The sequence below is a fragment of the Nannospalax galili genome, unplaced genomic scaffold, assembly GCF_000622305.1.
Source record: "Nannospalax galili isolate Female #2095 unplaced genomic scaffold, S.galili_v1.0 scaffold337, whole genome shotgun sequence".
Taxonomy (NCBI): domain Eukaryota; kingdom Metazoa; phylum Chordata; class Mammalia; order Rodentia; family Spalacidae; genus Nannospalax; species Nannospalax galili.
This window is the reverse complement of record NW_008340932.1, coordinates 1,812,914-1,883,075: the sequence shown is the minus strand read 5'-3', so window position 1 is coordinate 1,883,075 and position 70,162 is coordinate 1,812,914. Positions and strand designations below refer to the sequence as shown.

General features: G+C 46.0%; 4 protein-coding genes across 9 annotated transcripts in view; 2 read left to right on the top strand and 2 right to left on the bottom strand.

Moving 5' to 3' along the window:
• The window catches only part of Serping1 (serpin family G member 1), a 13,116-nt gene extending 12,249 nt beyond the window's left edge, over positions 1–867 (bottom strand). The window contains exons 1-2 of the mRNA XM_008836151.3: positions 749–867; positions 173–254 (exon numbers count right to left, since the gene is read on the bottom strand). Of these exons, the coding sequence (XP_008834373.1) occupies positions 173–226 (54 nt within the window). The 5' untranslated portion in view covers positions 227–254; positions 749–867. The remainder of the gene's footprint in view (positions 1–172; positions 255–748) is intronic.
• A 29,905-nt stretch (positions 868–30,772) lies between these two features.
• On the top strand, positions 30,773–43,764 carry Ube2l6 (ubiquitin conjugating enzyme E2 L6). The gene is made up of 4 exons (XM_008836149.3): positions 30,773–31,394; positions 35,557–35,652; positions 40,139–40,325; positions 43,188–43,764. Exons 1-4 carry the CDS (start codon positions 31,368–31,370, stop codon positions 43,337–43,339), a joined length of 462 nt encoding a protein of 153 aa, XP_008834371.1. The 5' UTR covers positions 30,773–31,367; the 3' UTR covers positions 43,340–43,764.
• Positions 43,765–45,247: 1,483 nt separating this feature from the next.
• Positions 45,248–59,171, bottom strand: Smtnl1 (smoothelin like 1). 6 transcript variants are annotated; one of them, XM_029564937.1, is made up of 9 exons: positions 58,452–58,585; positions 57,135–57,261; positions 52,769–53,394; positions 51,782–51,914; positions 51,617–51,668; positions 50,524–50,682; positions 50,244–50,358; positions 49,934–50,085; positions 45,248–45,562 (listed from the first exon to the last, which is right to left on the bottom strand). In XM_029564937.1, exons 3-9 carry the CDS (start codon positions 53,390–53,392, stop codon positions 45,418–45,420), a joined length of 1,380 nt encoding a protein of 459 aa, XP_029420797.1. In that variant the 5' UTR covers positions 53,393–53,394; positions 57,135–57,261; positions 58,452–58,585; the 3' UTR covers positions 45,248–45,417. The 6 variants fall into 6 exon arrangements, with proteins under 6 accessions (XP_029420797.1, XP_008834369.1, XP_029420795.1 ...); XM_008836147.3 differs by lacking the exon at positions 58,452–58,585 and adding an exon at positions 58,153–58,187; XM_029564935.1 differs by lacking the exon at positions 57,135–57,261 and having other exon boundaries at positions 58,452–59,171.
• A 4,548-nt stretch (positions 59,172–63,719) lies between these two features.
• Positions 63,720–66,493, top strand: Timm10 (translocase of inner mitochondrial membrane 10). The gene is made up of 3 exons (XM_008836146.3): positions 63,720–63,876; positions 64,282–64,398; positions 66,068–66,493. The coding sequence occupies exons 2-3, from the start codon at positions 64,328–64,330 to the stop codon at positions 66,267–66,269; spliced, it is 273 nt and encodes a 90-aa protein (XP_008834368.1). The 5' UTR covers positions 63,720–63,876; positions 64,282–64,327; the 3' UTR covers positions 66,270–66,493.
• The last annotated feature ends 3,669 nt before the right edge of the window (positions 66,494–70,162 follow it).

Below are 70,162 nucleotides of genomic sequence, written 5' to 3'. Positions count from 1 at the left end.
AAGCGACAGGCCCAAGGCCACTCAGTTATATGCCTTCGAAGATAGAACTTGGTCCCTCTGCGGTGCTGAAGCAAGGACTGTGTTTAACGCATCCCAGAAGTAGCTCCCCTAGGTCCCCGGAGCCTGCAGGGTTAATTCTCAAATTCCCCCACCTCGCAGAGGGGCCACTTACCCCAGACAGCAGCAGAAGTAGGAGGAGGGTCAGCGGGGTCAACCTGGAGGCCATCTGGGCAGCGACGTCAGTCAGTCACTACCTGCAAAGCCAGACAGCCTCAGGCAAGCCTCAAGCTTGGTTGCCTAGCCCATGGGGGCCTCCACCCCATCCCCGGACCGCCCCCATTGCGTTCCGGCTGGTCTCGACCCTTCTAGTGAGTTCCCGCCTCCTCCCTCCGGGGCTACTTTCTCCCAGGCTCCGCCCTCTGTTTTGTTTTCCCCAAACTGCTTCCCTTTCCCGGCACCGGCTGGCCCTCCCTCTCCCTCCAGGCCCAGGTCTGTCCATCTGTTCAATCTGGGGGTCCCGCTTTAGCCAAACAATAAAGCCAGAGCCTGCAGGAGGGGAGGGCCAAAGGGGGCTGAGCAGCCCAGTTCTGAGGGAGGAGGGGTGGAGGAGAAGGCACAAGTCTCTAGTGGAAGCAAGCCTATGGCAGCTGCAGAAATAAAAGGGGGCTGGAAAGTGGGGGAGAAGGAGGCTGGAGACCTCCCAGACCTTTTAACTGTGTTCTCATCCCCCCAAATCCCAGCACCAAACCTGGTCCAAAGTCTTGGTCACTAGGCGGTTTCGGGGCAGACTGAGTAGACAGTCCGTAGGGTCAGTGAGGGTGGGGTGTAGAGGGGGCCAGTCTTAGTCATTGGCTGGCCCAGGACACTGCCTAGTTACAAATTAAGGATGATTGATCGCTGGTGTGAGTTCCGGTAAATCAGCATGGGACGGGCCTGGTCCAGTATTGTAGGCCAGGCTAGGAGTTTAGCCTGCTCCTGGTGAGTGGGGTGGGATGGGGTGGAGAAGCTTGGGTGCAGCTCTCAGCTCTGCACAATGAAACATTCCTCCAGTGTTTCATGGATCAAGATAAAACCAGGAGGAAGGCAAAATGTATGCTGCATTGACAAGACATGAGCTTTTTCAGAATTGCTCATCTGGGATGATGGGTAAAATAAACCTTTTGAAATAGGCCTCACTGTGACCATTTGCTAGTTCAGAAACCTGGCCTTAGGAGCAGTCTGCTTCAATGTCACCCTCCTTTGGAGATGAGCTGGGGTTTGGCTCTAAGTCCTCTAAAGATCTGACATCTGCCCAGTCCTCCCCATCCCTGTAGGGGTTACTCCCATTTTCCTCTTGGAGAAACAATCTGTAGTTCTGTGTGTGTAACAGAGAATCTGAGGCTCCCAGCTGAGCCCTAGTTTCAACCCCAGTGCCACAACAAAGCAAAACAACAACCTAAAAAGAAAGGGAAACAAAACAACAAAAACCTATCAACAATCAAACACCCCCAGACAAACAAATTCCCTGAGGTTTATGTAGTTGTGGTTGGGATACCACAATAGACCTGACTTGTGAGATCCAGCTTGCTGTAGGACCCTTGCAACAAGGAGCCCAGTTAAATGTGAATTTCACATGTAGAGCAACAAATTTTTAGTACACTTGTACCCCATGCAATCTTGAAATATACTTATGATAGAAATGTTTTTGTTGTTGTTATTGGGGCTGGAGAGATGGCTCAGCAGTTAGCACTGACTGCTCTTGCAGAGGACCAGGGTTCAACTCCCAGCACCCACATAGGGGCTAACAATCATGTGTAACTCCAGTTCCAGGGGATCCGATGTCTTCTGATCTCCTTGGGCATTGCACAACACAGGTGCACTTACACACATACAAGCAATATACTCATACACATAAAATAAAAATAATAAATAATGGGGCTGGAGAGATGGCTCTGTGGTTAAGAGCACTGACTGCTCTTACAGAGGACCAGGGTTCGATTCCCAGCACCCACATGGTGGCTACAAACCATCCTTAACTCCAGTTCCAGGGAAATCCAACACTCTCTTCTGACCTCTGCAGCATTGCATGATGCCCGTGTACTCACATACTGAAGGAGAGTGCTCCTCAGAACCCCCCCATCCTCTGAGAAAGAGCTGCCCTCCGCCTGACTCTGGAAATCCCCTAGATTGTTCAAGCCCTTTCTTGATACATCTGTTTATGGTTTCTATGGAAATGGTCTAGGGGCAGGAGAGGAAGAATGTTCTGCCCCAGGTAAGCTAGTCAATGGCTGTATAGGTTAAGGCTCTGGAAATCAGCCCTAGATTGTTCGAACCCTTTCCTGGTAAATCTGTTTATGGTTTTTATAGAAATCCCCTGCTCTGCGGTTTTTGTGCTTAAAAACCCTGTGTTCCCATGGCTCTGGGTCACAGTGTAACTCCTGAGCTTGCCTGTGTCCCCGGCCGGTCAGTTTCAATAAAGCAGTTAAGTTCTCCTGAGTCTCAGTGTCTGAGTGGTCAATTCAGGGAATATTTTCGGACCCCAAACATTTTGGGGGCTCTGTCCGGGATTCCCTAAAAGACCCTCGGTCTGTTTTCCTGTCTTTTTGTTCTCCGTTTGGTGCCCAACGACATCAGATGTGGTTTCTCCCATGGTGAGCCTGTTTTGATTTCTGTTCTGGGTGTCTGGATGTCTGGGGGCTCAAGGGAGAGAAACTGGACGCAGTATTGCTCTCCAAGCTGGAGGACGGGGGACGCTCCAACCTTCCATCTGAATGGTTGACCACTTGTGCCCTCTGGGCCTTCAACCCTAACTGCTCTCACAGCAATTCTCTGATGGATGCACAGCACATTTATTCTGTGTCAGTCAAGTCTTGAATGGATCTACCCGATCTGTCTGTTTCTTGTTTGTCTTTGTTTCGGCATAATCCTTTTCTTTTCCATCATGGGTTAATCCCCTTCATCTGAAGACACTCTCCTTGACTTAATTCTTTCTCATTTTAAGGATTTCCAGAAGGTGGCCACAATCTCTGGAGACTCTGTCTATTCGGGGAAATTCTGTACCCTTTGTTCTCTCGAATGGCTGTCTTTTGATGGTGACTGGCCCCCCACTGGGTCCTTTGATGTTAACAAACTTTCTTCTGTTCAGGCCATGATCCTGAGAAACCCAGGACACCCTGACCAGGTCCCCTATGTTATGGCTTATTTTTACCTCTTGGACAAGCCTCCCAAATAGTTAAAACCCCATTTACCCCCTTTTCCCTTGAAGCCCTCCCTTCTGTCTCTGGGGCCCCAACAGCCTCTTCATTGGTCTCACCCACCTCCTGTCCTTCCTCCTTCAACAGAGGACCCCCTTTTAGACCATCCCCCTTATTTTCACGCCCCCGTCCACTGCCCCTTCTTCTTCAGCCTTTCCTGTCTCTCCTCCTTCTCCTGCCTCTACTGCCACTCCTTCTTCTCCAACCACCCTTCCAATCTTTACCCCTCCCCACACACATTTGACCAGCCCTATAGGCCTGAGATGACCCCTGCCATCCTTCCCCTCTGTGCTATGGACCTGCCGGATTCCTCTGGCTGCAGTTTTCTTGTTTATTCTCCTTTCTCAACCAGTGATCTTTATAACTGGAAATTACAAAATTCTCCTTTCTCTGAAAAACCCCAGGCTTTAATTGGGCTCCTGGAGACTACCTTTCTTACCAGTCCACCTGGGATGATGTCCAACAACTCCTTCTCACCCTCTTCACCACTGAGGAATGCACCTGGATCCTCTCTGAGGCCTGGAAATAGGTACCAACTGAAAATGGCTGATTTACTGAGGATCCTGAGGTGATTGAGGAAATTTTCCCTCACCACCACCCAGATTGGGATTCCAACACTCCTGCAGGTAGGGAGTCACTCAAACTCTACCACAGATTCTTATGGGGGGGTCTCCAGGCTGCTGCTAAAAAGCCTACGAATTTGTCAAAAGTCAGTCAAGTTTTGCAGGGACAGACAGAGGCTCCAGCACAGTTCCTGGAGAAGCTTATGGAGGCCTACAGGGCTTACACTCCTATTGATCCTGAGGTGTTAGAAAATCAATGAGCAATAAACATCGCCTTCGTGACCCAGTCTGTTCCTGATATCTGGAAGAAATTGCAAAAGTTGGAAGGCTTCGAAAGTAAGAGTCTCTCTGAATTGCTTGAAGTCACCCAAAAAGTCTTCAATAACCATGAGACCCAGGAGGAACGTGAGGAACGTCACAATCAAAAACTGGCACCAGCTTTGGCTCTAAGAGAGGGTGAACACCCCCCCAGAAGATATCTGCCAAGAGATCAGAATTGGCAGAGGGGACCAGGCCCTTGGGCTGGCCCCCTAAAAAGAGACAAATGTACCTACTGTAAGGAGATGGGAAATTGGCTAAGAAATTGTCCTCAAAAATGCGAGGGAACTCAAAAGGTACTTGAGCTAAAAGATTGAGGGGGTCAGGGCTAGTCTCCCCTCCACAAGCCCTGGCTAACCCTGAAAGTGGTGGGGGGGAGGCCTATTGACTTTCTGGTCGATACTGGAGCCACCTTTTCAGTTCTGAAGAGACCCCCCCCCTTGGGCCCCTGACAGGATGACAAACTTTTATTCAAGGGGTCATGGGTGGCTGTACTTACCCTTGGACCACCAAAAGGACTGTTGACTTGGGCACAGGGAGGGTCCAACATTCCTTTATGGTTATCCCTGACTTTCCTTACCTGCTGCTGGGCCAAGACTTGCTAAGTAAACTCAATGCCTCAATCCATTTTGATAAATGTAAGGTCAATGTAGACACCACTGGGTTTGTTCTCACCCTGCAGGCTGAGGACAAACACTGTCTTCATGAAGGGCCCCCTCTGGACCAATTGCTGTCCCTAACTGCTAAATTGATGCAGGAGATCCCTCAGGTCTGGGCTGAGGGAAGCCCCCCAGGATTTTCAGCCCACCAACCACCCATGATGGTCTCTCTGGAAGCCACTGCCAGCCCAGTCCAGGTATGACAATACCCGATATCCTTTGAAGCATGAGCCTCTATGCAGGTTCACCTAAAAAGACTGTGGGAATCTGGCATCTTAGTCCCCTGTCAATCCCCTTGGAACGCCCCCCCACTCCCTGTGAAGAAACAAGGGACTAATGATTATAGACCCATGCAGGATCTGAGAGCGGTGAATGAGAGTCAGGGACATACACCCCACTGTGCCTAATCTTTACACCCTCCTGAGCTCCCTGGCCCTTGACAGGATGATTTATACCATCCTGGATTTGAAAGATGCTTTTTTCAGTATCCCCTTGGACAACGGGAGCCAACCATCTTTGCCTTTGAATGGTAAGATCCTGAAGAAGGGTTCAGTGGCCAACTGACCTGGACAAGGCTTCCACAAGGGTTTAAGAACTCTCCCACCATTTTTGACAAGGCCTTGCATGAAGACCTCCGAGGATTCCAAACTGCCCACTCCCAAGTTTCTCTTCTGTAATACATAGATGATTTGCTCCTCGCCACCTCTGACCGCCCCTCTTGCCTAGAGGCTACAAAAGACTTGTTGAAGGAACTTCAAGGCCAGGGGTACAAGGTGTCAGCTAAAAAGGCACAGATCTGCCAGGAGGAGGTACAGTACCTGGGGTTTCAATTGGAAGGGGGTATGCACAGGCTCTCCTCTGCAAGGAAAAAGGCCATCCTGGACATCCCTGTTCCCCGAAGTCAAAGACAAGTCAGAGAATTCCTGGGGTCAGCTGGATATTGTCACCTGTGGATACCTGGTTTTGCAGAGCTGGCCAGGCCTCTATTCGAGGTAACAACGGGGGGGACCCTCAACATTTTCCTGGGGAGAAGAACAACAGCAGGCCTTTCACAACTTAAAACAGGCCTTCACTTCTAGCCTAGTTCTACCTGACATCTCGAGGCCCTACTACCTTTATGTAGATAAACAGTTTGGTGTAGCAAAGGGTGTACTTGTTCAAACTTTGGGCCCCTGGAAGAGACCAGTAGCCTACCTCTCAAAAAAATTAGACTCAGTTGTTGCTGGATGGCCAGCCTGTTTGAAGATCATAGCAGCCACTGCAGTCCTAGTTAAGGATGCTGATAAGCTCACTGTGGGACAACTGATTGTAAACACCTCCCACGCTATTGAAGGCGTGCTGAGGGCACTGCCTGATCATTGGCTCATGAATGCAAGATTAACTCATTACCAGTCTCTTCTATTAGATGTGCCCTGTCTGACATATGTGGTGACCAGTGCCTTAAACCCTGTATCCCTACTCCCTGAGACTGAGTCTGAGACAGTTGTGCATCACAATTGCTCCGAACTGCTGCAGCATGTCCAGGGAAGCCGACCTGATTTCACCGACATACCATGGAAGAACCCTGACTTGGTGATGTACACAGACAGGAGTAGTTACATAAAAGATGGAGTCAGGTATGCAGGGGCGGCAGTAGTCAACCAGGAGGATGTCTTACAGGCAGAAGCCCTGCCCAAAGGAACCTCTGTACAAAAGGCCAAACTGATAGCCTTGATTCAGGCTCTAAGACTGGGAGAGGGTAAGACTGTCAACATTTACACCGAGAGTAGATACGCTTTTGCCACTGTTCATGTACATGGGACCATCTATCGAGAAAGGTCTCCTGACATCAGAAGGAAAGACAATTAAACATGAACAAGAGATCATTGATTTGTTAAGGGTCATATGGATGCCCCAAAGGGTGGCAGTCATTCATTATCCAGGACACCAAAAGAACAACACACCTGAGGCCCAAGGAAACCAAAGGGTGGATCAAGTTGCCAAAGAAATAGCAGAGTCCCCATCTGAACCTTCTCTCCTAGCCCTGCTAGATCCTAAATTACCTGAAAAGCATTCAAACACAGAAGAGGATGACATTTCCAGACAATTCCAAATGGGTATGTCTCCTCAGGATGGAGACACACTTCAGATGGCAAGGTCATCCTCCCCTACCGCCTGGGGGAAATGCTAGTTCACCAACTCCATGAAGGAACCCACATGGGAAAAGAAAAGATCAGGTTATTACTAACCAGATGCTTCCAGTTTCCTTCCTCAATAGCTACTATACCTCCAGATGTACGGAATGCCAGATGACTAATTCCTACCTGAAAAATGATAAATCCTTATGAAAACATGAAAGAGGGACTGCCCCCAGAGTCCACTGGGAGGTAGATTTCACTGAGGTAAAGACGGGACAGTTTGGATACAAATACTTACTGGTTTTTGTAGATATCTTTTCAGGATAGGTGGAAGCCTTTCCCACCAAGAAGGAAATGGCAACCACAGTTGCCAAGAAGCTGCTGGATGAACTCATTCCCAGGTTTGGTGTGCCCCTGGTGTTAGGATCTGACAATGGACCAGCGTTCATCTCTCAGGTAATTCAGGCCTTAACAAAGGCCCTGGGAACAAATTGGAAACTACATTATGCATACCATCCCCAGAGTTCAGGACAGGTAGAGAGGGTGAATTGGACCCTTAAGGAGACTTTGGCTAAATTAACCTTAGAATCTGGTGCAGACTGGGTGACTCTCCTCCCTTTTGCCCTCTTCAAGGCTAGAAACTCCCCCTATATCCAGGGAATAACTCCTTTTGAGATTCTTTTCGGAAGACCCCCTCCCCTGGTCCCAAGATTAAAGTCAGAACTGTTGGCTGAAGTATCTAATCACAAAATCCTCCAGTCTATTGGGGCATTACAGGCTGTACAGGAGCACCTCCACCCCCTGATCCAGCACATGCACGAACTGCCTCCAGCTACTCCACATCCTTACTGACCTGGAGACATTGTCTGGATAAAGTGACATCAGAAGGAGACATTGGCCCCTCGGTGGAAAGGACCATTCACTATGATCCTGATGACTCCCATGGCAGTGAAGGTGGATGGACTGCGCACCTAGATTCATCATTCATGCATCAAGCATGCCCAGGTTGACCAAGAAAAATGGAACATCACCCAGAAGACCCCTGAAACTTTGATTGGTAAAAGACAATTCACCTGTTCCTCCAGTGTCTCTATGACTCTGCTCCTGCTGACTCTACCCTATGGGATGGCCCCCCAAGGAGTCTAACATCCCCAGACTTATGTCTGGAAAGTATCTGATACACAGACAGGGAAGGTTATTATGAAGGTGACACCTCCTAACCCTCAGATTGCTCCCCGGTTTGAAACCGACTTATGTTCTTTATGGTCAACACTGGGTAGAGAGGCTACCTGAAAACATGAGGGATACCAAATGAGTGGTCATGAGGGGGGTGATGGCACAGAGACCCCTGCTACTGGATGTAGGGCCAGCACCACAGATGCAGAAAAAGCCTTAGGAACTGCCTTCTACGCATGCCCGGCAAACACCGGGACTGACTGTGATGAAGGAACCTATTACTGTGCTTACTGGGGTTGTGAGACATGGGCCCCAACATGGTATCCACTTGAACAAGATCCATACATTAATAATCAATTGGAAAAAAACAGGTCTTGTACAGTTCCCAAGACCTGTAATCCTCTTATTGTAACCTTAAAACAACGGGATGTCTTTACTATGGATCAGAAATGGGACACAGGCTGCACATGGGGACTGAGGGCCTATGTATCTGGCATGGACTCTGGTACCCTATTTACAATTCAAAAATTCCCCAAACCTGTACTGCCTCAACCCATAGGACCTTTGGCAGAACTTAAGGCAGATTCAGCTCCCTCTCCTTTAGAAACCCTGACTAAACTGGTCTCCAGCCTGACCACTCTCCCAACTATGAGGATGATGCCACTGAGGGATGAAGATTTCCCTCCCCTTCTAGAGGGGGAGCCCCTTATAAATACCATGAAAGCTACCTTCCAGTATTTAAATACCACAAGCCCTGAGATGACCAAAGACTGCTGGCTCTGCCTGGCTCCCCAACCACCCTACTACATAAGTTTTGCCCTCACTGCAAAAAGGGAGGAATTAAAAATAGTGCCCCTGAATGACACTGCCTCATGTTCCTAGGAAACTACTTTCACCCTAGGGGATCTGAAGGGGCAGGGGCTGTGCTTCACGTCCAAAGAATATCCTTTGACTGCTTCTCCCTACCTCGAGGTTTGTAATCAGCCCTACACTTTACCTGGGAAAACCTGGTCTATAGGAAACAATTGCTTGCTGCCCCCTGCTCCACTTGGTTTGCTTGTTCCTCTGACCTAACCCCTTGTTTGCACCCCCAGTATTTCATAGGGAGATAGGAATTTTGTGTACTGGCACATGTCATGCCCCAGGTTTATTACTATGGAGGGAATGCTGGCAGACATCATATGGATCTCTCTTGGTCTCAAAGAGCTGCAGCAGCCTCTGTTTTAGTTCCCCTCCTTGTGGGAATGGGGATAGCAGGGTCCGCCACCATAGGAACAGCAGCCTGGGTCATCAGTAATCAAAACTTGAGAATCTTGAGCGAACAGGTTGATAAAGATATTAGGAGATTACATGCCACCGCCTCCTATTTAGAACAACAACTAGACTCACTAGGGGCCTTGATTTGCTTTTTCTCAAGGAAGGTGGACTCTGCATGACTTTGGGAGAAATGTTGTTTTTATGCTAACCACTTGGGTGTGATTAAAGACACCCTGGCCCAAATCAAAAAGAGTCTTTTAGAACGAGAAGAACTCAGAAAAAGTTCCCAAAACTGGTTTGAGTCCCTATTCTCCTGGTCACATTGTCTTGCCACCCTTGTCACTGCTCTGGCCAATCCCCTCTTAATCCTTATAGCACTGTTAACCTTTGGATCATGTATCTTTAATGCTCTAGTCAAGTTTGTTAAACAAAGGGTCTCTGCTGTACAACTGATGGTTATGAGGGCCTATTATAATCCCCTAGATGACACATATGAATCAATGGTTTGAGTCAAGAAAATTCCCCAAAACAAAAGGGGAGAATGAAGGAGAGTGCCTCTCAACCCCCCCCCACCCTCTGAGAAAGAGCTGCCCTCTGCCTGACTTTGGAAATCCCCTAGATTGTTCGAACCCTTTCCTGGTACATATGTTTATGGTTTCCATAGAAATCCCCTGCTCTGCAGTTTTTGTGCTTAAAAACCCTGCATTTCCACGGCTCTGGGTTGCAGTGTAGCTCCCAAGCCTGCCTGCGTCCCTGACTGGTCGGTTTCAATAAAGCAGTTAAGTTCTCCTGAGTCTCAGTGTCTGAATGGTCAATTCAGGGAATTTTTAGGACCCCAAACAATACATGCAGAGACAGTAAAGAATGCTCATGAAGTTTCAGATGAGAACAAGGATTTTATTGAGATGTGGACTATATACATGCCCACAAAAAAAGTTTGTCTATGTTCTGTTCATGTCCTGAAATTATGAGTCATGCTGAATTGAAAAGTAATTGAATAATTCATTTGGTAGAGGAAATTTCAAGACAGCATAGCATTCAGGCTGGGTTATGCTTATTTCTGGAGACTTTTAATAGGTTTGCAGTGAGAGTCAGGAGGAAAAGGAGGGGCAGAAACATGTAAAAGAAATGTGCAGTATGAATGTGTTTAAAGTTGCAGACAAATCAAGAGCAAAGTAGCCAGAAATGTTAAGAGATCAGTGCCATTAAAGAGTTGTACACTTTGTACTGGAACAAGAGGAGAGATTCCCTGCAGATGAGACTGGGTGAAACTGGGTATGAGCCAGTCCAGGGTGAAAACTGAAAATTCATTTGAAAGACTTGTTAAAAAAATTATTTTATTTTTACTTATGTGTAGTGTGTATGTGTATGTGCTAGTGAATGTGGGTGCCTGCAGAAGACAGAAATGTAGGATCCCTGGCACTGTAGTTATAGGTTATTGTGAGCCACCCAGTGTGGGTTCTGGGAATTGAATTTAGGTGCTCTGAAGAGTGGCAAGTGCTCTTAACTGCTAAGCCATCTATCTCTCCAGCCCTGGAGACTTTAAAAAAGAAAACTGCTGATGTGATAGCACAAACCTTTAATCCCAGTGCTCGGGAAGCAGAAACAGGTGGATCTCTGTGAGTTGGAGACCAGCCTTTCTACATAATGAACTAGGGCTATATAGTGAGACCCTGTCTGAAAAAAAGCTAGAATTGCAGGGATGTCCTATTCAGATATGGCCATGTAGGGAAGTGTTTTTTCCCCCCAGATTATGTCATATAAGAACTCAGAGGCTATGTCATCTGTGGTCCAAAGGAGCCTGGATACTGCTTGATGTAGCAGAGGAGCTTGATGTCATCAACATGGTGTTGGTTTGGTAGGTGTACAGAATGAAAGGTATGTGATCACAGAGGCTTGCAACCCAGATGTTTAAGGAAAGCCCAGGAGGCCAGCCAGTATGTAGCAGGGCCAGGGAGCCCATAAGAGGCCAATTCATGAGGCTGTTGAGATAGGGATGTCAGAAATGAGTGACATCTGCTGAGTAAAATTGCAGGGACCTAATGAAGCCAGATGGAGAGAGAGGCTATGTGTGGTACAAATGACAAGGTCATAGGGGTGGGTGTGCCCAAGCCTGGAATGCTGGGCATGGAGCTACTGGATTTAATGTTTATTGTTATTTTTTTTATTTTATTGTATTATTTTTATGTGTATGCATGTTTTGCCTGCATGTAGGTAAGTGCACCCATGTCATGCAATGCCCGCAGAGGACAGAAGAGGATGTCGGATCCCCTAGAACTGGAGTTACAGACAGTTGTTTGCTGCATGTGCATGCTAAGATTTGAACCTAGGTCTTCTGCAAGAACAACCAGTGTTCTTAACCATTGAGCCATCTCTCCAGCCCCAACATTTACCATTATTAACATTATCCAATCTTTCCTTGTTATCTTTCCATTCCTCCCTTTGGGAATTGGAATGTTTACTCTGTACTGTTGTATATTAGAAACGTGCAAAGTGTATTTTGACCCTATAAAGGCTCATAGCTAAGAAATTGCCTTGAGTCTTAGAAGAGACTTGAACATTGGACTTTTGAGCAATGTTGGAACTGTTATAACTGTAGGGACTCTTGAAATTGCACTAAATTCATTTTGCATTATGAAATGGCCAGGGCTGGAATGTTATGGTTTGAATCTGAAATGTCCCCCACAGGCTCAAGTACCGAATGCTTATTCTCTTGCTGGTGGTACTATTTGGGGATGGTGCAGAACCTTTAAGGATGGGACCTAGGGGCTGGAGAGATGGCTCAGTGGTCAAGAGCACTGGCTGCTCTTGCAGAGGACCTGGGTTTGATTCCCAGCACCCACATGGCTGCTACCAACTGTCTGTAACTCCAGTTCCAGGGGATCTGACACCCTCTTCTGTCCTCCATGGGCATTGCATGGCATAGGTGCACTTACATATGTGCAGGCAATACATTCATACACATAAAACAAAAAGTAATAAATTAAAAAAAAGATGGAAGGTAATTGGTGAAGTAGGTCACTGGGGCAGGTTTTTTATTTTTATTTTTATTTTAAGTGTATGCGTGTATTGCCTGCATGTAGGTAAGTGCACCCGTGTTGTGCAATGCCCACAGAGGGCAGAAGAGGCTGTCGGATCCCCTGGGACTGGAGTTACAGACAATTGTTAGCTGCCATGTGGATGCTGGAGTTCAAACCTGGGTCTTCTGTAAGAACAACCAGTGTTCTTAACTGCTGAGCCATCTCTCCAGCCTTTGGGCTGGGTTTTTGAAGGTTATACTCAGTCCCTGATTCAAGTTCTCTCTGCTGCCTGGTTCACTACAGTGTGAAAGGCTCCACCTCTTGTTCCTATCACCTTGTCAGAGACACTCTGCTATGTCATCCCTGCTAAGGTGAACTGAAGCTGTGAAATCATGAGCCAAGATGAATATTTCCTCCTTTAAGTAATTTATTGTCTTAGTTTGGTTCCTGTTGCTGTGATAAACACCATGACCAAGGCAACTTAGGGAAGAAAGGGTTTAGTTGACAGATTACAGTCAGTCATTGAGGGAAGCCAAGGCAGGAACTCAAGGAGGAGTTTGAAGGAAAACCAGTGGAGGACTGGTGCTTACTGGCTTGCTTCCCCTGGCTCATACTCAGCTACTTTCCTTCTTTTCATTTTTATTTATTATGTGTACGAGTGAACTTATGTACATGACTGCATGTATATAAGTTTACCACATATATGCAGTGCTAGTGGAGGTCAGAGGAGGGTGTCAGATCCCCTGAACTGGAGGGACAAACAGTTGTGAGCTGCCATGTGGATCCTGGGAACCAAACCCAGGTCCTCTACAACAGCAGCAGGTGCTCTTGACTGCTGGGCCATCTCTCTAGCCCTCTGCTACCTTTCTTATGCAGCCCAGGCCAATCTGCCCAGGGATAGCCCTACCCACAGTAGGCTGGACCCTCCTACATCAATGAGCAGTCAAGAAAATGTCTCACAGACATGCCCACAGGCCGATTTGACAGAGAAAATTCCTTAATTGAGGTTCCCTCTTCCCACTGACTAGCTTATGTCAGGAGACAAAAACTAAGCATCACATCTACATCAGACAATTTGGTCACACTGAAGCAAATGTAATTAATATGCACAGCCAGTGTCAAAGGTAGGTTTGGACTAAATCTGCTTGACCTTGAAATCCTTGTAAGTCGTGGGCTTATGCTAGGATTTAGCTATTGGAGGCAGCAGAGCAAGATTCTGGCACGAGCTCTGGTGCCTAGTGCTTTGTGGGTCAGCGTTTCAGGGTGGACAGTGGTGAGCAGAGGGATTTTCTCAACCTGTGGATCACTTTGTCAGTTGGCCAACATTGCGCACCCACAGCTGCTCACAGGGTGTCTGCTTTGCAGCGACTCTCTTGCCTGATAAAGCTGTTGTATCAGAGTGTTTGCAGAATTTCTTCCCAACATGGGTTTATTTCTCCAGTCAGTGCAGGGTTATGAATTCAGTCCCACCCACCAGCAGCAGGTGTTTATGTTTTGCTTCACCCTTTTGTATACTTGTTTGTGTTTTGTTCTGAATGAACCTTGTCTCTCTTTCCTATAACACAGTTCTCTCTGGAGAAGCCACTTTTGACAGTCACAAGTGAAAGTTTGATGTGGGTTCCTGTTGCCACTGTCCCCGCCATGACACCTTCATTTGGTACTTTTATTTATCAGTACCTGCTCACATGGGGTCTTTCCTGCTTAGCTTTCCAGGGACTGAGTCTTCTGAGAATCGTACTTTAGAATGCTAATTCACAAAACTTCTGCTAAAACTTATATTCTTTTTTCTTTCTGGTTTTTTTTTTTGTCTTTTTGTCTTTGGGACAGGGTCTCTCTGTAACCACAGCTGTCCTGGAACTCACTATGGAGACCAGGCTGGCCTAGATCTCACACAGATCTACCTGCCTCTGCCTCCCAAGTGCTGGGATTAATGGTATGCCACCATGCCCGACTAAACTTATATTCTTTTCTTTCCTTCAGCCTCCAGGTCTCCAGCTGGTGCCAGGAGGTAGACAGAGATGAGAGATAAAGACAGAGATTAGATTCAAATAAGTGTTGAGATACAACATCTCCAATCCTTGGACTCCCTCACTATTTGAAGATCATAATGGACCTAGTCAGTAGCACAAACTAGAATAGAAACTTGTGATGATTCCTTATATAGAAGGTCTAAATTAGTTAATTTATTTATCTAAGGACATTTTATTCTTTCAAAGTTATCACTACAATGTCATGTATACACTTTGTAAAATTTTTAAACAATTCAGACATTTATAAAGAGAAGCCATTGGAGAGACACAACCACTGTTAACAAGTGCATCCTTTCAGAGTCTTTTATATAGAACTATACATACCTTGCATTATTAATTATTGATTGTGTCCTTCCTCTTGTTTGTTGTTATTGTTGTTGAGACAGGGCCTCCTGTAGTTCAAGATGGCCTCAAACTTGCTATATGGCTGAAGATGACCTTGAACTTCTGATTCTTCTGCCTCCACTCCTTAAGTGACAGTATTGTAGGTCTGAGCCACCATGTCTAGTTTATGCAGTGCTGGGGATTGAACCCAGGGCTTCATGCTTATTAGGCAGACACTCTACCAAGTGAGCCTCATAATTTTTTCTTAAGAAGATGTCATGAGCATTTGTCTATGTCATTACAAGTTGCCCTCATTCTTTCTAACAGATGTATGGATGTCTCCAAAACCATTTCTTTGATTTCAGGCATAATGAGATTAGAGTTGATTTGCAGATTACCCCCAGCTCCATGCTGGTTCTAGAAGATTCCCAGTCACTTGTCTACTTTTACCTTTCTTGCGCAGTGGCTAACCTGGTGTATAGCTACCTTTTTGCTTCTAACTTTTGTCTCCAGCTGTCTGCTGCCATCTCTTAGGATAGGAAGCCCAGTTTTATCTTTTTCCAGGTGTGAATCTGGTCCTTTCAGATTGTGGTCTCTTCTGTTGACCTGCTACTCTTTCTTCTGTGCACAGCTGCTGATGGAAAAGGTGACTGCTGTAGACCCAATGCAGCCTGATCTCATGTGTGTCTCCGGAATGTGAGCCTCCATTTTAACTTGCCTCAGATTTCATGTGAAACACCCACAGTCAGATTTTTCTTTGCTTCAACTTCTTAAACTACAATTATCCTTGAGCTATAAGTTCATCATCCAAATATGTATTCATCACAATGTAATGTATCACAAGTATACTTGTTTTTGGGTAGAAAGGTATGTAGACCTTTCTGTTCCCTGCATCCTGTATGACAGTACACAAATGAGAACCAGCAAGCACCTTTGAGCCACAGAGAATATTTATTAGCTTCTCAATTTATTAAGTGTCCAGGGAACTTAACTCCTCTCAGGGTCTTAGTTTCAAATCTCATTGTTATTTTGAGTAGACAGCTTGGTTGGTTGGTTTGAGACAGAGTCTCACTGTAGCCCAGACTGATCTGGAACTGACTGAGGTTGGTCTTGAATTTGTGGCCATCCTTTGCTTCATCCTCCCAAGTGCTGGGATTACAGGAATGCACCACTCTACCCCCTGAAGTAGACAGGTTTGAAGGGCATCTACTTATAAGGCATTTGAAACCACCCATGGTAGTGGTTGTGATTAGATCTTTCCTAACTGCTTTTTTGGTGGTGATGACTCATTTCTCCTAATTTTCTAGAAAAAGTCACACTTTTGCTTCCCAGGAGATGGTAATAAACTGATAGTTCATGGGTGGAGTCTACATGAAAGGCTAAATGGGTGAGTTGTTTGATTTGTTTTTTTGACAGAGTGTCTCATGTAGTCCAGACTGGCCTCAAACTCAGTATGCAGCTGATAAAGAACTTGAACTACCAGATCCTCTTGCCTCAGCCTGCCAAGTGATGAGCTACAGATGTGCGCCACAGTGTCTGACTCATGAATTTGTTTTTGGAACCAAATGTGTTTGTTAGACGTAGAGTTTCAGTTTCATTTTCTGATGAAATATGTGATATGAAAAGAATCGGCAGAGGCCGCCTAGAGTGTTTGTGTTTCTATTACTTAAAAACTACTTACAGCAAAATATGGTTCACAGAGAAAATTACATAATAAACATGTAGTTCAATCCATAGTGTAAAGGTCCATGAGCCATGAACCATGACTCAGTATGCAACAGAGTATTATTGGCACTCCAGATGGACTTTCTTCTCAGTCACAGTACTACTCTGCCATCAGAAACCACCAGCCTAAAGGTATTGCAAACCCCTCCCTCCCTCCCTCCCTTTTTTCCCCTCCCTGTCATGATGGAGATTAAATCCAGGGCCTTGAGTAGTCAAGGATGACCTTGAACTTCAGATTATTTAATTCTACTTCCCAGGTGCTGGGATTGGGATTACAGGTATGTACCAGCTGTGTACCACTTCACCTAACCCTTATTTTTTCCCCCTTTTTTTTGAGACAGGGTTTCCCTGTAGCCCCAGCTATCCTGAAACTCACTATGTAGACCAGGCTGGCCTTGAAATCTCAGAGATCCACCTGCCTCTGCCTCCAGAGTTCTGAGATTAAAGGCATGAACCACCATGCCTAGCTTGTTTTTTTTTTTAAGATTTTATTCTTTTTTTTTTTCATGTATATGAGTGTTTTACCTACATGTATGTATATGCACCACATATGTGTTTGTTGCAGGCAGAGGACAGAAGAAAGTGTTAGATTCCCTGGAACTGGAGTTACAGATAGTTGTGGGCCTCCATGTGAGTTCTGGGAAGTAATCCAGGTCCTCTGGAAGAACACTAAGTGCTCTTGACCACTGAGCCATCTCTGTAGCCCTGAGCCCTTGGGTTTTTTGAGATAGAATCTCTGAAGGTAGGCAGGCTGGCTACAATTTCTCAAGCCTCCTCTACCTCCTGAATGCTGGAATTACAGTGTACACCACCATACTCAATTTATGCAAGGCTGGCAATTGAACCCAGGATTCCATGCATGCTAAGCAAGCACTCTGCCAAGTGAGCTACATTCTCCAGCCCTTGCTTAGAAGTTTGTATTGTACAGTGTACATGCCTAGATATATGACTTTTTTTCAAACTCAAGATTACACTTTTGTGTGTGTGTATTTGTAGGCACGCATGTGTGTGGGTACACATGTGTGCTCATATGTGTGGAGCTCAGAGGATAACTTCAGGTGTTCAGATGTTGCTCCTAAAGTACCACCCCCCACCACCCCACTTTGGAGACAGAGTCTTTTACTAGCCTGGAACTTGCCAAGTAAGATAGGGTAGTTGGCCTGGAACTCACTATATAGTTTAGGCCAGCTTCAGTCTCACAGAGATCTGCCTGCTTCTGCTTCCCCAGTGCTGGGATTAAAGGCATGTGCCATCATGCCCGGCCACACTAAGTTTTTTTTAAAAAATATTTTCTCATTTTTGGGGGGCTGGAGAGTTGGCTCAGTAGTTAAGAGCATTGACTGCTCTTGCAGAGGACTTGGCTTCGATTCTCAGCACCCACATGGTGGCTATGAACCGTCCTTAACTCCAGTTCCATGGGAATTCAAAGCCCTCTTCTGACCTCTGCGGCATTGCACAACACGGGTGCACTCACATACATGCAGGCAATACACTCATACACGTAAAATAAAAATAATAAATAAAATACTTAAACAATGTTTTCTCATTTTTTTATTAACTTTTTTTTTTGCCTTTCTGAGACAGGGTCTTTCTGTAGCCCCAGCTGTCCTGGAACTCACTATGTAGACCAGGGTGGCCTTGAACTCACAGAGATCCACCTATCTCTGCCTCCCGAGTGCTGGGATTAAAGGTGTGTGTCACCACGCTCAGCAAACTTTTTAAAACTTATGTGTATGTATGTGTCTGTGTGAGTGTATGCCACTTGTGCAGGTTCCTGCAGAGGCCAGAAGAGGGTGTCAGATCCCCTGAAACTGGAGTTACAGGTGGTTATGAACCATCTTATATGGGTACTGGGAACTGAACTCTGGTCTTCTGCAAGAGCAGCAGGTGCTCTTAACCACTAAGCCATCGCTCCAGCCCCTGTTCTTTTTTAAAATGTTTTTTCATTATATTTATTACTGTGTGGGATGGAAGTGGGCAGCAGGGGCAGGTGGAGGTCAAAGTAGGAAAAGACCCACTACTACTTGTGGGAGTTGGTTCTTTCCTCCCACCATGTGGGTCCCGGGGATCAAACTCAGGTCATAAGGCTTGTCAGCAAGCACCTTTACCCATCTCACCTGCCCAAGAGGTAGTTTTTATATGAGATTCACATTTAAAGCAGTAGACTTTGTTTGAGGAAAGCAAATTGCCCTCCATAGTGTGTGTGGGCCTCATTCAATCAGTCGAATCCCTAATCGAACAAGAACTGTCAATACTCCCACCTCTCCAGCAAAGAGGAATTTTGCCAGGAAATTGCTTTTGGATTCAGACTGTGAAGCAGTAGACTTTGAGGAAAGCAGATTGTCCTCCATAATGTGAGTGGGTCTCATCCAATCAGCTGAATCCCTAATAGAACAAGAACCATGAATACTCCCACCTCTCTAGCAAAGAGGGCTTTTGTCAGGAAACCGCTTTTGGATTCAGACTGTTTGGACTGTAGCTCTCCGGTGTCACTGGCCCACCCTATTATATTTTGGATTCATCAAGCTTCCACAGTCACATGAGCCAATTCCTTAAAATAACTTTCTTTCTATATATACATATCCTGTTAGTTCTATTTTTTTCTGGAGAGCCATGACTAATACAAGCCCAATACTGAGGCTCAATATTATGTGCTGCCCTGACAGCTGGAGAAATCAGGGGTCTTCAAATGATGTAAGGTCAAGATCCCCTCCCTACTCTGCTCCCTTGGATAAGGCCCTCAGCTGATCATCTTCTTTATCAAGGGGACCAGATACATTCCTGCTTATCAGTGAATAGTGGATTTCAGTTCCATGGCAGTCTACAGAATTATTCAAACAAGCCAAACACATCTGCTCATATGAACCAGGGGTTACTCTGACTTTTTGTTATTATAGTGGCTATGTCCCAAGAGCTGTGTTTCTGAGTGCAGCCCCTGTCTGGTCCACTGTGATGTGTGATGTCCTTACCCATTAGATACACATATATGTGGCTAAGCTGTTATTCACCTCTATTATAGAGTGTCTGGTGGTGTATGTCAGTCCACCCCTAACTAGAGGATGAGACTTTCTCATCCATAGGGGGATCAGGAAGTGATTAGAACAAAAGTTACTTTTTCTTTAAAACTCCTTAACTTTTTTTTTTGTCTTATTTTGAGACAGGGTCTCCCTGTAGCTCCAGCTGGCCTGGAACTTGATATGTAGACCAGGCTGGCCTTGAACTCACAGAGAGCCACCTGCCTCTGCTTCAGAGTGTTGGGATTAAAGGCATGTGCCACCACGCCCAGCAAAACTCCTTAACTCTCTTTTTTTTTTTGGTCTTTTTGAGACAGGGTCTCCCTGTAGCCCCAGCTGGCCTGGAACTCACTGTGTAGACCAGGCAGGCCTTGAACTCTGCCTCCCAAGTGCTGGGACTACAGGCATGTGCCAGCACACCTGTCTTAACTCCTTAACTCTTAATAGTGCTGTAATTTAACCTCTTACCCAGTCTATTGGTATCTCATTGTGAACTTATTTTTCTCGCTAGCAAATGAGTCTTGGCAGTTATTTAAGTTTATTGCTTATTTGGATTCTTTTTCTTTGTGAAATACTTTGCAGTAGAGTTCATTAACTGTTCATTAAAGCTGACTACCTTTTCTCCTGCCCATACAGCTAGGCATGTATTCCACTGCTTTTCTTGGAGTTATGTGCACCATGCGACTGATATCTAGCTTAAAGGAGTGCTGGAGGAAGTAGTATGAGCAATTCCAAGTTTGCCCTTGAAGAAAATCTCCCATGCATGAAACTGTCTTTTTGCCCCCAACTTCTGGCTAAATGCCAATGTTTAGAATAGCCTGGAAGATGTACATTGAATATAGCAGAGGAACTGACAGCCTGTGTGTGGCTTTGTGGAGCAGAGTTGCTTCTGAAGAGAAATTTCAGCTTTAGCATTTACTTGAGCACAAAAGAAGCTATAGCTTCTCTTGTATAAAGCACTGAGGTTTGGGGTTAGCTCTTAGTCCACCTAAACTTACTTTAGTTTTTATTTTACTTTTTGCTTTAAAAAAATTTTTTTTTGCTCTATAAATTTTTTAAATGTGGATGTTTTATCTGCATGTATGTAAGTGCATCATGTGTGTGCAATGCCCGCAGAGGCCAGAAGAGGGTGTCGAGTTCCCTGGAACTGGAGTTATGGATGGTTGTTAACTGTCATGTGGGTGCTGTGAACTGATCCCAGGTCCTCTGCAAGAGCAGTCAGTGCTTTTGACCACTGAGCCATCTCTACACCCCTACTTTTTTGCTTTTTGAGATCCAGTATCATTATATAGCTCTGGCAGGCCTGGATCTTGTTATGTAGACTAGGCTAACCTTGAACTCTTGCTGTCTCTATTGCTCAAGTGCTGGAGGTATAGGTGTGTGCCACCATGCCTGGTCCCAATCTACCTTAAGTTATATTTGCCTATTTATTCATTGGCCCTTTACTTTTGATTTAGGAGTTCTTTCTGGCTATAAAACTCCTATCAGTTATTTATGTTTTGAGTATATTATCTCCTGTGACTTCCTTTTTCATTCTGCTCATACTATCTTTTGAAGTATCTCTTACAGTCTTTCTACCCCCTCTTCTCTCTGTTCTTGCTCTCTGTTATTGTTGCAATATGGTTAAATGCAAAGTTCTTTATGATTGGTATTATTGGTTAGTATTATTTTGCATCTATTCATAAGACTTTTCCATTTATTATCAATAATGTCTTGTCATCTTAACTTTTTTTTGCCTTTTGCATTTTGGTCTACAGTCCATTTGGATTTTTTTTGGGGGGTGGTGGGGACTGGCATTGAGGGGACAATGTTGAGCAATTTTTCTTTTGAATAATTCCACTCTGTTTTTTTCTTTGTGACATCAAATCATGAAAATACCTTATGTCTTTTTTTTTTTTTTTTTTTTGAGACAGGATCTGACTATGTAGCTCTGGTTGGCCTGGAACTCACTATATAGACCAGGGTAGCCTCTCAGAGACCTGCCTGGCTCTGCCTCTTGAGTGTTGGATTTAAAGGCACACTCCAGCCATTTATATGTTTTGATATCTGGTAGACTAAGTCCTCACAATTTATTCTTCAGAAAGTCCTCTGCTGATGTCCTTCTGTTGCTTCTCTTCTTCTTCCTCCTCTCCCTCCCCTCTGTTCTGTTCTCTGTGGGCATTTATTATTTTTATGTTATGTGTATGCATGTGTTGCCTGCATGTAGATAAGTGCATCTGTGTCGTGCAATGCCCATGGAGATCAGAAGAGGATATTGGAGCCCCTGGAACTGGAGATATGGATGGACGGTTTAGTTGTCATGTTGGTGCTGGGACTAAAACCCGGGTTCTCTGTAAGAGCAACCAGTGCTCTTAACCACTGAGTCACTCTCCAGCCCCAATAATTTGTGTCTTTTTTTTTTTTTTGAGACAGGGTCTCTCTGTAGCCCCATCTGACTTGGAACTCACTATGTAAACCAGGCTGGCTTTGAACTCACAGAGATCCACCTGCCTCTGCCTCCTGAGCGATAATTGTCTTTTTAAAAAAGGCCTATTGAGTCAACTCTATGTTTCCCAAGCTTACTTGGATGTAGGTCTATCCCTTGGACTTTGGTAAATCCTATCAGGAGTCACACCAGTAAAGAAAACTGACTTTCCCTCTTCTAGCATCTGTCAAATGCCAGTAAATCCTTAGCTAGGGCTGGGATTTCCTGCCCACCTCTCCCATCCATCTTGGGCCCCTGTCTGGCTTGGGTTTGCACAGGTCTTGTGCATGCTGTCATAAGCACTGTGGGTTCATATGTGCAACTCCCCTGTGGTGTCTAGACCATGCAGTCTCTTTGCATTCATCTGCCACCTCTGACTCTTACCGTCTTTCTACCCCCTCTTCTTTCTGTTCATGGTCTCTGCATTAAACATATTTAAGATCAGCTTTTCAGGTTCTACAAAATAGGATAAAAAGTAGTTGGCATTTTAACCAATATTACTTTATGTCTATAGGTGGTTGATTTGACAGTTTTATAATGTTTTAATTTTTGATTTTTCTTTTAGACAGGGTCTCCCTGTAGTCCCAGATAACCTGTAACTCACTATGTAGACCAGGCTGGCCTTGAACTCACAGAGATCAGCTTGCCTCTACCTCCCAAGTGCTGGGACCACAGGTGTGTGCTACCATGCCGGGCTGATTTGACAGTTTTATGATAGCCATCCCTCTAATCCATGAACATGTTATAGCTTGCTAATTATTTGGGTCTTCCTTAATGTTTCTCAATACAGTTGTGCAGTTTCCTCAGTAGATGTACTCCACCTGTTTTTGTTCATTTTATTCTTAGGTTCTTGATATTTTATCCTACTAAACATAGTACATTTTTAGCTCTAGTTTTGTTCCAAATCTCTCCTATTTATGTAATAAGGCTTAGTTTTATTGTCTTAGATTTTTGTGTTTACTTTTCAGTTTCAGGTTCCTTGACTTTGTTTGGAGTTAGTCCCTTAAACTTGGATTCTAATTGAGCCCTCTGCTTTAACCTCAGGCTCAGTAACTATAGGAGGTTGCTGAAACCTGATGGGTCTTTTACCCAGAGGGATTGGGGATAACTGATCTTTGTCTCCATCCATCTATCTGAAGACCTCCCAGCGGTATCTCCAGAAGCCATCCCTAATGCACTCACTTCCTTTTGTTCTGGAGCTGCAACCATGACCTAGCACAATCATCTCTCACCTGGACCACCGCATCCTCATCAGTCTTCATCTTCCTTTCAGCCCTTCCATCCATTTTCCAATCCACAATTAGAATCATTAAAATATTAATTAGTTTTCTAGGGGAGACCATTCTCCTGCAAAGCCACTTAAAAGGGGTTCTTATGTGTAAGAACATCTAAGTTCTCTGGCCCAGTCTTTGAGACTAGTCCAAGATAACCTCTGCCTCCGGGTCCAACTTCTTCTGTTCACTCAACCCTGCTTGTTCTCCCAAAGTCCTGGCCTTTTGGAAAATTCTTGAATATACCTTAGCTGTTCTCTGGGCTAACTTTCACCAACTTTCTGCATGCAAGAATCTTTCACTGTTATTTTGCAATGATGAGGATGGAACCCAGAGCCTCACACATACTAACAAGGGAAGTAACAATCTGCTGAGAAACTCAAGTGGTTGTGCAGAATGACCAGTAATGACAACGTGTGTGACTAGGAGAAGGGACTAGTGAATTACTTGGGAATTTACCAGCATGAAAGCTCAGTGGGTAAAATGCTTGCTGTACAAGCATGAAGATCTGAGTTTGGATATCTAGCACCCCTGTAAAAGCCAGGTACAGCCTCACACATCTGTAACTCCAGCACTGAATGTAGTGGTGGTGGGGATGGGGACAGATGGAGCCCCAGGGCTTGCTGGCTGTCAGCCTAGTCAAAACAGCAAGCTCTAAGCTCAGTGAGAGACCCTGCCTCAAAAAATAAGATGGAGAATGAGGTGTCTTCCTCTGAAGATACATAATGTCAACCTCTGGCTCATCTTATGCTCATGCACAGGTGTGTGTGTGTGTGTGTGTGTGTGTATGTGTGTGTATATGTGTGTGTGCCTGTACACATGTGTAACACACACACAATTTATCTAGTTAAAGGCAACTCAATAGTTTCATCTGTTGGGGGCTAGAGAGATGGCTCAGTGTTTAAAAGCACTGGCTACACTTGCAAAGGTTTGATTCACAGTACCCATGTGGTGGTTAACAGTTGTCCATAACTCTAGTTCCAGGGGATCCAATACCCTCTTCTGGCCTCAGTGACCTGAGGGCACTACATGCAGGGGTTCACTTACATACATGCAAACAAAACACTCATACAAATAAAAAATAAAATAAAAACTTTAAATGTATTTAAATAGCCACTAAACTGAGTCTAAATGTGATCAAAATGCATTGTATGAAATTCTCAAAAATTCATTAAAATAGTCAAAAAAAAGAAAGTTTCATCTGTTGACCTCTAACAGTTACATCTTGGTGGTACATCCTGTCCTTCATCTGAGTAAGTAAAAGGAAAAACATCAACATCTAAGGAGAATGTAGTGGTTTGTTTGTTTGTTTTGGAGACAGGCTGGCCTCCAACTCCTTTTGTAACTGAGGATGACCTTGAACTTCTGATCTTACTACCTCCATCTCCTGACTGCTAGGATCACAGGCATGTATAACCATATCTAGCCTATGTAGTACAGGGGATTGAATCCATGACTTCCAGCATGATAGACAAACACTCTACCAACTGAACTACATCTTTATCCCTGAGAGTGGATGTTAAAAGAAACAAATTGTCCCCACACTGCTATCACCTTCTAACTTCTGCTGTGGCCGAGGCCGTTTTGAGACAGTCATGGGGATGTCCACTGTGGCTCAGTGTCAGAATTCTTGTCTGCCTTGTAAGAGGCTCAGATTCCATTTCTGGTCTGTGTAACTTCTGCCCAACCCCATCAGATACACTGCAGAAACTCAATAGATACTTGTTGACCAATTGAGTGGGCAAGGTCCTTTGATATTGCTGTCAAGGACACAGATTAGATTGTCTAGCTTTGCCTTTTAGTGTTATTTTCTCCCCCACACCCATCTTATAGTGTCAGAATATACAGGGAGGATGATGGTGCCTGTAGCTTCCTCTAAGGAGCTGATAACAAGAGGAGAGACCCAAATATATTACATGAAGGTGAGGCACAGAAGAGGAGAGCAAGGCACTCCAAATTCCAGAGGAAAAGCTGTGCCAGGAGCACATGAATACTTCAGGGAGAAGGCATGCTCTGTGTTGTGCTGCCCCCGCCCCAATAAACCACTCAACTTTCCCTCTGACTTCAAGTCTGCCAAGTAGTTCTCATTTTCCTACTAAAAACAGCACTTGCCTGTGAACCTGGAGCTGTGGTCCCCTCCTGTGAACCGGAGTTGCAATCCCTTCCTGTGAGCTGGAGCTGTGGGTCTCTTCCCAACAACCTGGAGCTGTGGTCCCCGCCTGTGAACCTGGAGCTGTGTAGTCCCCTCATGTGAGTATGGAGCTTTGGACCCTTGGTTCCACATTCCTCTGGTGGTGTGCTGATTGTGGAGTAGGTTGGAGGATGGAGGACTTCCCAAAGTTAAGCAAAAGTTTCAGCCTTCTCTAAGTGGCCACATTCCCTACAGCCCCGTCCCCTGAGGTCCCAGGTTGCTGATGGTAGTGGCTTTTCCTCTGTGTTTGGTTTATGCTGGGGACAGGAGAGGTCTCTGTCATTTGCAGATTGTGGTGTTGGGAGCACTGATTCTCTAGAACAGACTTTTTCCACATCCCCTAAGGGCCAGTTGTGGTCTTGATTCCACAGGTGGTCCTGGGCATGCAGGCCTTGATGCTGGACCTCTCCCATTCCCAGGCACCAAGAGGTTTTCCATTATTTTTCTATCAGTCTTCTACAGCTCCAGTGTGCCTTTACCTATGACCTATGGAAAATGACAAACACCTAATTGAACTTCTAGAGATAAAATCACTGTCTAGGAAGTTTAAAAAAAAAAAAAAAAAAGAAAGTCTTGATGGATGTGGTGGCCCACACCTTTAATCCCAGCACTTGGGAAGGAGAGGCAGGCAGATCTCTGTGAGTTTGGGGCCAGCATGGTCTACATAGCGAGTTCCAGGCCAGCTGGGGGCTACAGAGAGACCCTGTCTCAAAAAATAAAAAAGAAAGTACCGTAATAACTAAACCGATATAACTCTCAAACTTAAGATATGTAATATGTATTATTTACTGACAAAACTATACTATCAAGCTTCAACAATAATGTGAAATTTGTCACTGTTACTGTAATGTGAGTTTGCCATTCACTCCCTTTCCAAATTCTCCAACCTCTATACAAAGTTCTTTACTGTAATCGTGTTATTTTTTTAAGACAGCAATGTTAATAAAAATTTTTTAAATAAAAAAACAGTGCTTGATTAAGTCAAACATTTAGACATTAACATGAGCTGTCTGTGTGTACATGTGTACTATAGGAAAAAGGTCTTTTGGCAAAAATGAAGCAAACTTCATAAATAGGGTCATATTGCTGAGTAGAATGTACTATTTTTCTATCCAGCCTCACTGGATCCTATCACTGGAATTTCATGCCTGGTTTGCACACTTAGTGTTCATTTAAGAGTCTCAAAAGGTAAGGCAGAGAGGGACAGTGGAAGACACCCAGTATCAACCTCTGGCTTCCTCATGTACACGTATCTGCATGCACACAGGTACACATACTACATGCCAAGAAAAAGAGGTTCAAGCCTGGCTGATTTTTTTCAGTTAATAGAAACTTCTGAGGGACCTTTCTGGGCCTTGCCTCAAGCCACCGAGCTGCTCGGACCCACATCTGCCTGCATTTTCAAGGATCATACATATTTCATCTCTTACCACAATTCACATTTGTCATCTGGAGAACTGGCCTAGAAAACTAACCCATTGGTGGTTCAGGCTCTCTCACCAAGCTTTGGACTTTCTCTTCAGTCTTCCCCAATTAGGTTAAACAGGAAAAGCAGGCAGGAGCAAAACCCCGGGGGATGGCAGGGATAGGATAGTCAAGGGCCAAGGGCTCTTCTGTCCACCTCTAGGATGTCAGGTCCTCTGGTCAGGATTGGTTACTTCGGTGGTAAAAGTCGGTCTTCAGGCCTTTGAAGAAGCTTCTTTCACCCCAGTCAGAATGCTAATTCTCTCTCTCTCTCTCTCTCTCTCTCTCTCTCTCTCTCTTTCTCGCTCTCTCGGCCTTTTTGAGACAGGATCTCCCTGCAGCCCCAGCTAGCCTGGCATTGACTATGTAGATCAGGCTGGTGTCAATCTCATAGAGATCTGCCTGCCTCTGCCTCCTGAGTGCTGGGACTGAAGGCATGTACCACCAGGCCCAGCTTAATTTACTCTTTTAAAATTTAATTTAATTAATTTTATTATTTTATGTGTATGAATATATTGCCTGCATGTGTGTAAGTATACCTGTGTCATGCAATGCCTGAGAGGAAGTCAGAAGAAGGTGTTGGATCCCCTGGAACTGTAATTCCAGATGGTTGCTAGCTGCCATGTGGGTGCTGAGAATCGAACCCAAGTCCTCTGCAAGAGCAGTCAGTGCTCTTAACTACAGAGCCATCTCTCCAGCCCCCAACTCTTTTTTAAGTTTAATCTTTAGAATATTTTTATTTATTTATTTATTTATTTATTTATTATTTGATCTTTTTGAGACAGGGTCTCCCTGTAGCCTCAGCTGGCCTAGAACTCTCTATGTAGACCAGGTTGGCCTCGATCTTGCAGAGATCTGTCTGCCTCTGCCTCTGCCTCCCGAGTGCTGGGATTAAAGGTGGGTCACCATGCCCAGCTATTTTTTATTTTATATGTATGAGTGTATTGCTTCCGTGTATATAAGTGCATCCACATCATGCAATGCCCTTGGAGGTGAGAGGAGGGAGTCAGATCCCCTGGAATTGGAGTTAAGAAGGGTTGTTAGCCACCATGTGGGTTCTGGGAACCAGTTCTCTGCAGTAACAGTCAGTGCTCTTAGCCACAGAGCCATCTCTCCAGCCCCTATTCATTTTAACTTTTATTCGTTTTTTTGTGTGTGTGTGTGTGTGTGTGTGTGTGTGTGTGTGTGTGTGTGCTCATAAGCGCATGCGCTCATGGCTCCAGAAGAAGGCAGTGGATACCCTAGATCTGGAATTACAGGTAGCTGTGAGCAGCTTCGTGGGGATGCGGGTGCTTGGAACTGAAAAAGCAGAAAGTACTCATAACCCCTGAGCCATTTCTCTAGCACCTACTCTTCTTCAAAGTCTCTCTCTCTCTCTCTCTCTCTCTCTCTCTCTCTCTCTCTGTGTGTGTGACAGTCTGAACTTAAAGAGACTTTTTCTTTGACTTGGCCTCTTTGAGCAATTTAGAAACACTGATGGAGACAAAGCCCTATCAGAAGTCGTTTCCTCACAGGGTCCTCCAGGAAGCTGACTCCCCAGGCCCTGGGGCTTGGCAAGAGCAGGCTATGGGGTAACTCAGGAATTTCCCACATCCTGGTGGAGATGGTCCAAGGCCACTGGGGACAGCTCAGCCATTTCCCAGGAATGTTTTGGGGCAGCTGAGATGCTTCAACACATGTCCTGAAGGGTTGAGATGAGGCTCTGGACTGCCTGTTCCATCTCCACGAGGAGGTATGTCTCCAGACCTCAGACTGTTCTCCTCAGTGCAATGAAGGACCTGTGTTTCTGCCATATTCCTGCCCACCCAGTTCATATTATTATTTCATGTTGTTTAACGGGTTCATTTTGTTTACTGGAATACACTGGTATGGAAAGGGAACAGGACAACGCTTCTATAAACGGAAAATCGATAGCACTCACCACAAATAGAATGAATCTGGGCCAGCCAGGCTCAGGACCTTGAGCCCAGGGTATGTTTAGGGGGCCTATGAATATACTTTAATTTCTTTTAAAATTAGAATAAAAAATAAATATAGTAACAATGAGTATCTACCCATGACCCCTGCTTGGATTGTATTCTCTCTTTCTCTCTCTCTCTGCACATACTATGGTGTTCATGTGGAGGTCAGAAGACAGTCTGCAAGAGTTGGTTCCCTCCTTCCACCATGTGGGTCTCTGGGCTGGAACTCAGATAGTCAGGCTTGGCGGCCCATACCTTGTCATCTCTCTAGCCCCAAATTATTTTCTTCTATTGCATGGTAGGGCAGTTAACAAATTCATTATATATTTTATAAAGAACTAGAAAAGAAGAGTTTATAGACTCCACAACACAAAGAATTGATAAATGTTTGAGATGGAATACTAATTATTATGATCATTACACATTGCATACATACATTAAATTATCACACCACTGTACTCTGTCAAATGCACAATGTTATATGCCAATTAAAAATTATTATTAGCTGGGCATGGTGGCCCATGCCTTTGATCCCAGCACTCAGGAGGCAGAGGCAGGCAGATCTCTAAGTTCAAGGGCAGCCTGGTCTACATGGTAAGTTCCAGGCCAGCTGGGGCTACAGGGAGACCTTGTCTCAAAAAGACCAAAAAAAAATATTATTAATGACTCAGTGATTAGCAGCACTGACTGCTCTCATGCGGAGAACCAGGGTTTGGTACCCCTGCACCCACAAGGTGTCTATCTGTAGCTCTAGTTCCGGGGGATCTGATGCCCTCTTCTGGCTTCCACGGGCATTGCACGACACAGGTGTACTTACTTGCAGGTATACAAACTTGCAGGCAAAACATTCATATGCATAAAATAAAATTTTAAAAAATTATTATTTATTTATTTGTGTATGAGTGCTAGTTCAGGACCCATACCAGGATGACTGAATTTACATAAGGATACAAGGCTGTGAGGGAAGGAAGGGTGGACCAGGGAGCACAGGTAGACATCTGCCCTTCACACTAGGATACAGTTCAGGTTCCCCGCAGGCTGTCACAATGCAGATGCTCACACTGTTCCCTCTTCTTGGAACACTTTCCTTCCAGGGTCTTATCAAGCATACTAACTTGGAACTTCCTCTCTTCCAGGAAACCTCTGCCTTTCTCCACAACCGGATCAGATGACCCTCTGATTCCAATATGTTATTATCATTAAAAATTCAGAGGCTGAATTCTCCTGTTTCAACTGTGTGAGAGCTCCTCAGAGGACAGAGACCCCCTTTCTCAGCCTGTTGCGTTCCCTAGACAGCGCCTGGCATTCGATATTAAGTGTTTAATATTATTGACAGAGATGTGGGTCCAGACACTCTGTTCCCTCATTCTCTACCTGTATTTAGGGATTGCTGGTGGTGTCCTGTTCATCATAGGCACAAAGAAGCTGTCGGGTTAAAGCTGTTGAATAAACAGGATTGTTCTGCAAACACATCCCACATTTGAGCAGAGAAAGCCTTTAGTTCTGAGACACTTAGAAAAAAATTACCAAAGGTACTAGTTCAAACTTGAGGTTCAAAATATACTGGTTTCTAGGCTGGGAGGGGTAAGGTGAAGAAGGTGGGCTCAACCAGTTTCATCACTTCAGCAGAACTCTTCTCCAGTTACTGTTCAGTGTTTGAGGGTCTGCTATTCCACAGTGACCTCTACTTCGGCGGGGGAGGAAGAGGATCTCTGCCCTTGCGCAAAGGGGTGGAGACTCTTGGCTGTTCATGAGGGCACACAGGTTCAAGATTAGTGGTGGTGAAATATAGTGGGTTCCTGAAATCTGTCTTGGAGCTTTCCCTACCCATCGGTTTCCATACAGCAGGCACTTGTTAGATACTTAGTGAGAACTTCAGGTCCACAGAGCGCCTAAGGCTTAACGAGAATGGGTCCATCAGCGCCCTCTTGTGATGCTCTGCACCACACCCCCTAAAAGAAACCATCATAGCTTCTCCATCCAATGCAAGACCACACAAAGAATCCCCCACAGTTAAGGGAGCGGTCCTTGGAGGGCATGCAGTCTACACTGCCCCTTCCCCCACTCGTTTTAAGGATGGGGCACCGAACCCACAAAAGGCAAGTGACTTGCCGGGGGTTCTGGGAATCTCTGTAGAGAAGGAGCTCGGGGCGGCGGTCTTGTGCTGGAGGCCACCGAGGGACCTATAGCAGAGCTGCGTTTGTTCCTAGGGCGAGCGTGTCCTTGGAGAGGCCTGGAGGAGGCTGATGGAGGCTGGGGACTGAATTTGGATGGACCGACTCCTTCCAGGCTCCCGGGTGCGCGAGGCCCCCAAGCTGAACCTAGAGATCAAGCAGTTCAGTGCGCTCCAAGACCCTGGTATCAGATCCACAAAGAGCGGGAGCTCCTGGGATCCGAGACCGTGGTCCTGGGACCCGTCCGCGGCCTCCCGGGCTCCACTGACCGGATGGGGAACAGGTTTACGCAGCCGGAGTCTGCGGGGGTGGAGCGGAGCGTGGGCGGGGCTCAGGGGGTGTGATCCTGGTGCCAGGTGTGGATGGTCCTGTCGGAGTCCCCGGCTGCCCCAAGCTCGAACCGGAGATGTCGGCCAGCAAGCGAGTGGCGAAGGTAAACACAAGTAGGATGATTTTTCTCTGGGGGGCCCTCCATCTCCTCCGTGTCTCTCAGAGCATTTGGGTACACAGCAGGCTGAACTCTAGGTAGGAGTGCCTTCCCTCTCCCTAATGGAGGGAGGGTAGGGGAGAGCAGGACTGGAATTTGGGGGTGGGGATGGGGACGTGTGGAACCCGGTTGCCACAGTTTCCCGAGCTGTACTGGGGGTGGTGAAGATGAGGTAGCTTTCCCAAACTGGTTTCAGTTTCACTTCCTCTGAAAAGGCATCAATGAAATACCTACATCTCAGGAACAGACGGATTCTGCTAATGTTGCTGTGCTTAGTGGGTGGTCCCATAATTTAATACCCATCCTACCAGTCTTCAGGAGCAAGAGATGCTGTTGGAGGTGGGGGAGGGGCCGTCCCTGGGAAGAAAATGTACAGACTATTCCCTGGATTAAAAAGCATTCGTTTCTAATTTACTCGTAGAGTAGATAGCTTGGATGCAGTTCCTCCACAGATGGCAAATACCTACTCTGTGCTGACCCAGTGCCAGGTGGTAGGGGCAGAAAAAGAACAATAAAAACAAAAAAATCCTTGTACCCTTTGAACTTTAATTCCAATTAGATCTACAAAGTGGAAAGGGAACAGTTTCTGGAGGGATGCTTGGAGACCTGAGGTGGAGCCAGGATTGGGGCTAGTGAGGGAGTAACGCTGGTGAGCCAGGCGGGCACTCCCAGGCCTTGGGAATTTCCAAACTGCCCCTCCAATATGAAGAGTAGAGGAGAAGGCTGACTCAGGAGAGAACACGGGAAGGGTGTTGTCTTCAGCTTCTGGGGCAAAAAAATGCTCTAAAACTGCGAAGCCCAGAGCAGGCGGAGCCCAGACCTGAAATCTGGTTGGAGCTTGGTGTAAAATGGAGCAGAAAGTCTTTGCTACCTCATAGGGAAGAGATGGGGCTGGGTGTTGTTAGGGAAAGAGGAATTTACTGCTTGTTGGAATATACTGCTTGTCTGAATTTACTGCTTGAATTTACTTGTTTAAATTTACTGCTTGTAACCAATTAACTCAACTGGAGACACAGGCATCCGGAGATAGAGGCAAGTGCTACAGCCCCCGGAGCCTGACCTGTTCTGTGTCATGTCATGTAGACATGTCTGCTTACACAAGATAATAGGAAAGAGCCGTGTCAGGCACATACCAACCATCTCTCCCCGATTGAGACACCTGAAAGGAGTTGTAACATTTTTCTTGTTTTAAAGTTATTGGTTTGTGAAATGCTTGCTTTGAAACTATTGGCTGTATAAATGCGGGCTTTTGTGTAACAGTTGTGGGAGCCTATATAATCTTTACCTAAAATTGCCTCAGGGTCGATCGCTCTAACCAGACCTGCATGTCTTGGAAGGACTGTCGGCCCCAGCTAGCTGGTTTAGTAAAACTCTGCTTGATTCTTGCATCTCCATACTCATGCATTTGTTCTCCAGAAGAGACCCACTGAGTCACGGACCCTATTGTTCCAGAATCCTTACGTGACAGGCAGTTTACATCAGTTATTGCATCTGATTCTCACAGCAACTCCGCGAGATAACTATATCTCCCTCAGACGAAATTACGTGGCTGCCCAGGGATACATGGGGCTGGGGTTTGAGCTCCTGGTGAGGAGACTCCAACCCACAGACCTTTTAATGACCTCTTGAGTTTCACTTTCTGTTCCTCTAAGTCGGGTGATTTTTTAGCAGGCCTTGGGAAGAGCTGTGTGTATTAACTTAGGTTTTAGCAGTAAGGCTTTGTGTAAGTTATGGCAGAATTCACCACAGCAGATAAAATCTAAGTGTTCCCAGTTATAGTAAGAGAGAAAATGTCCTTTCTGGTTTTGTTTGTTTGTTTTCTACTTTTTAAGACAGGATCTTATGTAGCCCAGGCTGATCTTGTTCTTGAACTCGATATGTAGCTGAGATTGACCTTAAATTTCTTCATCCTCCTGCCTCCACTGAAATGCTGGGATCACAGGCATGCATGCACCACCATATCGTATCAGGTCTATGCAGAGCTGGGGATCGAACCCAGGCCCTTGTACATGTTAGGCAAGCACTTGGTCAACTGAACTGCATCCCCAGCCCAGAAAATGTCCATTTTAGATTTCTGTTCTACTTTGGCCTTCAATCTTGCCCAAGTCACAAAGGATGCTGAAACTAGGATTCATAGTACCAGATGTTTGTGGTTTGGCATAATAGGTAAATGAGGGGTCATGGACTCTAAGAAGAAAGCACAAGAACAGTTTGTTAGTGTGAACAGAAATGGAATACAGGCTGAGCAACAGAAGGGGAATGTGGGCTGTATACATATTGGGGAAAGGGAGAGAAAGTTCAGATGGTTCACCCCAATGAAGGACCCCTCCTCAGCCTCACTGTGTTAGGGGAGCTTTCTCTCTGCCTATATTTACAGGAGGGTGTCTCAACTTTATCACTATTGACATTTGGAGTCAATCTTTGAAAAACTTTTTATTACATTGTAATTAATTTATTTTATGTGTATGTATGTGTGGAAGGTGTGGGAGGGCCACAGTGGGCATGTGGAGGTCAGAGAGCAGTCTGTAGGAATTGGTTATCTTCACCATGTCGGTTCTGGGGATCAAATTTGGGTTGTCAGGTTTGGTGGCAAGCTCCTTTACCTGCTGAGCCATTTCATTGGCCCCAGATAGTTCTTTGCAGGGTGTTTTGTCAGCATCTCTGGACTTTACATACCGAATTATAGCAGCACTCACCCCATTTGTGGCAATGAAAAATGTTTCTAGATATTGGCACATGTCCCTGGTGAGTAAAAAATGTCACTGGATAAAAACCACTAATTTGTACCCATTCAGGACTGAGGTGCCTGTGAATGTTTTTCATTCCCTCCTCACTCAAAATGAGAAGATCTAGAGTCATAGGCTGGATTCTAAGATGGATGGGGTCCTTTGGTCACATGCACCATAGCTTAGTAATGGTTCTGGGACCTCTAGGGTGTGGCTCAGTAGTAGGATACAATTTAGTATGCTCAGGGTCCTAAGTTCCAATCCCAGTACTGCAATCAACAAACCCAAGCCCAAACCTCTGGGAAGTCTTGCCATTAAGAAACTTATTCAGCTTAGTTTTCCCAAATGTACTTGACCATGGAACCCTTTTCCTGTAATAACTTTTTTTTTTTTTTTTTTGGTCTTTTTGAGACAGGTCTCCCTGGAGCCCCAGTTGGCCTGGAACTCACTGTGTAGACCAGGCTGGCCTTGAACTCACAGAAATCCTCCTGCCTCTGCCTCCCGAGTGCTGAAATTAAAGGGATGCGCCACCATGCCTGGCTTTCCTGCAATAACTGTTAATGTTCCACGGGACACCTGTACACACATGTCCTGTCTAGGCCCTGTGCCTTGGAATGTCTCTGCTTTTCTGCCGGGTGGGCTCTGACCCACTCCACGTGGCCTATCTCACCACATGCCAAATGGGCAAAGCTTTCTTGCTTCCCTGTGTTCTCCTTCCTGACTGTGTGTACCCACACTATTCAAATCTTCCTGTTCATGTTTCCTCCATTTCTCTAAAGAAGTTCTTGTGGGCTGGGTCCTGTCTTAGGGTCAGCAGAGGATGCTCAGTAAATTGTTTTGGGACAATTAAGGGATGTCCAAGTGATTGGGACACATTTCTGGGAAGGTGAATCACTCTTTGCCTACTTGCTAACCTGCATGGTGGGCAGCTTGAGTGGGTCCCTTGCCCCAGGACTGGTATGGTGGTGTGGGAAGTGTTGGATGATATCTTTGCTGTTCATTCTGCCAATGCATGTTGTACTGGACACTCAGTAAGTAGTGTATGGGGAGAGAGAGAGGGAGAGAGAGAGGGGGGGGAGAATTAGAGTCTAGTGACTTAGAGAGGACAGAGGATAGAGTCAAGTGCCTTGCTTTTGGGGAGGGCAGTAGAAAGTCTCTCGAGGGAGTTTATTCCCAAGTTCTTGACACCTGACAGAGGTTGTGGTAAGGCCCAAATCAGGTAATTCACTCAGTGCCATGTCTCATACCTCCTAAGTTCTCTACATGGGGCCTCTGATTTTATGCTTTCTGTTCCTAGGATGCCCTGTTTGGGCTTGCTTCTGGGCAGGGAGGGAAAGGGGCTTAGACCTTGAGCACTTGACCCATTGTTGTGTGCCCCACAGGAATTGGAGGACCTTCTGAAGCAACCTCCCCCCTACCTGCGGCACCTGTCCAGTGAAGATGCCAATGTGCTGGTGTGGCACGCGCTCCTCCTGCCTGTGAGTATCCTTGGGGGCCACGGCTTTGGATGGGGGGTGACTTTTTCCAGTGATGTTAACAGGGAGGGCAGGACTAGGAGAGATTCCCTCTGCCCTGGGGTCTCTTTCTGGAGGTTATGGTGGGTGGAGTCTCTGTCTCTGGACCAATTGCTTCTGAGATCCAGGCAGATTGATGAAGACACCAACAGATCTTTGGATTTAGTAGGAGACCACTTCCTCCAAGCTCACCAAAGAGAGTTTGGTAGACAAACAGCATCAAAAAGCAGAAGGCAGGCTAGGAAAGTGGCTCACTGGGTAGCAGTTGCCTGGCAGACATGAAGACTAAGTCTGATCATCAGCACCTACGTAAAAAAGCTGGGTGTGATGGTATGTGCTTTAATCCCAGAGCTAGGGAGGCAGAGACACAGCGATCCCTTGGGCTCACTGGCCAACCTGGTCTACTTGGTGAATTCCAGGTCAGTTAGAGACCCTGTCTTCAAAACCAAGGTAGTCTAATATATTTTTGACAAAATTTAGACCACCTTGGTTTTTTGTTTGCTTGTTTCAAAACACTGTGTGATTATCACCCCATCCCTCTCTAGAACTCTCAACCACTATTTGGAACTCTCCCATCATTTGCTCTCTCTCCATTCCTCCAGCACCTGACAACCACTTTTCTAGGTCTAAGATTTGATTTGTTTTTATTTATTTATTTATTTATTTATTTTATTTATTTTTATTAAAAAAATTTTTTGCATATGAGTGATATGCCTGAATGTATGGAAGAAGACAGAGGAGGGCATCAGGTTCCCTGGAACAGGAGTTAAGAATGATTGATAGCCACCATGTGGGTGCTGGGAATCGAACCCAGGTCCTTTGTGAGAGCAGCCAGTGCTCTTAACCACTGAGCCATCTCTCCAGCACCTAGTTCTAGGATTTGACTATTCTAAGTATCACATTCAAGTGCCATCAATACAACATCTGCCACTTTTCTCTCGTTTATTTCACTTCATATGGCGTATTATAGGTTCATTCATGCTGTAGCATGTATAAAATTTCATTCCTTTTTAAAGCTAAATATAGTCCTTTGTCCATACACATCACATTTTTTTACTCCGTCCATCAATGGATGCTTGGCCTACCTCCACCTTTTTGGTATTGAGAATAATGTTGCTTTGAACTTCATTTTTACCTTTAATTCTTCAAGGAATATGTTCCAAAGTGGAATTGTTAGATCATATTTTAAGTTTTAGAGGAACTACTTTAATGTTTTCCATAGTACCTGTACCATTAAAAAATTTTTACTGGCCGGGCCTGGTGGTACACGCCTTTAATCTCAGCACTTGGGAGGCAGAGGCAGGCAGATCTCTGGGAGTTCGAGGCCAGCCTGGTCTACATAGTGAGTTCCAGGACAGCTGGGACTATAGGGAGATGCTGTCTCAAAAACACCAAAACAAATTTTTTTACTGATTTTTATTTTATGTTTATGAGTCTTTTACCTGCATGTGTGTAAGTGAACCATGTGTGTTCAGTGCCCACAGAGGCCAGAAAAAGGCACTGGATCACCCAGAACTGAAGTTAAGGACAGTTGTTAACCTCTATGTGGATGCTGGGAATTGGCTGCAAGTGTTCTTTTTAAAATATTTTTTTATTTTAAAATATTTTTATTATTCCAAAGAGAGGCAATTTTAAACACATTTTTTCTAGAAATAACTTGGAGCAGGTTATATAAAAAAATATATATATACAGTGAAGTTTAAGGGGGAAAAATAAGAATAAGAAATCAAAGACCAAAGGATTTCTCAACATGGGATCAACTTTGGTGGAATAATGGAGGTTTCCATTAGTTGTGTTCTTTTTTTTTTTTGAAAATCCTAATGAGTTTATTGGGCTTACTACCAGAGCATAGTGTGTGTGGTTACTTACAGAATAGTGGGAACCCCCCCCCCATTTATGGCTGTGCTGGAAAGTCTACACTCAAACATAGATCTTGTGACTTCCTGACAGCTGCACAAAATGGCAAGAGAGGTGCCTCATGGTGTTCTTGGCCTTAGCCCCTCCTCCACATGCAACTAAGGTCAACTGATTTGGTGTGAGGGGTAACTGACCCCCCCCCAACTCCTTGATGAGTGTGGGAAGGAGGTGTGACTATAGCTTGCTGGCATAGTGGTCGGGGGACACTTCGAGTTAACCCCTTCCTCCAGCTCTTACATTGTTTCTGACAACCTCTACCACAAAAATCCTTGAGCCTTGGAGGGGGTGGTAGATGTGGAATGACCTTCCTCCCATTGTAGTAAGATACTGAACTTTCTGGTCTCTGCATCATCTGCTTTCCATGAGCTTTTGGCCCATTTCAGTGGGATTGCATCTACTATAAAAACACAAACAGTATAACCAAAGATTAAAGGGGCCAGTATAATTTTTTAAGAGTCCATATGTTTAGCTAAAGACTACATAACAAGAAACAATGCCAGACAGGAGATACCTTCTTTTGAGTTGTTGGCCAGGGTGGCCCAAGTGACTCCCAGACAGTAAACCAGCATAGAACCTGGAAAATGAACAGCAGACCCCAATCTTATATAAAGGAATATTGGCAACAGCTTGCTGCTAGATGAGGAAGAGCTGACCCTCCTAAAACAAAGACCTCTAGATAGGCTGACTAGATTCACCAGATGGACAAGTACTGGGGAACGGCTGGTGGTGCCGACACCACAGCAGACAGTAGCAGGGAAGACAGAGTAAAAGGGTTCTAGTGGGGGAGAGGGGGCTATGGGAGGGTGCCATCTGGGAAATGGGTATATAGATGAATAAGATTGGGATGTTCTATGTGCTATACACACAAAAAAATCAACAAATTTAAAAAATGAGTTATATTTGAGGAAGAAGCATAAAAATTTATGACATGTTAGGTAGTAGAGATGATAAACATTACCATTGAAATCTGTTGGATGACTTTATATCCATATACAGGTGCCAAGGATCCAAGTGTACCTGACCATGATTAGTAATAATCAGATACATACAGATTAGAGATGCATGTGCCAACATCTAAGTGCTATTAGCAAAAACAATGAGTCTTTCTGTAAGAAACAGTATATTTTAAAATGAAATGGAGATCTTTTTTAAAGGTTAAAAAAAAACACGAATAGCAAGAAGAAGAACATCTAAACAGGAGCTAGAGAGATAGCTCAGCAGTTAATAGCACTGGCCGCTCTTGCAGAGGACCCCTATTTGATTCCCACATCCACATGGTGGCTAACAACTGTCCTTAACTCCAGTTCCAGGAGAATCCAATGCCCTCTTCTGAACTCCATGGGCAATGCAGGACACAGATGCACTTACATACATGCAGGCAATACACTCACACACATAAAATAATACTAAAAAAAAAAACAATAAAATATTTAAAAAAAAGAAATTTAAACAGTAACTGCTGTAATAACTTAACCTATGAGCATAAACAAATGCTTGGATGGCACTTTAGCAGGTACATCACATCTGTCTAATAAAACAGTTGCAGTGGCTTTCCCACTGGGGCCTATATCCTCCCCTGTCACAGGAGATTGGCCTGGTCTATAGTACCAGATGTGTGTTCCACCCCTAGGAGCAGGCACTATATCCAATTGAAAAATTTGCTACTTGCACATACACTAGATGCTCCACTATTACACCAGCAGGAATATCTTGTTTGGCATGATGATAGTGCAGCACATGGGATCCATAGTTGAGCAGAATTATAGGGAACAATTCTCCCCCAGCCATTGGCTGCAAGTACTTTTAACCACTGAGCCATCTCTCCTGCCCCAAATCTTTATTTATTTGTGTGCAGGTGTTAGTTTATGTGCACCACATGTCCAAAGGAGCCTGTGGAGGCCAGAAGGCATTGGATCCTTTGGAAGTAGAGTTCAGACAGTTGTGAACTACATGTAGGTGCTGGGAATTGAACATGGGTCCTCTGCAAGAGCAGCAAGTACTCTTAACCCCTGAGCCATGTCTCCAGAGCCCCCATTCTTTATTAAATTTGTTTTCTGGCTGTTCATACCTGTGTATGGAGTGCTGGCAGGCCACATCTCCCACCTTCTCTTCATTTCTCTCCCACCATCTACCTCCTCTTTTCTCTACAAATCTTTCTCACATTCCTGTCGGTTTTGTTTTGTGACCCCCTGAGTTTAACCAGGGTTGTCTATGTGACCATGGGTTTCTGCACCACTTATTCAAGTGAGGAAACTGAGGTTCAGAGATGGGAGCTGAGTCATTCTTGTCTAGACAGCAAAACCCAGGGTCAGAGTTTTCTGACTTCCAGGCCGGTGCTCTTGTGTGATTCTGTTCTTCCTTTAATACCTGGGTCAATGGTCAGATGCTCATATCTTTCTGGGATTGGAGCAGAGGATGCCTGGGACTCTGGGACTGGGGAAGGGGGGGAAGCCCAGATCAACATCCTCAGAAGAAGGAGAACTTGGGAGATCTGTACCCTCAGGACAGAGCTTAACTGTTTCTCTCTGTACAGGACCAACCTCCCTACCACCTCAAGGGCTTCAGTCTGCGCATTGATTTTCCCAGGGAGTATCCATTGAAGCCCCCCACCTTGAGATTCACCACCAGGATCTACCACCCCAATGTGGATGAGGACGGGAAAGTGTGTCTGCCCCTCATCAGCAATGTGAACTGGAAGCCTCAGACCAAAATCTGCCAAGGTGGGGCTGGGCCTTGCCCAGAGGAGGGACTGATGCAGGTGGGGGCTACTAGATGGAGGGACTGGTGGGCTTATTTTGAGTTAAAGGTCTGAAAGAGATGGATAGGGTTGAACATGTAACTCAGTCAATAGAAGGCTTGCCTAGCATGCACTAGGTCCTAGGTTTGATCTCCATATCCACATACCTGGGTGTGGTAGAGCTTATCTGTAATCCCAGCACTCAGGAGGTGGAAGCAGGGAAGCTCAGAAATTCAAGGTCATCCTCCTGGGAGCCTGCCTAGCCAGCCTAATGACCTGAATTCAGTCCCTAGATCCCATGGTGGAAGGGGAGAACTGACTCCTGAACATTGTCCTCTGACCCCTACACATGCATGTTGCACTAATATTCACTCACACATATACACATACATACACACTAATAATAAATTTAAATTTTATAAGGTCACCCATTGTCTACTACATAACAAGTTTGAGGCCAGCCTGGGCCTGTGTCAGATTTCAGGACAGAGGGGGCTGGAGAGATGGCTCAGCTGTTAAGAGCACTAACTGCTTTTCCAGAGGACCCAAGTTTGGTTCTTAGCAACCAGGTCTAGTGGCTCACAACCACTTGCAACTCCAGCTCCAGGGGACTTGATGACCCCTTCTAGTCTTTGTGGGCACTTGAATACACATCGCACGCATGCACGTGCTCACACGCACACACACACACACATTAATAAAAATAAATCTTTAAAAAATGATTGAGGGGCTGGAGAGATGGCTCAGTGGTTAAGAGCAGTGGCTGTTCTTGCAGAGGACCTGGGTTTAGTTCCCACTATCCACATAGCAGCTTACAAGCATTTGTAACTCTAGTTCAGGGAATCAGATACCCTTTTCTGGCCTCCTCAGCACCAGTCACACACGTGGTAGCATTAGATAATTATATCAGTGGTTCTTCCTGCCCTCCCTCCCTGCCTCCTTTCTGCCCTCTGTGGACACCCACACACAAACAGGCAAGACATCCATACACATAAATATAATTTTTTTTAAGTGAGTCTTCCAAGCATGGTGGCACATGTCTGTAATCCAAACACTCAGGAGGCAGAGGCATGTGGATGGATCTCTGTGAGATCAAGGTCAGCCTGGGAGACCCTGTCTCTACACACCCCCCCAAATGAACCTGGGGTAGATGGAAAGATGCTTCCCATGGCAGTGGATGATTGATGTGTTCCTGCTTCTGTTTCTACACCTGGTGGGACTGAGAAACTTGGCCACAGTTCATAGGAAAGAGAGGCAACTTGGCTGCAGAAGGAAGGTCTTGGGATAAGAGGGCCATCATCTTATCCCATGAGATAGTGCTCCCATTATCCCCATTGAGTAAACAGAGACACAGGTCTAGGAAAGGTAGAGCAGTTGACTAAGGTCCTACAGCAGAACTTGGCTGAATCTAGGAGGTGTACCCAACCTTTGACATTACAAAACAATGCTGTCTGCAAAGTTCACGCTCAGGAACTGAGCAGTGGCGTTCCAAAAACATTTGCAAAATAGAACTCATCTTTTAAATAAGGTTATGATCTTGTGTTGGGCCACATTTATAGCTTCTCAGTTGCATATGGCCACAAGTTGTACATGCCTGATTCTAGAATATTGTCATCCAACAGAACTTTCTCTAGTGTTGGAAGTGTGGATATGTCTCTACTGGCCAACAAGGTAGTCCATATGTGGTTGATGCAACTAAATTCTCTTTTTGTTGCTTTGTTTTGTTTTGAGACAGAGTCTCCTGTCTCTTAACTGGCCTGGAACGAGTTATGTAGACCAGGCTGGTCTTGGACTCACAGAAATCTGTCTGCCTTTGCCTTCCGAATGCTGGTACTAAAGGCCACCATGACTGGCTTGCAACTGAATTCTTGATTGTGTTGATCTTTCTTTAATTTAAATTTAAATAACATGTAGCCAGTGGTGACCATGTTGGACAGTGAAGCTCTCTCTGTGGGTTTAATCCATGTGCCAACCTTGTCTGGACCAGATTAAGATTCTTTCTCCCTCTAGCCCCAGGTGACCTGAAACTTACTACATAGACCAGGCTAGCCTTGAACTTACAGAGATCTGCCTGCCTCTGCCTCCCAAGTGCTGGGATTAAAGGCATGCGCCACCACGCCTGGCTTCAGATTAGGATTCTTAACCCAGGGAAACAGGGATCCTTAGGGTGGGGGTAGGAACGTCCTTGGATGAGCAGTGGCTGGTGATACTTTCTCCACTGGAGCTGTGCTAGTGTAGCTGCCTAAGGGGATTGACTGCCACCTTCCCCAGGGTTCCCAAAGGCAGCTGTGATTAAAAGCCACTGGTAGAGTGTTTTTCAGTCTTTAGGCTTGGAACTCATTTTTCACCAAATAAAAGTTTCTTTGAAATCTCAATATAAGTGAAAACCAGAGTGATTCTTGTTAAAGTGAGAGGAGGTCCAGGAAATAATACCGATCTTATGACAAGCTTCTTTGAAGTCATAGCCCATAGTTGTTTGAAAACTCTAGTGCTGGTGTCAGATGTGGTGGTGCAGGCCTCTGATCCCATCACCTAGGAGGTTAAGGTAGAGGAGCTGAGATTTGATGACTGCCTAGACTACATAACAAAACCTTGTGTAAAATAGAGAAAGAAGGGGGGAGGGAGGGAGGAAAAGAAAAAGAGAACCACTGATCTAGGAACCGGAGCTTTGGGTGTTACCAAGATTGAGAGGGACATCTGATTTGGTTCTGGTGCCATCCTAAGAGATGGAACCCTCTTGGGGTCCTCAGAGTAATGGTTTCTGGGAGATCTGGGAATGGGTAGCTCTTGCTTCCTCACAGGGCTCCCTTTGGCCCTGATGCCCTACTCTGTGCTCTCTCCCCAGTCCTGGAGGCTCTCAGTGTGCTGGTGAATAGACCAAATCTGGAGGAGCCTGTGCGGGTGGAACTCGCTGACTTGCTGACCAGTAACCCGGAGCTGTTCAGGAAGAAAGCTGAGGAGTTCACCCTCCAGTTCGGAGTGGACCGACCCTCTTAATTCTGGTTCTGAGCCCTCTCTGCCTAGATCTTCTGCCTGCTGGATGACATCACCTCCTCTGGAGGATCATCCTGTGCTGGAGTTTTCTTTCATAGCTGCTAGTTTGTGGACACGGTGGTGGGGGAAGATGCCAAAGGGTGGTATGTGCTCATTCCTCGGGTCACCTGGCTGCAGGTGTACCCTTCACACACTCTTGGCCTCTTCCAGAACCACAGGAAGTTAGGTTTGCCATCTGTAATCACCATCAAAGCCAGCTAGCAGGAAAATAAATCCCTCAGGGACCAGGCAACAAAGGGTAAAGAGAAAAGGGCGGGGATATAGGTGGAAGGCAGAGTATATAGAAAGTGACAAATTCACTATCGAATGATGGGAATTAGCCAAACTTGTAAACAGATTTAAGCATTAAACCCTTTATTTTCCACGGATGAATCTCAAAATGAAGTCAAAATTCTGTGCCAGAAATCGGACTTCAGATTTCTAGATAGTTTGCTATCTGACTGGTTAGCTACATTTCTGGAGGCTGAGCTTCAAGCTGGAATGCATGTAATTCCCCCCAACTCCAGTCCAAGGCGTCACAAAAATGCATGTGCTTGTCTGCCACTAACTTTACAGATGAATTCTGGAGGTAAATTTTCCATGAGAGGACAGAGCAGTTTGTTTCTTTTTTAAAAGTTTTTATTATGTTTTTATTTTGTGTGTGTGTGTGTGCGTGTGTGTGTGTGTGCGTGCGTGCGTGTGTGTGTGTGTGTGTGTGTGTGTGTGTGTGCATGCGCAAGAGCACCATGGCACATGTGCAGAGGTCAGAGGACAAATTGTGGCAGTTGGGTCTCTCCCTCCGCCATGTGGGTCCTGGAGATTGAATTCAGGTCATCAGGAGGATTGGTAGCCTGCATCTTTTACCTGCTGAGCCAACTTTTGGGGCCCAAGGATTGGGTGTTTTTATCAGACAAGAGAGTTCTGGTTGGGATTTTATCTGCCATCTAACAAACAGTGTGACCCTGCTTCCTGCAGATTTTTCTCATGTTATAAAGAAAGGTGTGCAGGCCATCCTCAGGAAGCCTTCAACTGCCTACCCCTATTTTACAGGGAAGAAACGGAGCACATGAATGGATTAGGCATGTCCACTCTGCCAATCAGCAGAGACTGTACTTCCTCCTATAGCCATGGCAGCCAAACTAACTTTTCCTCCCCAGGTGCTAGATTGAATCCACAGCATCTCCGTGCCACACCAGTCCTTTATTACTAACTGAGCTGTATTTTGTTTTGAGACAGGATCTCACTAAGTTGCCCAGGCAGGCTTTGAACTTGCAATCTTCCTGCTTCAGCCTCTAAAGCAGCCTGGGATTACAGGTCTATGCCACTACGCCTCCATGGGTTCTTTCGTTTGTTCGTTTTTATATTTTAATGAGCCACTTTCATTGGCAGACATGCTCCAAATGACTGGTGGAGCCAGACTGAATTGGTAGCAGGAAAATGCAGTCAGCTCAGGGGTTCGTTGTGATAAGCAGTGGGCAACATAAGGCAAAAAACAAACAAACAAACAAACAAAAAAACAGAGTGAGAGGGATTACCTTTCTGTTTGCCTCAGTTGGAAACCACTGAGTCAAAATGTGGGGTATCTCAAGAGCATCCCCTTGACCACAGCAGCTCAGTTTGGTGAGAGAGATTTCTAGATTGCTGACTCCCTGCCTAGAAGTCCTGTTCCCAGCCCCCACCCCCTCCCCTTGCCCATGGGGGGACATGGGGAGAGAGAGGGAGAGATCTGGCAAATGTGCCACTCATGGCTCCAAATGCAGTCTTCTTTTCTATTTTTGGCCACCACTTAGAGTGTGTGTGTGTGTGTGTGTGTGTGTGTGTGTGTGTGTGTGTGCACTCAGGAAAGAGATAGTTTTTACAAAAGTTGTGTGTGTGTGTGTGTGTGTGTGTGTGTGTGTGTGTGTGTGTGTACTCAGGAACAAGATAGATTTTGCAAAAGTACTTTTAATGTCATTGACACTGGTGCCATGTGCACTTGGGTTCTACTGCGTGGTAAGCAGACTTGACCTCGAGGTCATAGCTGTCAGCTGGGCCCCATCTGCTCATTTCTTTTTGGTCTTCACGAGGCCCTTCTGCACAAGGCTGCGGTACAGCTCCTGGATGTAGGTGTAGACACACTTGGAGTCAGGCACAGCCAGCCTTACCATGTCATCTACCTCCAGCAGCTGGGCACAGTCAGCCATTTTCCTGAGGGAAGGATAGAGTGAGGAGCAGAGCATCAAAGGTAAAGAAGCAGGAGCCAAGGATGTGGGTGGGGGCAAGTGAAGCCCATCAGCTCAGCCATCCCACTGCGTGGTAAGTGAGGCTCCCACAGAGCTGACTCAAGTCCATTGGAGTCTGTTGAAAGCCTGTGTTTTCATTGCACTGTGGGTCCCCACATCCTCACAGCTGTCTGGTCTGCAGTATGCGTTAGCTTCTTCCTTGCACACACACATACATACATCTGTCCTCTCTGTAGCGGAGAACTCCTGGTGACCAGTTCTTTCAGCAAAAATGTAAGAGGACAGAATATGAATCCCACAGAGTGCTGGCTTGGAGCAACCCTAAGAGCTTCTTTCAATTAGGCCATGTGTCCCAGACACTCTTCTAGGTGTCAGCATGAACAGCCACAACTTCTCCACTCTCCTAGCACCAACAGCATCAAACACATGAAGCAGAGGGTACCTCAGAGGGTGAGAGATACCAGACTCCCTCCCCGTTAGAGAGTGAGACTGGTATGTTTTTAAATTTTTAATTAATTAACTAAGTGTATGAGTGTTTTTGCCTCCATGTGTGTAAGTTGCACCTATGTCATATAATGCCCACAGAGGCCAGAAGAGGGTGACGGACCCCTGGAACTGGAGTTATAGAATCTTGTTAGCCACTCTGTGGGTGCTAGGAACCAAACCTAGGTCTTCTGCAAGAGCAGCCAGTGTTCTTAACTGCTGAGCCATCTCTCCAGCCTGGATCTTTAAACAGGACACTCAGGGAAGACCTCTTCTTAGAGTGAATGGTGTTCATATCTGGGGACACCCGAAAACAGTACTTGCAAAGCCCTGAGACAGGAATGTTATGCGTGTTTGAGGAACTGTACAGTCCTCTTTTTTCAAAAACTTCACAGCTGCACTCTGAGGCCACTGGATACCTCCAGCTTTGCTGAGGCTGATAAGCTGCCTAATCGTTGCTGGGGCATCACTACCTGGTGTCAGGTGCCTTAACATGTTTCTGGTGGATGGTCTCATTTACTTTATCTCAAACAAGCAAAGGGGGAGCTCAGAGCGGTTTGATGGTTTGCTGAGGTGAAAATCGTGACAGATGGGAATCAACACCAGGCCTGCCCAAAGCCTCTGGCACCTTGCTCTGAAGCTGGGTCTCAGCAGTATGGGCTGCCTTGGGCAGCCAGCAATCATGGGTGCTGGGCAACAGGAGACAGGGCCCTGAAGAAATCCTCTCTTTGGGGTGGGACAGCTGGGCTGAACTTCAAGCCACTGGCCTGGGAGCTGGGGGAGGGTCACAGACTGGAAGGTTTTGAAGAATGGGACAGGCTTTCTGTAGCCATGGCAGGTTGGGTGCTGTCTCCCCAAATCTGAGAGGCAAAACCTTCGTTCCCATGAAGCCTACCAGCCCAGCTGGCTCCTCCAGCAGTTTAACTGATGCAGTGCATGGTGGCTCTGAGTTGGTGATTCCTTCCCTTTATCCTCAGACTTGGGGAACAGGAGGAGAGTTCTAGAACATGCAGGTGAAGTGATAGCTGTACTTTTCATACTTAACCCTTCACATCAAATCCTGTGATAAAAAGCTTCCAGAGACGCCACAGAGCTAAGGAGGAGGAGTCAGGATTCAAACCTCAGCATCAGGGCTGGAGAGATGTCTCAGTGGTTAAGAGCACTGGCTCCTCTTGCAGAGGACCCAGGTTGGTTCCAGCGCTGATGTGGTGACTCACAACCACCCATAACTCTAGCTCCAGGGGATCTAACATCCTCTTCTGGTTTCCATGGGCATTGCATGATATGGGAACACATGTATGCAGGCTAAACACTCATACATATAAAATAAGAATAGTTAAAAAAAAAAAAAAAAAACAAAACCAAAAAAAAAAACCCTCCGACTCCCCCTTTCCGCTTCCCACACCCCACCTTTTTGGTTCCCCCTCAGTGAAAAAAAAAAAAAAAAAACAAAGCAAAAAAAAAAACCTCTCAGCATCCCCTTTCGATTTCCCAGCCTCCATCTGTTTGGTTCCCCTTAGTGTCCTTTCACTTTGGCTGCCTGGTGCCTCTTGCACAGTGTGGTCCTCTGCTTCTTCCTCTACCTTCCTGTCGACTGCCTGGAACCCAAGGTCAGGTAGCTGCTGGAAGACAGTAGTCTGTACCCTCCAGGTCAGAGATGTTTGACTGGGGCACAGCTGCCTGCTCTTTGTTGCTCTAAGGCTAGAACAGGAGTGTCACCCTGCCATACCCACCCTGCATAGCCTTCTGTAGGAACCTAGGAAATCCCTAACCCCTCTATGCAGATCCACCTGTGACGATCAAATGAGATGGTCCAAACTACTTAGCAGATGGCCACTTGGTTCTTGTAGCTTATCCATGGCATTGAAGGTATAGAAGGTGTAGCACAGCTATAGTAAGACAATGACGTTCTTGACTTTATCTTCCCACCGAGGTCACCCATCTCAGCCCATGACAAGACAATGGGAAACTGGAAGAGACCTTCAGGAGCACCGAGTCTCATTGGATGTTCTTTTGGGGGTGGGGGCAATGTTTGGGATCAAACACAAGACCTCACAGATGCTAGGCAAGCACTCTACCGCTCAGCTGCAGCCCCAGCCTGAAGTCTGGTGGCTTTTAAATGGCATCCTTATGTCCTGTAGTCTTATATATGTGCCTCAGAGACCTTCTTGGGAAGAAAGGGTTTGACACGGAGCTCTTCCTAACCCAAAAGATTTCCCTTTAATCTGTTTAAGATGTGACTCACTCATCTAACGTTTTGAGAAAAATCTGCTGTAAAAAAAAAATTGTTGAGAAGTGTGGATCAATAGTAATGCTCTCATTTTCCTGATGGAGACGCACATTCCTCCCTCCTGGGGGGTGGCCAGGTCTGGATTAGACTAGAGGGCTTAGCGTCTCAGGCCAAAGTGCTCTAACATCCTCATTCCTAAACATTTATGTATGTATGTATATGTATGTATGTATGTATGTATGTATGATGTATGTATTATAGGTTCCCATTTACCCCAAGTTGGCCTCCAACTAACTTTGTAGCTGAAGATGACCTTGAACTTCTGATCCTCCTGCCTCCATCTCCCAAGTGCTAGGATTATACAGGTGCTCTATCATACCTGGCTTTTGTGGTGCTGGGGATTGAACCCAGGACTTTGGGCATGTTAAGCAAGCATGCTACCAACTGAGTTTCCTACAACCCCAGCCATTTATTTATTAATTATTATTATTTATTTATTTAGTCTTACTATGTAGCTCAGGTTGGCCTCAAGTTCTCAGCAATCCTCCTGCCTCAGCCTCAGCTGAAATTACAGGTGTGCACTGTAATTACTGTGCCAGGGCTTCCAAAATGCACCTCGCTGGGTTGCTCCCATTTTCCTGATGGAGACACACATTCCTCCCTCCCTGGTGGGTGGCCAGGTCTGGATTAGACTAGAGGGCTTAGTGTGACCCCCTCTAGTCACAGTCCTGCCTCCTTCAATGGTTTAAAGTCTTTTTCTGGGATCCTCCCCCAGGTTGGAGGTTGAAGGTGGTGAGAGCCTCTCTCCCTGGTCACTACCATGGCAGTCATACTTTTTTTTTTGGTTTGCTTTGGTTTGATTTTTGAGATAGGATCTGGCTGCATAACCTAGGTAGGCTCTGAATTTGGGATCCTCTTGCCTCAACCTCTTAAATGCTGAGAATATAGTTGTCACCTCACCTAGCCTATCTTTACCTCAATTCCTCCCCTGGTCTTCATTATTCCTCACAGTGTTCTTTGATCAGCTGTTACCACCACTGATATAAGATTGTATGAGCCCCAGCAGTAACTTCCCTCCAGAACCAAAAGTGAATAATAACTGTCATAACAACCATGATATTATAATGTAGTACCATAGCCAAGAGTTTCTGAGGGCTTACTGTGAGCTAGGCACTGTTAAAAGAACTTAATTGTGGTACTGAAATCTTGGTAAAAGAGGAAACATCATGGAAACTGGAGGTTCAGGGATGTAATGGGGTATGTCCAAAGTTACACAGGGTTGAAATCCAAATCTGACCTTAGGTTTCCATCACCCCACCCCCAAACCAGAAGGCCTACCCCCCATGTCAAGCACTTTACAGACTGAGCTGTCTCCTCAGCCCCCTGAGTTTTCTTTAGGGCACCTGTCTTTGCCTTATGTTACCTCTAGGTGTGCACTCCTGATCTGTCTCTTCATTTAGAATATGAGCCACAAAGGTGCAGAGATTTGTGTCTATTTTAGCCATTTGCTTTAAGGAGCACCTGGTGCTCAGATATCTCTGTGGGATGCTGGGCTGTGTGGCAGCAGCAGTAGACCCACCACCCACCGTGCCGCCCACCTCCCATGGCAGAGCCGGGGCTTACTCCGCAGTAGAGAAGGCCAGGGTGAAGTTGTGCCTGCGCTTCGTGGGGTCCAGCTCCGCGTAGTCAAAGGCATCTGGGAAAAACTTGTGGATGAGGGCACAGAAGGCCATGCCGCTGCTCCAGCTGGAGGAGAAGTTCTGGATGTCGACATGCTGAGATGGGAACAGAAGACCTCAGTGACCCTCAGCCTGAGTGCCTGGGCTTTGCCCCGTCCACCCTCCCACCACCCAACTCTTTGGAATCTGAACCCTCACACTTCCTTGGGGATAAGTGTCCCCTGCCCTATTCGTGTATCTCAACCTGTGCCCACCTCGTAGTTTCTTGTCATGGCTCGGCACCACTCCAAAAGCATGTTCTTGACGCCACCGATGGCTGCCCCGGCTGCCTTTGTGTTTCGGAACAGGGCAGTGGGGCCTGAGGCTGCCCTGTGAGGGGAGGGGCCAAAGATCACAAACGATGCAATGTGGGGAACCCCAGATGTTCATCCCTAGAAGGTTCCCACAGGCCTGAGGGCTTTCCTCCCATGACCCCATGCACAGACCCTAGGGAGCGCTCAGCCCAGCCCGGCCCCTTGCCTGTGCCCTACCTACCCGCCAAACTTGTCCACGATGGCTTTGCGATTCTGTGCACGGGGTCCCCGTGGACGGGCCGGAGCTGACACCCTGCGCTCTGGTGCCCTCTCTTTCTTCTTCTCCTCCGTGGGTGGGGGCTCTGTGGGGCTCTGGGGCACATCGCTGGGTGAAGACTCACTACGTGGAGAGGGTGGGAGCATCATGAGAAGGGATGGAACTACCATAACAAGATGCAGAGAGGGGTCTTGGGGCTGCTAGACAGAGGTCATTGCTGTGTGCGATGTGTTTATCCTGTACCCAGCACTTGATGGGGGGCTGAGAAGCAGCAAATAGGCTCAGGCTAACTCTGGGGAGCATGTGGTCTGCTGAGGCCATATGGGCAGAACTAGGGACACAATCTGGGGTCTGACTTAAATGTGGATCCTGATACTATTCTAATTTGCTGTGTGATCTTGGGAATGTCAGTTTACTTCTCTGTAAAATGGGAACAAGAATGCCTACCTGACAAGGTGATTCTCAGGCCTGCAGAAGATGAGGGTCAAGGCCCTTGGCTGTGTGAATGTTTGGTGGATACTCATGGGTCACCATTTCTTGAGAAAGGGATGAGGAAGTGACAAAAGTTATGTGGTGGTGACTTTAAGGCTGGCTGTCCAGCACTTTCTGTGATCCAGGACCCATTCTTAAGTCTTTATGCTCAGTAGCAATAAGCATCACAATAATCCTGTGAGGTCAATACTATTGTGTCCATGTCACAGAGGAAAAGCGCTAAGTGACATGGCCAAGGTCACATAGCTGGTAAGTGATAGAGCCAATGTCCAGACTCAGGCTTTCTGAGTTTCACTTTCATAGATGGCATTTGGAGAGCTGTAGTGAAGTCAAAGATGCTGAAGAGGCGACGTTTGCCGTCTAGAGGGAGAGACCAGCATCCTACATGCTCCCTTCCACCTCACACTTCATTTGTTTCCTGGGCTCTGCCCTAAGGTGGAGGCTGAGGGCCAGGAATCCTGGAAGTGAGGTTCTGGGATGGCCCAGACAGAAGTCATGGTTGACTTTGAAGGGGGCAGGAGGTGGGGGAGGGGGTTGGAGCTGGAGCCCCAGGCCTTGAAATTACCTGGCTGAAGGACTGGTCTCTCCAGAAGCTGTCAAGTCTGGACCCAACCCATCTGGAGAACAGATAAAGCAGAAGAAAGTTGGGGCTACTTGTGATGTGCTCTTTGAATCTTCCTTCCCCAATGTAGCCCAGTGGCATCCTGGAGGCCCGTGGGCTTTCACTTACCTGGGCTGAGGCTGTGGCCCTCATCTGTGGGGCTCTCAGGCCACTCTTCTGGGGAGCTGGGGATCACTGCTGTTCCTTCCTCTGATTCTTTCTCCCTGCCAGGCTGCTGCTCCTCAGTGGCACTCCCTGGCTCCTGGAATCAACAGGATCTGTATAGGCAGCTGTCCAAGGCTTTGTGAGAAATTCAGAAAGACCTGAAAGGCAACCTAAGCCACAGTGCTGTACCTCTGCTCCCCACCCCACCCCCAGGCTCTTGAGAACAGGTGGGGAAAGACTGGATTTTCCCAAGGTGTTATGGTTTGGATAGAAAGTGCCCCAACCTAAGGCTCATGTGCTGAAGGCCTACTCCTCAGCCGATGGCTCCGTTGAGAAGGGATTGTATCATGAGGACTCTAACTTCGTTAATGGATTATCCCACTGATGAGTTCATAGCTGGATAAGCTATTTTTAGGAGGTAAGACTTAGTCGGAGAAGTCTATCACTGGGGGTATGCCTTTGAAGGACATATCTTTCGTGTGTGTGTGTGTGTGTGTGTGTGTGTGTGTGTGTAAGTCAGAGGACAACCTCTGGTGTCAGTCCTTGCCTTGCAGCTTGTCGACATGGTCCCTTTGTGGTTTGCCTGTATATAACGGGATTCTCCTGCCTTGGCCTCCCATCTCACTGTTAGGTGTATTGGGATTTACAGATGTTCACAGCCACACCTAGTGCTTATGTGGGTTCTGGGGATTTGAACTCAGGTCTTCATACTCGTTCATCAGGTGTTTTACCCCATGATGCATTTCCCAGTGAAGGGAATATCTTTTATTCAGACACTTCTCTCTTTCTGACTGCAGCAGTTGTCTTCCTCCACTCCCCTTTTCCATGACGTTTCTGCCTCAACACAAGCCTGAAAGCAATGGAGCCAGCCGAACCCATGCACGCACGCACGCACACACGCCGCTGCACAGAGAACAGAAACTCAAGGATCCTCCTTTCTGCCTCACTTACCACCAACTCCTTGGCATCACTTTCAGCATCTTTCCCATCAACCTCCCGAAGTTGAGCCTCAGCATCATCTTTTACATCAGCCTTCTTTTGAGATTCAGTCTTACTCTCTTTGTCGATAGCCTCTGCCTCAACAGCCTCTGAGGATTTGGACTTGGCTTCTTCATTCACGTCCACTGTCTCTTCAGACTCGTGCGTCGCCTCTTTCTCGTCTGTCTTCTCTGAGGCCATTGTGGCCTCCTCTTTTTCCTTAACCTCCTTAGATTCAGGTTTGGTCTCTTCTTTCTTGTCAGTTTCCTCCTGAGAAACCACTATGACCTCTTTCTTTCCACCTTCCTCTACAAGTTCAGCCTCAGTTTCCTCTTTCCCGCTGGCCTCCGTCTGAGATTCTTCCTTGTCTGTATCTAATCCATTTGCTTCCTCTGGGTATTCCACTGAAATGCCATCCTCAGGTGCTGCTTTTCCTTGTTTTTCTGCCCCATCAGGAGGCCCCTCTTTGATGGCTGACTCTGCTGTGCTGTTGGTCACCTCCTTGGCAGAGACTCCACCCCTTGGTGTCCCAGGGTCCCCTGAAGTTGGGGAAGCAGTGATCCCATCTTCAGAGGGCTTCCCTTCCTTCTTCTCCATGTCTGGAAAGAGAAGATATGAAGACTTTGTTGTACCCCATCCTTGTATGAGGTGAAGACCCTGATGTAGGAGTCAGGAGGTATTACTTGGGCGTGATACCACATACCCACTCTCCCTGTGGTAGTATGCAGGGCAGAGGCCTTCTTCCCTTAAGGTGGGGCAGTTGGGCCACATTGACTTAATTTTTGAATGGTGTTCACACAATGCACTTCTGTAAGCGATGGCTTTTGCTTTAAATATTGAATTACATGTGGTTTTTTATTCATTTACATTATTATTATTGTTTGTTTGCATGGAGACAGGGTCTCATGTTCCTCAAACTTGATCCTCCTGCCTTTGTCTTCCTAATGCTGGGAGTACAGGCATATACCATTAGCCATTACCCCTGACCATTATTATTATTATTATTACTATTATTTTCATTTATTTTTGTTTTTTTGGTCTTTTTGAGGTAGGATCTCCCTGTAACCACAGTTCCCTGGAACTCACTATGTAGACCAGGCTGGCCTCAATCTCAGAGATTCACCTACCTCTGCCTCCCAAGTCGCTGGGATTAAAGGCATGGGGCACCATACCCAGCCCTGTTACTATTATTTTCATGCTAAGTATCAAACCTAGGGCTTTATGCATGCAAGCAATCACTATACTTCTGAACTATATGCCCAATCTCACATAATGCCTTCTCAATGATTTTGCCTCTTTTTGATTAAGCTAGTGAGGTGGTCACAATTTCATAACAGCATTCCAGAACTCCTGAGGGACAATTGCTGCTCCCTCAGTAGAGCCTAAAGCAGACTGGAGTGTTGGAAAGAATTGAACAGCTCTGTCTTGCTTCCATTGTATGGATTCTCACAGTTACTTTCTATTTCTGGTAAGTGATATTGAGCTTCCATCTCCAACAGTGATCTAAAGTGTCTTTTAAAAATACATTATTGGATTTTTAAAAATAAGTTAATTCAAAACAAGGCAGGCATTCAGGAAATTCAAGTACAGTTGGTACAGATGTCAAATCATAAGGATAATATAAAAATACTTGAGATTTGGGAATCCCTGGGCAGGCTGGTATGCGCCAGCCTGTGGGTCTTGAAAAAGTAGACAGGGAAGAGTTTGCTCTGGTAATGAATAGAGTCACATTCTGTCTAGTCTACAAAGCTGGCTCTCCAGCTTCCCCTGGGTGTATGTGGGGGAGATGGATTCTTGTTTAAGTAATACAAACACGATAAACACATAGACACACACACAGACACAGTTACAGACAGACACACATATATGTATATGAGGGCATGAGGCCAGTTCCTTCACCCCTTCCCTTCTCGGGGGTCTAGTTACAAAGAAAACAAACCCCAAATAGGGCTCAGGGCATGACTCAGACAGTAAAAAAAAAAAAAAAAAAAAAAAAAGTGGACACCTCTGTCATTGGCTAAAAATACCTCTTGCCCTTGGCAGTACTGTCTTCTTTGGTGATAGTACTCAGGACACCTGGGTAATTGTGACAGGGGACAGAGCACATGCAGTAGGAAGACAGGCAGACAAGGACCAGGCTCTGCTTCTGTTGTCTACTCGAGACTCCCTATCCCCCCAAGACCAAAGTCCTAGGGCCTCTGGATTTGGTGCTTTTCATTTTCTAGGACGCTAACTGGCTTTTGTAAAGATGTGCACACTGTCTATCAGTCCCACCCCTCCTGCCACAGCCTCATGGTTCAGCAGCTCCAGCCATATAGTCAAGCAAAAGGGGAAACAAACCCATGTGATGGTGTGCACAAAAGACAGCCAGGAGGTCATGGAGCTGGCCTTGACCCCCACCTTCTAGACACTCACTTTGAGCCCAAGCCAGTCCTTCAACATCTCTGATCCTTGGCTTTTATTTATTTAAAAATATGTTCTTTATTACTTTTATTTTTATGAGTGTATTGCATACATGTATGTAAGTGTATCCCTGTCATACATTGCCCACGAAGGTGAGAAGAGGGCGTTGGATTCTCTGGAACTGGAGTTTTGGACAGTTGCTGGCTGTCACATGGGTTTTAAGAATCAAACCCAGGTCCTCTGCAAGAGTAGTCAGTGCTTTTAACTGACTGCTGAGCCATCTCTCCAGTCCCTGATCCTTGCTTTAGATCAGAGTTTCCAGATAGTACTCTGTGGAAAACTAGGGTCTCCTGTTGTACAAATAAAGACTCTGGCTGGGGATGTAGCTCAGTGGGAAGAGTGCTTGCCTAGCATGCTCAAGGCCCTGGGTTCAGTCCCCAACACTGCATAAATTGGGTGTGGGGCTGCATGCCTGTAATCATAGCACTTGGGGGGTGGAAATAGAAGGACTGAAGTTCATTGTCAGTCTCAGCTACATGGTGAGTTTGAGGCCAGCCTGGGCTGCATGAGACCCTGTCTCTAAAAAAAAAAGTGAACAGAATGAATAAAGGCCATCATGACAGTGAGAAGAGGTTGTTCACTGGCCAAGGTTGTTCCAAATATAGCCAGCTTTTCACCCTCTTTGTGATTCAGAGCTTCATTAGCACTTAAGTGGATTTCAGATGCCATAAAGCTAAAAAAAAATAGCTTGAATGTCATTTAATTCACCTTCCTTCAAACCTATCTGGCCATGGACCTTTTCTCTTTGCCTGCTTTTATTATTGTACTGCTTTTCATGAAGAGTTACCATTGCCCCTGTAGCAATGCAATGCTCAACAGATGAAAGTGTGGCCAGTGCTGGTCTGAGTGTGCTGCAAACACTATTTCTTCTCTTGTCTTTGCTCTTGTTGGGGAGATGGTATAGAAAAGCAAGGAAAATCATCAAGTCTTACAGTGGTAGGGGTCTAGTTCCCACTGTTTACTGTGTGAACTTTAACAAGCTACCTGTTCTGTGTTTCAATTTCTATAGTTAAAAATAGGTCTCACCCCAAGGGAAGGATGGAGGACTTAAGTCATCAGAGCACAAGAAGTGGTTGGAGGGAGTCCGTAGTCTACGGTTTGCATCCTGAAGAGTGACTGTGCCATCCCTGAGCCAGGATGAGATCCTGACCTTGTCCCCAGGGCATTTGTTAGTGAGACAAGGCAGAGAGAACTGAATGTCATTAAGATGATAACAAAGTCCCCCCCCCCCCGCTTTTTTTTGGTCTTTTTGAGACAAGGTCTCCCTGTAGCCCCAGCTGTCCTGGAATTCACTATGTACACCAAGCTGGCCTTGAACTCACAGAGATCCACCTGCCTTTGCCTCCTGAGTGCTGGGATTAAAGGCGTGTGCCACCACTCCCCGCCAACAAAGCCCTTTTTATACCCCCAAGTGAAGCAGGTTTGGCTACGACATAAATGAGGGCTCCAACCATCTTTCTCTCCATCTGCTCATCATGCACATAGGTCAGTGGGGAAGGGAGAGTATGTTTGTGCATGCACTTACATACACACACATACACACACACACACACACACACACACACACACACGCAACCTCAGTCACTCTGCCTGTTCATCACCTCTGTTTTCCCACCTCTAGGCTTGCCATAAATAGACAAGAAGTGAAGAGGCTCTGAATTCTGAGAAACCTGGGCAACACCACCATCCACCCCCAGCACTCATGATTCCACAGCTGTTCACAACTCAGACTGAAGTACCTTGCTTTACCTGGTTGTTCCTTGCTTGACCCTTCAGAATAGGTGTTAGTAACCCTATTTTACAGATTAGGAGTCTGGCTCATGGAGTTGAGTTCCCTTGACTAAAGTCACAGGACAATAAAATAGGCCAAACATACCTGGCTGGATTCTAGGGCTCCTGTGTCCAAGTTTGGAATGTGTGCTGAAGATACTGCTCCCACTAGCACTCAGCCCAGATAACTCAGTCCTTTCAACAATCTCAGCTCAGAGGAGTGAACACCTTGCCTGTGGGGAAGAGCTGTCAATATGGCCAAATAATTCCCTCTTCTAAGTGCACACTAGGCTCTTCCACTGTTTTCCACACCACCCCTTTCCTGGTTTACTCTCTACTTCCTTCCTCCTTCCTCCCCAGGAAACCCTCCTATCACCCTGTCTGTGTCCAGTGTAGCTCTGCAGACCAGACAATGCCCCTAATCTGGAGGGAAGAGTCAGTACAAGTTCCAAGCCTTGAGGGGGCTGGAGAGATGGCTCAGTGGTTAAAAAAACTGGTTGTTCTTGCAGAAGACTGGGGTTCAAATCCCAGTACCCACGTGGAAGCTATTAACTGTCCTTAACTCTGGTTCCAGGGGATCCACAGCCCTCTTCTGTCCTATGAGGGCATTGTACAACATGGGTGCATTTACATGCATGCATGCAGTACACTCATACACATAAAATAAAAATCAAAAAAATATTTTAAAAAGTACCAAGCCTTGAATAGTACAGGAGATGCTTGGTGCTTCTGTGATGTTCCATCACCTTTTGCTGCTCAGTCTCTCAGCAGTCCTGAGGCCTCTACCTTACCTATCCTAGCCAGAGCCCTCCCTTGAAGAGGCCAAGAGCCTCTTAACTGAACTGGAGAGAACCCCTCACAAGACCCATTTGTCCTTGAGAGGCCCTCTTTGTAGATGGCCACTTGCAGGGTACTCTGTACAGGATCTCAAGGTTATCTGACTCTTGGGGGCTGAGTCCCTGATTCCTGGCATGTAAGAAGAGTTGACATAGTGGAAAGAATTAGGAAGGGAACTGCATTGCTCTCATTTTAGAGCTCTTGTTGGAAGATCTGGTCCTTGGAAGGTAGAAGTAGGAGTTGGCAGATATGAGACTACTTAGAAAGGGACCCAGGGCTTTTCCTACCTGTGAGGCTTTGCCTGGCCTTGAGACCTCCTGCCTTCCTCTAGCTGAGTAGTTTCGCTCCCATCAGCCTTTAAGCTCTGGTGGCTTTGAGCCCCCAGCTCAGAGTCCCGCCTCCCCCCCCAACCCTTACTCACTTCAAGAGGCTTGGGCCTTGGAAGAGCATTGTTTACTACCCTGTTGGTACAACACTTTCCCCTAGACTGGGAGGCTCAGATTTCCCCTGAAGATTTGACAGGTGGCACCTTTCAATCACATTGTGTCCCTCCCTCCTGCCCTAGCAGCATCCGTCCTTTGATCACCTTCCTTCCTGATGAGCTCTGGCCCTGGAGACCCTAAAAAACAACAGCACAATTTGCAACTGGTCTCTGGTTCTGGGGCCTTCTGCTCTCCAGAGCTGGAGTAGGGCCTTCTGTGTTCGCTTAGCCCCTTTCCTCCAGTGTTCCTCTGCATAGCCCCCTTTACTCCTCCCCAGACAAAGCAGCTGCTGAATGGTAGACTCAGGAGGTGGTGAATGAGGCAGCTGCTGACAGGGCGCTCACACTGGACAGGGAGGTTTGAAGGGGGAGGGACAAAGAAGAGAAAAGTGATGGAGAAAGCCGGTGAGTCACTGGAGTTAAGAATCTATGATATACACAACTCTTTGGTTTTTTGAGCTGATACACTGGTGTGACTGGTACATGGTCAGCTCTGAACACATTTTTGTGCTGAATTGAAATTTTGCTCAGAAGAAAAAAACACCAAACAAGTCCTTACCCTCTTTATGTGTCATATAATTTAAGGAAGGTACCATTTGGAGAATGCGGGCAGGCTTTACCCCTCCCACTTATGAAGCTTGAGAGTCCTCCAGTTCCCTTCCCCCAACCCTACTACTTAGCTACACTGGCCTGCTTCCTGTTCCCTAAATAAATCCATTGCTTTCCAGACTCAGAACTGGGTTTTCCTTCTGCTCTTTGCAACGCTGGCTCCTTATTCTTACTAGGGTGATCTGATCTGAGAGATTATTTTATGTAGCAGCCAGGTTTTGGGGGCTGATGTTCAAGTAGTGTAATTAAAAAGAAACATTCTAGCCGGGCATGGTGGTGCACACCTTTAATCCCAGCACTCGGGAGGCAGAGGCAGGTGGAACTGGATCTCTGTGAGTTCAAGGCCAGCCTGGTCTACATAGTGAGTTCCAGGACAGCTGAGGCTATAGGGAGACCCTGTCTCAAAAAGAAAAAAAAAAAAAAAAAATTGTTTTTATCCTGTGTGTGAGTGTACTGCCTGCATCCTCCTGGAACTGGAGTCACAGATGGTTGTTAGCTGCCTTGTGGGTGCTGGGAATCAAACCCAAGGATCCTCTATTAGAGCAACCAGTGCTCTTAATTGCCGAGTCATCTCTCCAGGCCAACAAATAGTGGAATGTTAATGGTTTACTGCTCTCTCTAGTATGTCTCCTTTATCCAGAATTCATCAGCCCAAGATGGGTGAATTCTCCCACATTTCTCTGGCTTGCTGGTTTTTTTTTTTTTTTTTCTTTCTCTCTTTTAACTCATTTCTTGTCTTACTGTCATTGGATATCAGAACCAGCAAATTAGCAGATCATGGCATCAGCCATCAAAACTTCTCTTAGACAATCCATTTATTTGTTGATTTAATGGTTTGTGAACACCAACTATAAGCTGGAGACAATAGCACCGAATGCAAGAGAAAGTAGACAAAAGATCCTTTTAGGGCAGAGAATGGTTTTTTGTTTTGTTTTTGTTTTTGATCTTTTTGAGACAGGGTCCCCCTGTAGCCCCAGCTGGCCTGGAACTCACTATGTAGACCAGGCTAGCCTTGAATTCACAGAGATCTGCCTGCCTCTGCCTCCCAGAAGATGGTTTTTGTTTTGTTTTGTTTTGTTTTGCAACTGGGGAGGACGGACATTTAGATAACACCAAGTGGTATAGGATTGAAGACCACAAGTCAGACAGGTACTGCAGCATTTGACAATCTGGGCAACAGCATCTCTGGTACAGGGAACAGTGACTGGAAAGGGGAGAGTGTGATTGGTGAGTTTGATGAGAGAGGACAGCATGGCTGGGGTAGAGCACTGGGGCAGGAGGACAGCTGGAGATAAAAGGCAGCAGCTGGGATTGGCCAATCACGTGGGGGCTTGTTAATGGTTCATACTGTTAACTTGATAGAATCTAGAATCACCTAGGAAATAAACAGCTAGGCATTTCTGGGAGAGAGTTTCTAGACTGTGTTAAATTGATGTGGGAAGATCTACCCTGAAAGTAGGCATGGAATCTCGTGGACTTGGATCCCAGGCTGAATGAAAAGATAAAGTAAGCTGAGTGTCAGCATTCATTTCTATGTGTCCTGACCAGCTACTTCCCATTCCACAATGGAACATATTTCCTGAACTGTAAGACAAAATAAGCCCTCCCTCCCTTAAGTTGCTATTGTCAAGTATTCATTTCCTCTCAGCAATGAAAAAAGCAATACATGGGATATTGAGAGACTTTGACTTTTGCTCTGTGTATACAAGCCATTGCAGTATTTAGGTGTTGAGTGACATGATCTAATTTTAGTTTTTGATATCACTCTGGCTGCTGTTTTTAGAATAATCTGGTAGGAAGCATAGGCAGAAGTAGGGAGACTAGCCAGGAGACTAACTTGGTGACCCAAGTACAGTTTGTGGTGGCATGGGCCAGGGAGTCAGCGACGTGAGGAACAGCCATGGTGGAAACAGCAGCGAAGCCTGGACAGGTTTTCCCTTGAGTCTCTAGCCTCCTCCTGCTTTTCTCAGGGCAGTCCCAGGGAAATATCCATCTGTCTTTGTGTTCTCTGCACCTTTCATGAACAGCAGGTCCCAATTAGGAGATCCTACATCCTCTTCTTGGGTGTGGAGTCCTATTGAAGAAGACAGTACTGACCCAGGGTAAATGACAAATATACAACTCCTTTCTGTAAGGCTGGGAAGGGATGGGATGCGAGGCCAGATGGAGGGGCCAGGGTTTCAACATGGTCCTCACAAAGATCAGCAATTTTGGATGACACGTTTGGAGTCCAGTGATATCCCCCAAAACTGAGGCTATTTAAGCTGTCCTTTCCAAAAAGCACACCAGGAAAAACTGGAGATTCTTACTTGTAGCATTATAAATATACAACTGTATAATTATGGAAGGGAGACAGGGTCACATAGTATTTAACAGTAGCACTATCATCAACAAAAACAAGGATTTTCCAGGGAGGGAGAAATAGGGATTTTCTCTTCAGTGTGTATAGTTTCAGTTATGTTAGATGAATAAGTTCTAGGGACCTGCTATGTAATATGGTACATACAATAGCAATATTATTTTGTACATGTAAGGATATCATGTTAAATGTTATTACAATAAAAAGATTGTTCAGAGACATTGGGGAAAATAAAATATTTGCAATAGGACTGGGGAGATGGGCAGTGGGTAAAGCACTTGCTATGGAAGAAAAATGTCCAGATCTCTAGAAGCCATATAAAACCAGACATGGTAGCACCAGTCTATAATCCCAACACTGCTATGGTGAGATGGAAGGCAGAGACAGGAGAGTCCCCGGAAGCTTGCAGACCAGCTAGCATGGCGGAGTCACCAGTGAAAAACAAGAAGTTCTTGTCCAACAAGGTGGAAGTCAAGGATAGAAACCTGGGGTTGTCCACTGACCTCCACATGTGTTGTTGCATGTGCACACTCTCACACACAAACATATGTATCATATGAAACACATAAAAAAGATAAAATAATTTTAAAATTTTGCAACAGATTAAGAAATAAATGGGTTGGTGAGATAGTTCAGCAGGTAAAGACACTTGCTGCCAAGCCTGACAACCTGCATTTGATCCCCAGACCCACTTGATGGAAAGAGAGAACCGACTCCCACAAGGTTGTCCTCTGACCTCCATATATGTCCATGACATGTGCCTCTCCCCACACAAATAGATACATTTAAAAAAGAAATGAGTAAATCAAATGGGAAGTGTAGCTCAGTAATAGAGTGCTTACTTAGCATGCATGAGGCCCTGGATTCAGCCTTAGGCTCTGCAGAAGAGGGAGAAAAAGAAATTGCTGTAACATTGAGCACATGAAAATAGCACTTTGGAAAACAGACATCATCTGTTAAAGATAACAATAGATACAGAAAATGTGGACAAATTTTAACAATTGTTAAAATCCTGGGGCTAGATATGTAGATGTTTATCAGACTGTGCTCTCTTTATGTCTAAATTTGTCCTAATAAAAGTCTTTTTTATTTTTTAAAAAAATATTTTATTTATTATTTTTATTTTATGTGTATTCCTCTGCCCCTGCCTCCCGAGTGCTAGGATTAAAGGCATGCGCCACCACGCTCGGCTTTATTATTTTTATTTTATGTGTACGAGTGTATTGCTTGCATGTAGGTGAGTGCACCCATGTCTTGCAATGCTGCAGAGGTCAGAAGAGGGCTTTGGATTCCCCTGGAACTGGAGTTAAGGACGGTTCGTAGCCGCCATGTGGGTGCTGGGAATCGAACCCAGGTCCTCTGCAAGAGCAGTCAGTGCTCTTAATGGCTGAACCCATCTCTCCAGCCCCAGAACTGGCGTTTTTAAGAGCCCCAGGTAGTTTTAACATGAGAAACTGACAGACGGTGTTTGGAGAGGTTCCACCTTCTCCACGCATGCTCTGTGTTCACGCCACAGCTTTCCCAGGTGGGTTGTAGTGAACACTTAGAACAACAACAACAAAAAGATGATGGCATTCCTGCTCACCGTCCTGACATCAGACCGTGCTTACAGCAAAAAGGACAAGATAAAGTCTCAGAAGGTCCATAAAAACTAGGCTCCAGACATCTCAGCCGACTGCTGGTCCCCAGTATACCTCAAGGCCTATGACCCACGTACTCTAGCAACAAGGGACCCTTCCAGTGACTGCATCTCCCATCAGGATCTCCTGTCTCTGGCCTGGTTCTGACCTTGGTGACCACTGAGTGTCCTGCACCCTGGTTGACCCGGCTAAACACAGCTGAGGCACTGACTAGCTAGCCTGGGTCTCTCTCAAGGAACATCACTCCCAAGGTGCATCTGCTGCAGAGCCAGCACCCACTGTCCTTCTCCCCAGAGGGCGTGGACCGTGGACATGGACGTGGACGTGATGGGTGACTGTGCGCTGGGCAATCGGACTGGCAACCTGCTTTGAATCCTGCCTCGGGATCTTGGTGGCATCACTCAGAGCTAGATTGTTAGGGTGTTAGATTTATTGCTGTGCTGTTCCGGCTTTTTAATGTGTGAACAACAACAACAAAAAAAAGTGCATTCGAAAGAGACACCTGACTGCCGGCCTCCCTGAGACTCGTTCAAGACATGGATTCAGGCAGCTCAGTCCTATCCTGTATCCCAAAACTCCTGCATCCCAAACCCTCAGACGTCTTCAGGACAACCCTAGGGCCTGGGATGTGGACTGGGCCTGCGGCGCTCTGCACCCCGCCCAGGTCTCTATGGTATTCTGGAGTCCTCTCTAGCAAACTGAAGTCACTTTCTCTTCCGCCCGCCCGTGGCTCCGTCTCTATGGTAGCCGATTTCCCAGCACCGCCTGGCGGGTGTTTCCTTCCGGATCAAAGACGGGGTGGGATTTCCCGCTCGGAAGTGTCCCACGTGCTTCCTCTAGCGTCTGCCCCCAGACCCGGCAACTTCTTAGAATTGGCTCTAAGGTGGGGACGTCGTGGGAGCTGTGACCTGCCCCGGCCGTGGTGAGTGAACCCTGATGCCTGACCCCAGGGTTGACTCTGAGGATGCCATTGCCATTGCAGGGGCGTAACCTGGGGGCCGGCTCTGGGCGCCCCGGTTCGAGTAGGGTCGAATTCCCAGGGTCCCCAACGTTGTGTTCCGCCCCCACCGGCGGTCTTCTGGATAAACGAGGTCTAGAAGGACCTGGGATCTCTGTGTCCAGCCCCGACCTCATGACATCCCGAGTGACCTTGAGCTGGGCAGTGTCCCTTTTCAGGGTTCCATTTCCACATTTGTCAGTGGCTGGTTACGTTTACTGAGGCCAGTGGTTCCTGTTAGTTTAAAACCCTGATTCCTCGCGTCCTCCATCCCCCCGGGTACGAGGATTAACCGGAGGGGTCAGTCCTGACAGTCACGTCTACTCCCAGGCACTAAAGGACCGGAAGGAGGTTTCCTCTACGGTGCTGGGTTGATATGGATCCGCTCAGGGCCCAACAGCTGGCTGCGGAGCTGGAGGTGGAGATGATGGCCGACATGTACAATAGGTAAAGAGATCCACGCCGCACTACCCTGTTGTGGGAAATTAGCCTGGGTCACCCTTACTAACGATAGAGCGAAGGACTTCCAACAAATTATTTCCTTAAGATAGTGGAGCCAGAGGCCGGTGCTTTCCTCCCCAACCTCCACGGTATGGTTGACTAATACAATAAGCAGTGGTCACCAGAAGGACCTGGGTCATTAGAGGGAGCAGAACTAGCATGAAGCAGTCTAGGCAGGAAGAGAATCTCCTGTCCAGGGTCTGGTTAGTTTTCCCAGAATAGTGAAGCATTACTTTTTGACAAATAGTTCATTTAATTACATTTGTTTATGTATTGTGTGTGCGCATGTGCACGGACACCACCCCCCACCCCCTCCAGTACAGGCTACAGCACATGTGGAGGTCAGAGGACAACTTCTCTCCTTCCACTATATGGTCCAGGGGATTGCACTCAGGTTATGAGTTTTTGGCAGCAAGTGCCTTTATCTGCTGAGCCATTTTGCCAGCTCACAAATAGTCCATTTAGCATTAAGGGTCTTGAGACTAAGAACTTTGAGTCCACTTACAAGGACCAGTTAAATAGGAAGGACTGGTTCAATACTGTGTGCCAGGGACCATGCTAAGTGCTCTACAGACTGTTATGCAATAACAGTTAATATTTATTAAACTTTCACTCTGTATAGGCATTTGGAAAGCATTTTGTATGTTTTATCTTTTTTTTTAATCCTCAAAATAATTCACTGGGGGGTGGGGATATAGCTTAGTTGGTAGAATACTTGTCTGGCATGAAGTCCTGGGTTTGATTTCCCCCAGTACTGACCTGGTGGTGCATGCCTGTAATCCCAGCACTCTGGAGATGGAGGTAGGAGGATCAGAAGTTCAGGGTCATCCTTGGCTACATAGTGAGTTTGAGGCCAGCCTGGGATAGATAAAACCCTGTCTTAAAACAAATGAGTAGATTAATTTTATTAGCCCCATTTTAGTAGCAACATCAGAACTAACTCTTCAGTCTGACTTCACAACTCAAGCTTGGAGCTATTTGACCAGTTTGGAAACAAATGCTGATGTGTCAGTCTCCTGCTCTATACCTTTGGGCAAGCTTGGACTGTTTTATAATCATCTCATCAATAAAACAGACAATAATACCTATTTCATAGAAACATCATTAATATTAAATATGAAGGCCCGTTGTATAGAAAACAATAAGATATCTGCTGTTTTTAACCTGTTGAAACTTTAAATTAGTTGATTTATCTTGGCTGCAAATTAGAATGATTTAGTAATACAGGTTTTGAAGTCAGATTCTGGCTTGGTGTGATCCTTAGCAAATGACTGAGCATCTTTGTGTCTTTTTCCTCTTCTATAAAATGGGGCTGATGATCGTGCCTACCCCATGGGTTGTGGTGAAGGTTGCATAACAGTCTGTAGAGCACTTAGCATGGTCCCTGGCACACAGTATTGAACCCGTCCTTCCGTTTAACTAGTCCTTGTATGTGGACTCAAAGTTCTTAGTCTCAAGACCTTTCCACAATGGCTGAGGTGCAAACTGAGGATTTCCATTGTTTTCTTAGGGGAGAGGTGAGGTAAAATTACCAGTACAGCAGGTCTGGAGTTGTTGAAGGTTCCTGGATGCCACAGGAAGTTACTGGTATAATCTTGTCTCTCCCTAACACCAGAATGACCAGTGCCTGCCACCGGAAGTGCGTGCCTCCCCACTACAAGGAAGCAGAGCTGTCCAAAGGCGAGTCTGTGTGCCTGGACCGATGTGTCTCCAAGTATTTGGACATCCATGAACGGATGGGCAAAAAGTTGACAGAGTTGTCTATGCAGGATGAAGAACTGATGAAGAGGGTACAGCAGAGTTCGGGACCTGCATGAGACCCCAGTCAGTCTACCTGGGGTGCACCTTGCCACTTACCTGATTAAAGTGCTCCTTGGTAGGTGTCGTATCTGAAAGTTGCCAGACCTAGGCTCTCCGGAGCATCTCCAAGACCCTGAGTGTGGCAGAGCTCTGGCTGAAGGAGGGGTGTTTGTCACACTGGTATGTGACTGTATGTGTGTGTATATGTATATATCTATATTAAAGCACATTTGTTGACACTATGTCCAAAGCAGTGTCCTTAGCACTTGGAAGTAAAGATGTATGTGTGTGTATATGTATATATCTATATTAAAGCACATTTGTTGACACTTACTATGTCCAAAGCAGTGTCCTTAGCACTTGGAAGTAAAGGAATCAGAGGACTGGAGAGATGGCTCAGCAGTTAAGAGCAATGGCTGCTCTTACAGGGGACTCAGGTTTGGTTCCTAACATCCACATGGCAGCTAACAACTGTCTGCAACTCCAGTTTCAGGGGATCTGACACCTTCTTCTGGTCTCCAAGGACATTGTGTGCACAGGTGCACTTACATAAATGCAAGGAAAACAGTCATACACATAAAATAAAAATAAAGTATTTAAAAAAAGACAGATGCAGGATCATAAATGCCATCTTAAAAAAAAAGTTTGCCCAAGAACTGTTGGCAGCTGATTACTGCTGAGTAAGGAAGAGCTGATCTTAAAGGGAGGGACTGTAGATAAGCTGACTAGACCTCAGTGGAGGAACTTGCACTGAGGGACATCTGGAGACACTAACTTGACTTGATAGGACTTAACACAATAGAATACATGAAATCCAGTGGGGGTCAGGGGGCGTGGTGAGGGCTATGGAAGGGTGCCAGTGGGGAAGGAGATAAAGGGGATATAAAGATGATTAAGATCTGTTTGAAATACACAAAATTTCAATAAAAATTTTACAAAATTAAAAAAAAAAGAAATCAGATACAGCTTGTACCAGCAGAGGGAGTTTAATGTAGTGGGGTTTTGTTTGCTTGTTCTTCAAACTCAGGGTCCTGCTTCAGCCTCTGAAGTGTGGGAATTACAGGTATGTATCACCACATTGGCTTAGCACATGCTACATAGACTACTAAAATAGCTAAGCTTGTAGTTGGGGCCTGCTGCTTGCTGTGAAACTCTGAGTGTGAGACTTCTGTGCTTTAGCTTCTTTGTAAAATGGTGTCGTAGAGCTGTTGTGAGAATTAAATGAGTTAATATGAGTAAAGTGTATTAAAATGCTTTATTGAGTGGAGTATAATGACCAGGGTATAGGAAACTAAATACTTTTAAAAACCTGACATTAAGTGGAGGCACGCAGGCAATTTCCACAAATGCCAAAAGGAAATGATTTAGATGAGGTGAAAGTGGCTGGGATTTAGGAAGCAAGAGCTATCTGCTTTAAATGTCAGTATCAAGATATGAGAAAATCTCAGCATCACAGGATGTGATAATGCAGGAGCCAGAGTGATAACTATTCCCATCAGCGCTCACCAGCATCGAACTGCTCCTCAGTCCCTTTGCAGTATCCTAGGGAGTTCACCTGTCCAGGTTAAAGGTCTGATTAGGAAATGGAAGCACCGAGAGGCCAAGGCCAACTGCTACACTTTCTGTCTCAGCAGAGGCCCAGTCCTGTGTGTGGTTTCCCCTTGGAGGACTGTAGCTTTCAGAATGTGTGGGTCACTCCAGATGGCACTGTATTGACACCTGAGCCACTGGTGGAGACATTGGATAGACCCCTGTAAAATGTCCATTTGTTCTATTGTGAGGGTGGGCGGAGTGTGAAGGCACCTTTCTAGATGAAGTACAAACTCAGGCCAACAGGTGGTGCTGTCTGCTCACAAGTCTGAGATGCTGGGGCCAGGTCCACAACCTTAAATTATTTGCTCATTCTCTGCCAGCTCACTATGCTTATAGAAGAGTTGTGAGGAAAGGAGATTTCATACCTGTCCTCAGGTTTAGCAAGCAACAGAAAAAATTCTCTTGATAACACATAGCTTGAACGAATAGAAGGTGTGGTGGAGGTGGGAGAAAAGGTTCCAGTGAGAGGGGCTAGCACTTGGAAAGGTTTTGCCAAGGCACACAAGGGTGGGGATCTCAAGAAGCAGCTGTAGTGTGTCTGGAATGCCAAGTGTAGAGAGGAGCTGAGAGATGCACCCCGAAGGCTGGGCAGGCTCAGCTGCAGAACAGCCTAGTGAGTATGCTGTGTTCAGTCATTCAGATCTGCTAAGGGCAGCAGCAAACTGGTAGGATTTAAGCCCTTCAGTAATGATGACAGATCTGCCTTTTAGAGGCTCACTGTTCTTCTCAGCTAGATAGATGGTGGTAGATGACAGTACATAATGGATTTAGGAGGGACATGGTCCTGAGACGGGAGAGAAAGGGGTGATACAGGATGCAGCTCACATTGATTTGCTATAGTACAGTTAGCTCTGTGCTGAGGGCGTCCAGTTTATTTAACTCTTGTGAAGCAGACAAGATTGTTATTTTACAGATGAAAAAGTGAGTCTGTCAAAAGTGAATGGCTTGCCTAACACCATGTAGCAGGTGAGTAGCAGAGCCGGGATGCCAAGTTAGAGACCAAAGGCCACTTTTGGCCTCCTCTCTTGGCTTAAGGGGAGAGGTCCCCAAGGAGATAATGTTGCAGCAATTTCACATTTCATCTGACAATATTTATTGTTGGCCTGTGACATGCTACAGACCATTGTCTGTGGAACATAGAGTGAGTTGGCTAAGTTCTTGCTTCCAGTGTGAACAAGTGAGGTGGGGAGAGGAGACGCAGCAGGCATATTCAAAGGGGATGAGAAATAAAAATGAATTAGTTCCTTCCTGTCATAGGGAGAAGCCATAAACTCTTAATCTCCAATGTGGTTTTACTTGATTATTACAGTTTTAAAAATCAGGAAATATCTCACGAAATCTAGACTTTGGCAACTTTCAGAAAATTAGATCTGTGAACAACCAGCGTTACTTGGTGGTGGCAGCTGACTGGATGGTGGGCAGAGGCTCAGCTGTCCAATCTCCCGCCACTGATTCTGCTTTTCCTCATCTACCTGACGCAGCAGGCTCTGGTCTGTGCCTTCCTCTCAGTGTATTCTGTGGTAGGCAGCTTCAAAGAGTCCTGGGGCCTCAGGGGACACCTCCTGGTATTCATGCTCTTGTGTGAGTTCCCTCCCCATGTGCAGCATGCACTAGACCAAGAGACTTACTTCTAATAAACAGAACATAGCAAAGGTGCCAGGATATAGTCACCAAAGATTGCATACTCTGTACTCTCCATCTATCCCTCCCTTCCTCCCTTCTGACTCTGATGAAGCCAGCTTTCTGTTGTAAGCTGACTTGTGAAGAGGCCCATCTGGCAAGCAACTGAATGCCCTACCTCGTGAGTGAGCCTGGAAGCAGATCCTTCCCCTGCCTAGCTTTCAGATGACAGCATCCCCGGACCATGCTTGGCTGCCTGAGAGAGACCCTAAAGGCCAGGATCCAGCTAAGTTGTACCTTATCGCCTAACCTGGAGAAGCTGAGCTATGTTTCAAGGTGTTATGTTTTGGGTTAATTTGTTACTCAGTCACGGACAGCTTATAGGCACATAATCTATACACCTGAAGCAGTTGTCTGTGACTGATTGGTCATTTCACGCTTACACCAAGAATACACTGTGTACTGTTCTAGGCACTTGGGGTATATCAGACCATAAATATGCTGGTCTTCTTGCAGCTTACATTGTAGTGGGGGCTACTGTTCTGAAGGAAAGACAACCCCTTCAGAATCTAGGGAAAGATTCCTGGCCTTTTTCAGATATTAGGCCCATTTAAAATCTGACAAAGCCATGAGCTGTTTTCCCAATGTGCATAGACTTCTGCATGTTGTTTTATAGGATTTAATAGCTCCTGGGGTT

Coding starts and splice junctions, on each gene's coding strand:
- Ube2l6 (XM_008836149.3), top strand. CDS start 31,368: ATGTCGGCCAGCAAGCGAGTGGCGAAG. Junction 35,653..40,138: donor GGCACGCGCTCCTCCTGCCT/GTGAGTATCCTT, acceptor CTCTCTGTACAG/GACCAACCTCCCTACCACCT. Junction 40,326..43,187: donor TCAGACCAAAATCTGCCAAG/GTGGGGCTGGGC, acceptor CTCTCTCCCCAG/TCCTGGAGGCTCTCAGTGTG.
- Smtnl1 (XM_029564935.1), bottom strand. CDS start 58,602: ATGCAGAGGAACACTGGAGGAAAGGGGCTAAGCGAACACAGAAGGCCC. Junction 51,669..51,781: donor GGGCCACAGCCTCAGCCCAG/GTAAGTGAAAGC, acceptor TCTGTTCTCCAG/ATGGGTTGGGTCCAGACTTG. Junction 50,086..50,243: donor CCATGACAAGAAACTACGAG/GTGGGCACAGGT, acceptor TTCCCATCTCAG/CATGTCGACATCCAGAACTT.
- Timm10 (XM_008836146.3), top strand. CDS start 64,328: ATGGATCCGCTCAGGGCCCAACAGCTGGCTGCGGAGCTGGAGGTGGAG. Junction 64,399..66,067: donor ATGGCCGACATGTACAATAG/GTAAAGAGATCC, acceptor CCCTAACACCAG/AATGACCAGTGCCTGCCACC.